We start from the raw sequence: 72089 nt of genomic DNA on the forward strand, positions 1-72089 counted from the left end.
ATACTCTCGCAATTTATGTATTTAACTTTATTTATATTATATAATACATAATTTGACCCACATTCATCATATATATTGTGTAAAGTTCATTGAAAGTTGGAAACCCTAATATTAGGTTAGAAACACCGAGGTCCTCATGTTCGATATATGGGGCCTTGAAAACCTATGGTCCGATTTCGGCGATTTTTAGAATGGGGCTTCCACACTATAAAGGTAGTATTTGTGCAAAGTTCTGCATCGATACCTTCACCAGTGCTTACTTTATATATTGTAAAGTAAACGATTTAGATCGTCTTCAAAGTTCTGGTATATAGGAATTAGGCGTGGTTGTGAAGCGATTTGGCCTATTTTCACAACATATCATTGGGATGTAAGGAAACTATTACAAATCAAGTTTCATTGAAATCGGTCGAGTAGTTCCTGAGATATGATTTTTGACCCATAAGTGGGCGATGCCACGCCCATTTTCCATTTTGTAAAAAAAATCTGGGTGCAGCTTCTATCTGCCATTCCTTATGTGAAATTTAGTGTTTCTGGCGTTTTTCGTTTCTGAGTTAACTCACTTTTAGTAAGTTTCAACCTAACCTTTGTATGGGAGGTGGGCATGGTTATTATTCGATTTCTTTCATTTTTGGACTGTATTAGGAAGTCGCGAAAAAAAACAACTGCAGAAAGTTTGGTATATATAGCTCTATTGGTTTGCGAGATATGTACAAAAAACTTAATAGGGGGCGGGGCCACGCCCACTTCCCAAAAAAAATTACATCCAAATATGCCCCTTCATAGTGCGATCCTTCATACCAAATTTTATTTCCATAGCTTTATTTATGGCTTAGTTATGGCACTTTATGTGTTTTCGGTTTTCGCCATTTTGTGGGCGTGGCAGTGGTCCGATTTTGCTCATTATCGAAAGCAACCTTCCTATGGTGCCAAGAAATAAGTGTGCCAAGTTTCATCAAGATATCTTAATTTTTACTCAAGTTACAGCTTGCACAGACGGACGGACGGACAGACAGACATTCAGATTTGAACTCCACTCTTCACCCTGATCACTTTGGTATATATAACCCTATATCTAACTCGTTTAGTTTTGGGTGTTACAAACAACCGTTATGTGAACAAAACTATAATACTCTCTTTAGCAACATGTGTTGCGAGAGTATTAAAACAAGTAAGGAAGGGCTAAGTTCGGATGTAACCGAACATTTTATGCTCTCGCAATTTATTTATTGAACTTTATTTATATTAATAATACACAATTTGACCCACATATTCGTCATATATATTGCATAAAGTCCATTGAAAGTTGGAAATCATAATATTAGGTTGGAAGCACCGAGGCCCTCGTGTTCGATATATGGGACCTTAAAAACCTATGGTCCGATTTTGGCGATTTTTAGAATGGGGCTGCCACACTATAAAAGTAGTATTTGTGCAAAGCTCTGCACCGATATCTTCACTAGTGCTTACTTTATAACGGGTGATTTTTTTGAGGTTAGGATTTTCATGCATTAGTATTTGACAGATCACGTGGGATTTCAGACATGGTGTCAAAGAGAAAGATGCTCAGTATGCTTTGACATTTCATCATGAATAGACTTACTAACGAGCAACGCTTGCAAATCATTGAATTTTATTACCAAAATCAGTGTTCGGTTCGAAATGTGTTTCGCGCTTTACGTCCGATTTATGGTCTACATAATCGACCAAGTGAGCAAACAATTAATGCGATTGTGACCAAGTTTCGCACTCATTTTACTTTATTGGACATTAAACCAACCACACGAATGCGTACAGTGCGTACAGAAGAGAATATTGCGTCTGTTTCTGAGAGTGTGGCTGAAGACCGTGAAATGTCGATTCGTCGCCGTTCGCAGCAATTGGGTTTGTGTTATTCGACCACATGGAAGATTTTACGCAAAGATCTTGGTGTAAAACCGTATAAAATACAGCTCGTGCAAGAACTGAAGCCGAACGATCTGCCACAACGTCGAATTTTCAGTGAATGGGCCCTAGAAAAGTTGGCAGAAAATCCGCTTTTTTATCGACAAATTTTGTTCAGCGATGAGGCTCATTTCTGGTTGAATGGCTACGTAAATAAGCAAAATTGCCGCATTTGGGGTGAAGAGCAACCAGAAGCCGTTCAAGAACTGCCCATGCATCCCGAAAAATGCACTGTTTGGTGTGGTTTGTACGCTGGTGGAATCATTGGACCGTATTTTTTCAAAGATGCTGTTGGACGCAACGTTACGGTGAATGGCGATCGCTATCGTTCGATGCTAACAAACTTTTTGTTGCCAAAAATGGAAGAACTGAACTTGGTTGACATGTGGTTTCAACAAGATGGCGCTACATGCCACACAGCTCGCGATTCTATGGCCATTTTGAGGGAAAACTTCGGAGAACAATTAATCTCAAGAAATGGACCCGTAAGTTGGCCACCAAGATCATGCGATTTAACGCCTTTAGACTATTTTTTGTGGGGCTACGTCAAGTCTAAAGTCTACAGAAATAAGCCAGCAACTATTCCAGCTTTGGAAGACAACATTTCCGAAGAAATTCGGGCTATTCCGGCCGAAATGCTCGAAAAAGTTGCCCAAAATTGGACTTTCCGAATGGACCACCTAAGACGCAGGCGCGGTCAACATTTAAATGAAATTATCTTCAAAAAGTAAATGTAAATAGTAAATTTTATGCGTTTTTTTTTTTTTTAAAAAGTTATCAAGCTCTTAAAAAATCACCCTTTATGTGTATTGTAAAGAAAGCGATTCAGATAATCTTCAAAGTTCTGGTATATAGGAAGTAGGCGCGGTTGTGAAGCGATTTGGCCTATTTTCACAACATATCATTGGGATGTAAGGAAACTATTATAAACCAAGTTTCATTGAAATCGGTCAAGTAGTTCTTGAGATATGGTTTTTGACCCATAAGTGGGCGATGCCACGCCCATTTTCCATTTTGTGAAAAAATCTGAGTGTAGCTTCCATCTGCCATTTCTTATGTGAAATTTAGTGTTTCTGACGTTTTTGGTTAGTGAGTTAACCCACTTTTAGTAATTTTCAACCTAACCTTTGTATGGGAGGGGGGCGTGGTTATTATCCGATTTCTGTCATTTTTGGACTGTACAAGGAAATGGAAAATTTGAAAGTAGTTTAATTCCTACTTTATTTTTAATTTTAGGATGAGGATATCAACCAGAACGTTTACAGGCTGGTGTTTATTTATTATTTTACACTTTATTAGTTTCTTTACCTATATTGGTTGGGATTTTTTATTTATATAATACTTTAAATACTATAAACTTTTATTTATTGGGTAATTATATATTTAATTATGATTTGTTGTATTTAAGTTTAATTTTAGCCTTTTTAGTTAAGATACCAATATTTTTGGTTCATTTATGGCTACCTAAAGCTCATGTAGAGGCTCCAGTTTCAGGATCAATAATTTTAGCTGGCATTATATTGAAGTTAGGAGGATATGGGTTATTACGAGTGTTTTCTTTTATACAAATGAGAGGCATTAAATATAATTATATTTGAGTTAGTATTAGATTAGTAGGGGGGTATTGATTAGTTTGGTTTGTTTACATCAAACTGATTTAAAGGCTCTTATTGCTTATTCTTCTGTAGCTCATATAGGTATTGTATTAGGGGGTCTTATAACTTTAACTTATTGAGGTCTTTGCGGATCTTATACTTTGATAATTGAAATTTCTTTATTGAATAGAATTGTTAGTTGATCTTGAGTTACTATAATTTCTTTATCTTTACTATCTTTTTTTAGAGCTGCATATACATTATATTTATATGCTTATAGTCAACATGGTAAGGTATTTTCTGGCGCATATTCATTTAGAGGGGGTAAGATTCGGGAATATTTGCTATTATTTCTTCATTGGTTTCCTTTAAATTTATTAATTTTAAAGAGAGATATTTGTTTATTTTGACTTTAATTAATCTAAATAGTTTATTTAAAATATTGATTTGTGGTGTCAATGATATGAGTTAGTCATTTTAGATCGTGAAATATTTATCAATTTGTAGAATTAGATTTTTGGTTTTAATTTCTATTAGAATCAATTTTTTTTTGTCTAGTTTGTTATTTTTAATAAATGATTATACTATCTTTTTGGAGTGAGAAGTTGTAAGTTTAAATTCAGCTAGAATTGTAATAACCTTTTTATTTGATTGAATAAGTTTATTATTTATATCTTTTGTTCTATTAATTGCTTCTTTAGTTATTTATTATAGAAAGGAGTATATGAGAGGTGATTTAAATATTAATCGTTTTATTATATTAGTTCTTATATTCGTTATATCTATAATGTTATTAATTATTAGTCCAAATTTGATTAGAATTTTATTAGGGTGAGATGGGTTAGGATTAGTATCTTATTGTTTAGTTATTTATTTTCAAAATGTTAAGTCATATAATGCTGGCATATTAACAGCTTTATCCAATCGGATTGGGGATGTCGCATTTTTATTAGCTATTGCTTGAATGTTAAATTACGGGAGTTGAAACTATATTTTTTATTTAGAAGTTATGAAAAATAGAGTAGAAATGGAAATTATTGGGGCTTTGATTATATTAGCCGCTATAACTAAGAGTGCTCAGATTCCATTTTCATCTTGATTACCTGCTGCTATAGCGGCTCCTACACCAGTTTCTGCTTTAGTTCATTCTTCTACTTTGGTGACTGCTGGGGTTTATTTATTAATTCGATTTAATATTTTGTTGAGAGGTAGATGATTAGGGGATTTATTATTATTATTATCTGGTTTGACTATATTTATAGCTGGATTGGGGGCTAATTTTGAATTTGACCTAAAAAAGAGTATTGCCCTATCTACTTTAAGACAATTAGGATTAATAATAAGAATTTTATCTATAGGATTTTATAAATTAGCTTTTTTTCATCTGTTAACTCATGCTTTATTTAAGGCTCTTTTATTTATATGTGCTGGAGCTATTATTCATAATATGAATAATTCTCAAGATATTCGTTTGATAGGAGGACTTGGTATTTATATACCATTAACATCTGGTTGTTTTAATGTTGCTAATTTAGCGTTGTGTGGTATGCCTTTTTTAGCTGGGTTTTATTCTAAGGACATAATTCTTGAGATTGTTTCTTTAAGTTATATTAATATATTTTCTTTCTTTCTATATTTTTTTTCTACTGGTTTAACTGTTTGCTATTCTTTTCGATTGGTCTATTATTCAATAACAGGTGAATTAAATTGTGGTTCTTTAAATATGTTAAGAGATGAGGGATGAATTATGCTTCGTGGGATGAGAGGTTTACTAGTAATGAGAATTGTGGGAGGTAGTATGTTAAGTTGATTGATTTTTCCTACACCATATATAATTTGTTTGCCTAGTTATTTGAAGCTGTTAACTTTGTTTGTTTGTATTGTGGGAGGTGTATTAGGCTATTTAATTTCAAATGTTTCTCTATTTTATTTTAATAAATCTTTAAGTAATTATGTTAGCAGTTATTTTTTTGGTTCTATATGATTTATACCTTATATCTCTACTTATGGGATTATTAACTATCCCTTGATTTTAGGAGGAAGAGTATGTAAATCTTTTGATCAGGGTTGATCAGAATTTTTAGGGGGTCAAAATTTATATAACGAATTAGGGAAATATTCTCAACATATATTTGTTATACACAATAATAACTTGAAGATTTATCTTTTATTATTTGTTTTATGAATTACTTTCTTGTTTTCTTTCTTTTTAATATTTTATTCAAATAGCTTAAATGTAGAGCATAACACTGAAGATGTTAGGGTAATTATGTAATTTTTGGATATAGTGAATTAGTTTTAGTAATTTATAAAAATAGTAAAATAGTGTTTCTGACGTTTTTGGTTAGTGAGTTAACCCACTTTTAGTAATTTTCAACCCAACCCTTGTATGGGAGGTGGGCGTGGTTATTATCCGATTTCAACTATTTTCATGGTGTGTGGTGGGGTACGTAAGAGGACTGTATTTAGAAGTGGCTGAAAAAACGACTTCAGAAAGTTTTTATATAGCTTCATTGGTTTGCGAGATATATATAAATAACCGATTTGGGGGCGGGGCCACGTCCACTTCCCCAAAAAATTACATCCACATATGCCTCTTCCTAGTGCGATCCTTTATTCCAAATTTTACCTTTATAACTTTATTTATGGCTTAGTTATGATACTTTTGTGTCTCGTCACCCTGATCATTTTGATATACATATATAACCCTATATCTGACTCGTTTAATTTTATGACTTACAAACAACCGTTATGTGAACAAAACTATAATACTTTCTTAGCAACTTTTGTTGCGAGAGTATAAACATATTCCCTCTGAATTTCTTCAAAAAATCTGAGAGACTTACTTATATTTTCGGTAAAAAAGAGAGGAACTCAGTATCCTCATGTTCAATGTATGGAGCCTTAAAATCTTATGGTCCGACTTCGGGGCTTCCCGATGTCTTGCGATGAGGAAATCCAGCATTTATTAATTGCTACGGGAGTGCCGCGAGCAAACGGGCAAGTAGAGCGTATGCACCTGATTATTATTCCGATGATAGCTAAGTTGGGAAATGAGTACTGGAAACTGGTACAAGCACGTGGATCGTGTGCAGCAAATAATCAACAGCACGTCGCCAAGAAGCACCAGACAATCACCTTTTAGAATTATGGCTGGACTTGAGATGCGATTGAAAGGAATACCACATTTACTCGAACTGCTGGAGGAATCAGCCATCGAAGAACTCGATGCAGAGCGCGAGGTAATTCGTCAGTTGACACGACACAATATTGCTAGGATTCAGGACAAAGGGAGAACATGCAACAAAAGGCAAAGAGCAGAGGTCGACTATAATAAAAACGAGCTAGAAGCCATCAAGCGAACGCAGTATGCTTGCCCCCGCCACGATGTCAAAATCGTGCTTGGCGATATTAACGCCAGGGTGGGTAAAGAAGGTGTCTTTGGCACAACAGTCGGAAAATTCAGCCTCCATGACGAAACATCGCCAAACGGTCTGAGGCTGATCGACTTCGCTGGGGCCCGAAATATGGTCGTCTGTAGTACCAGATTCCAGCATAAGAAAATACATCAAGCTACTTGGCTGTCTCCTGATCGAAACACGCGTAACCAAATCGATCACGTTGTGATAGACGGAAGACATGTCTCCAGTGTTTTAGACGTACGTACGCTCCGAGGACCAAATATAGACTCGGACCATTATCTGGTTGCAGCGAAGATACGTACCCGCCTCTGTGCAGCAAAGAACGCCCGTCAACAAACACAAAGAAGGTTCGACGTCGAAAAGCTGCAAACGCAACAGACAGCCACGAAATACTCTACTCGACTTGCACTCCTGCTCTCTGAGAGCACTCATCAGCATCTCGGTATAAGGGAACTGTGGGAGGGCATCTCAAACTCACTGCGTACCGCTGCAACCGAAACCATTGGCTTTCGGAAAAGTCAAAAAAACAGCTGGTACACCAAAAGCTTCATCATGATTGGGAAGGACCTCTCCCAGCCGTTCGATACCAAACGAGGTTTCAGGCAAGGTGACCCACTATCGTGCGACTTCTTTAACTTGATGTTGGAAAAAATAATACGAGCTGCAGAGCTAAATAGAGAAGGTACAATCTTCTACAAGAGTGTACAGCTGCTGGCGTACGCCGATGATATTGATATCATCGGAAGCAACAACCGCGCCGTTTGTTCTGCTTTTTCCCGCATGGATAAGGAGGCGAAGCGAATGGGTCTGGAGGTGAATGAGGACAAGACGAAATATCTCCTGTCATTAAGCAAACAGTCGGCGCATTCGCGTCTTGGCTCCCACGTCACTGTTGACAGTCATAACGTCGAAGTTGTAGATAATTTCATATACCTGGGAACCAGTATCAACAACACCAACAATGTCAGCCTCGAAATCCAGCGCAGAATAACTCTTGCCAACAGGTGCTACTTTGGACTGAGTAGGCAATTGAACAGTAAAGTCCGTTGGAGGGACCAGGTGGAGAGCGACCTGGTTACACTTGGAATCTCCATCTGGCGCCGAACTGCGAAGGAAAGAGAGGAGTGGCGCGCTCTCATCGATTCGGCTATAACCGGCTAAACGGTTGAACGCCAATCACATACATACATTTAAATTTGGTATATAAAATGATTTTTCTACTGCTTCTTCCGTTTTGCTGTCCGTGCCTATGTGCCATGTTGATGATTTCATTTTCCATAACTGTTGGAACTATCTTTGTGTTTAGTCGCCGATAATCGCAACACAAACGTTTCCTTCCATCTTTCTTCGAAACTAATACCACTGGTGACGCATAATTTTAATTACTGCGTTTAATGATCCCGTCCTTCAACCACTCTTTAACTTGTTCATCTTCTTCCTGTCTATCGGCATATGACATCCGTCTGGGATTTTCGAATACTGGGTTGTCATCTGATAGTAAGATCTTCATCTCTACTGGCGAATCCGAATTGCTTGTACGAGTAGGCTTATAATTCGCTACCATTCTTCTTACTATAGTTGCTTGCTCTTTGTTGAGTTGTAAAATATCGACTTCATCCACAGGTACCTTTTCCATTCCTAAGAACTTATACATGATTCCAAACTCTTCGCTCAGTTCGGCAATCCTGTTATCACCTTCATCAATTGGGTTGTTCTTAGCATCAGTGCTCAGACTCATGAATCAACTTCGAACTCGCTTCTGAAATGCTTAACTCTCGCGGCTCCTTAGCCACAGCAGCGTCCTCGCTCTCATTGTTTGCTACTTCCAAAGTCCTTCTAACACGGATCCGCTTGCGATACTTCCTAACAGCCTCCATATACTGCTCCTCATCTTCATGCACCCTTGCGCCCACATTTGATTTCACATCAAACCTCTTAGGCTTCGCTGACCCAACACTCCGATCTTTCCTTAATGTTCCAGTATTCACCTCCTCCTTGCTTTGTGTCTTTTCATCCACCTTCTTCTGCCTGAACTCGGCGCCATCTTGCGTAACGAATAAATCGACTTGTCTCAGAACGTCGTTACCAATCACGAGCGTATATTTGATGTCTCGCTCTCTCACTACGTGAAAATTTACATTCAATTTTATGTTGTCTATCTTGATGGATGTGGTAAAGCTTCCTATTGTTCTAAGTTTGCTGGTACCGATACCCATCAACTGTCGCTGTTCTCTACTTGAGTCAACGTCCAGACTAAGTATGTTTACCGTATCGTAACGTATAATACATAAGTCGCTACCTGTGTCGATGAATGTCAACGCAGATTTTCCGTTGAAATTTACATCCTTAAAAATCAATCCACTATATTAGGCTTGAGTCATTTAACCCTATCATTGTTCGAAGTTTGGACGAAGTCAATGAGTCCTCAACATCAACAGTAAAGTTGTTGTAATCGACTCTAACCTCACACACACTCCGTTGGCTTGCTATCTCTTCCACATCAGTTTCGGAACCGTCACTCACAGTCAGGCCGATATCAAAGAACGTATAATAATAAGAAGGAGCAAATGTTAACTCGCAACTTTTTGAGTGCGAAATTATAAGGGAACATCGAAAACTCGCCACTTCGAAAGAAAAAAGTACACCACAGGATCAGCGAACTGGGAACAATGATACAAACAGACGCAAGTGATCTGAACAAAACACTGACTAAGGCGCGCGCATTTTCATTTTCCCTATAGCGCAGATTGTAAACGCGAAGGAGTTAACGAAATGCGGTTCCGAGCATTTACGTTCGAATTCATCTTTTCATCATCTTTTTTTTTTTAAAGGATTTTTTGAAGATCTACTTTTATATAGTAATTTCAATAGCATATTTTCTTTATTTTAATAATTATAATATTTCATGAAAATATTTGCTCATCTGCCAAAAATCCAGCAAAACGTTTATGCCAATGAACGCAATTCAGATTCACGCACACATTAATCAATACACATACGCTTGTCGTCACTTTTGCCTTTTCCTCGAGTACAGTTGATGGTCGATGGCAAGGAGGGGTCGAGGCGGAGTGGTCCCCTAATGATCCTAATGATATATTTATTACTGGATTAAATTATACAGAATTGAACAAAATTTAAGAATTATTGTGAATTCATATATTCTTATTTAAATGACCCCTTAATATATCAATATTTCACAATACAAATAGATATCTAGCATTTAAGAAAACCCTGCGTTGAAACGCCTCTGCCCATGGTGTTGTGTCGAAGGTGTAACGGCGATTTTGCGCGAAGGCGGCGTGACGCTACATTGTGTTGTTGTAAAGTTGTAGCAAAATGTTGCAAATAAGTAAATGACCGCTTCCCTTACCCCTGACAACTTTGCCAACAAACATACAGATGTGCTCACATACATATTGATGTCGAATTGTGCGAGTCGACGAGAAATTGACAAAAATATTTCAAATCGACAATCGAGAAGCAATGTCGGCTATGTTGTCACATTTGTTTCTTTTGCAGGGTTTTGTTCTTGAATTGTGACATACGCTACTTTTATAGTAATGTAATGTTCGATTTGCCTACGTTTCATGCCGCTGAGTTTCAGCTAAAATAGGCTAAATCGGAAACAAAGGATAAGGGATATGCATTCATCTGAACATTGATTTTCAAGCCTCCACAGAATTTATTCAAGAATCTTTTATATTTGGGAAGGGCTATGTTGCCACTTTTCACTTCTGATGTGAACAATCTTGATTTTTAGCATCGTCGTGAAGAAATAACTTGTGGGCGGCTTGTATATGCGGGGGTCAATGGCAATGGTCGCATTATCATCATACTAAAACGATTTTTGCTTTACCAGGCGCCCATAAAAAGAAGTGCGACGCTGAGTTGCGAATTCACGCACTTTACTTTTTGGAAGACGCGCGTTCCTTATGAATGAAATTGTTTTTGTTGTGGCAGAAACATTTAAATGTTCTAATTAGAATACATATGTAGCGCAAGCGCAAATATTGACCAATCATAAAGCACTTGCGCATACGATTGGTTGTTGTTTGTGTAACTTGCGCGTTTTTTATTCATTTTTTGCAAGTAATTGTTAGAAGGAATTGTGAGGAACATATGTACGTGTGTATGCTTGCATGCGTGTACATCTCTTTTGGCATTAGAAAAAATATGGAATTCAGTATAAACTTACACACATACTTAATTATATGAATTTACTTTGCCATAGACAACTAGAAATCAATGTGATCAGTGGACCTGCTGGCATAGGGCAACTTTATGTTGCAACTTGAAATATTTTGCCGAAGTTCAAATCCCGCCAGAAATTCTACAATTTTATTTTTATTTTCATGTTTTTTTTTATTTTATTTTACTTTAAAATTAATCAGAATTACTTTGATTATTTTTACATTCTCCCATAAGTTAATTGCTTTTTATTACAAATTTATCTAATATTCCCTAATGCATATGAGCAAGATCAGCTGCGCAAGCAATCTCTGTTCTCATGTTCCTTTATATTGTGGTATACACTTGCTTGGTTCCCTTATCGAGTGGTAAACATATTCGATTTGTTCCCCTTTTGAGTGGTGTGTTCCTTTATAGTGTTCGAAATTTTTTCGATGTTCCCTAATGTCAAATAACATTTTGGCATAGCTAACATTTGCTCCTTCTTATTATTATACGTTCTTTGCTTTGTCCAAGGTTGTATGTGTATCACCGGTTTTCTGAATTTTGTTTGATAGCAAATGGAGTTCCGTACTACAATAGAGTTCTAGAAACCATTGAAATTTTGTGGTGTTGTGAAATGTACTACAATAGATTGCATTGAACACACCGAAAGCTTTAAGCTCTTCTGCCACAATCATATGTTTTCTGACATTTTGACATACAGAAAGTAAATTAAATTCAAAATTAATTGAAATCAAAAAACAAAATTTGAAAAAAAAAAGATATGAAAAATATGTAATATGTATGTAATAATATGTAATATGTAATAATTGTATTGGACAATCACCGAAAATTTGGGTAAATCTCTCAGGTATCTTAATTTAATTCAGAGGAAATATTTTTCTTCTAATAGAAGAACCCGAAATGGTTATAATCGAGTCATAACTTCCCCTATCTCTCATATACCTAATTATAGGATTTTCAAATTGGGTCAAATTGTGTGTTATCTTAACCCTAACTTGGGCACCAACTTTTTACTACGATTTCGGGCACTATTTACATTTGTAAATACGTACATTTGTATATGTTATTTTAGAGAGAAGTTGATATTCCGTAAAAATCTAATCTAAATTAGAGAGAGAAAGAGAGTAACTTTTAAGAATAATATCCTTTCCTTTTAGAGGCCGAACCAAGTTCACGCATTATATTCCATCCAAGCTAGCCAAATACGGCATAAAGCTATGGTGGGTTTGTGATGCGAAATCATACTACCCTCTGACTGGTCAAATTTATACTGGTAAATCGTGCAGTGACAGAGAAAAAAACCAAGGAGAAAGAGTGGTTAAAGATTTGGTTGAACAGTACAAAAATACTGGAAGAAATGTCACAATTCCATTTCCTTTAATAAAGTAAAAATATACAAAAATAAAATAACTTAGTACTTCGGTCTGCATCAGTCATTACCCCCTAAGTAATTAACCGTTTTTCATTGTAAAAAATTAGATGAAAACAGCCTATTATAAAAAATCTCGTTTTCATTAAATTCAACTGGTAATAATTAATTGTTTATTATTAATTTAATAATAAAATATAACTATTACTTAATAACATAAAAAAATAAATTAATAATTGAAATAATAATTAAATAAGATAACAAAAAATTATCATATCTGTATAAAAAGATTTAGTAAATAATTAATTTTATACAAATTTTTTTTTTTTTTTTTTTAAATTATAAAATTTATAAAATATTAAAATTTAAAATAGATTTTCATTCAAAATTTATTTTTATATAGTCTTAAAAATTTTAAAATATTAGTTAAAGATAAATTAACGATATACCAGTTAAGATTAATAAATATCTATATGTATATAAATATTTAATTAATTAATATATGCCTATTAATTATGTCAAAAAAACCCTAGAATTCAGAGATCTATAACAATTAGATCAATTGATTAGTAGATAAAATCATCTGTAGTTAGACATTTGTATAAATAAATAATAAAAATAACTCTTTGTTATTCATCTATCTATTTATCTATGAGTTGTACTTTTAGCTCTCGGAAATGTCTATATTGGAATTTACTGTTAACTACTAGTAAAAAATACAATTTAAATAAGTTTACTAATTTAACTTATTTAGATAAAATTAATTTAAATGTAATTATTTTATCTAACTTAATTAAAATTAACTATAGAAAAAAAAAAAAAAAAAAAATTAGATGAAAACAGCCTATTATAAATGAAATAAGCTGTTTTCATTGAATGAATTGCCTGACGAAAAGGGTTACCTTGATAGGGTAAATTATGTAATAATATTACATTCATTATATTTAATAGAATTAAACTATTTCTAAAAGTATCAAAAACTTTTGTGCATCATACACCAAAATATATCAATTATAAAAAGATAAGCTAATCAAGCTACTGGGTTCATACCCCATTTATAAAGGTCCTAATCCTTTTCTTTTTAATTTTTAATAATTCAGCTAAAATTATATTCTTCTTTATCTTAATTACAGGTACAATAATCACAGTATCATCTAATTCTTGATTGGGAGCTTGAATAGGTCTAGAAATTAATTTATTATCTTTTATCCCCCTAATAAATAGTAATAATTTAATATCTACAGAAGCCTCTCTTAAGTATTTCCTAACTCAAGCCTTAGCCTCAGCAGTATTATTATTTGCTATTATAATGAGATACTTAAACAATTTTCCTGTCACACAAAAAAATTCTTTATATAATGACTTAATTATTACATCATCACTATTATTAAAAAGAGGGGCAGCCCCCTTTCATTTCTGATTTCCAAATGTTATAGAAGGCTTATCGTGAATAAACGCTTTAACTTTAATAACCTGACAAAAAATTGCCCCTCTTATATTAATCTCCTACATTTCGCAAAACAATTTTATTCTTTTAGTAATCTTTACATCAACCATTGTAGGATCTTTAGGAGGATTAAATCAAACTTCCTTACGAAAGTTAATAGCCTTCTCCTCTATCAACCACCTAGGTTGAATATTAGCGGCTATCCAAACTAGTGAATCGATATGATTAATTTATTTTTCATTTTATTCATTTTTATCCTTCAGTCTAACCTTCATATTCAACAATTTTAAAATATTCCACATCAATCAACTATTCGATTCATTTTTTAGATCAAAAATTTTAAAATTTATATTATTTCTTAATCTTCTATCCTTAGGTGGACTACCCCCATTCATTGGGTTTCTACCTAAATGGTTGGTTATTCAGATATTAGTTCTAAAAAGACAATACATTTTAGTAACCATCATAACTGTAATAACTTTAATTACATTATTTTTTTATCTACGACTATGTTTTGCAGCTTTTATACTAAACTACTACGAAAATAATTGAACGGTAAATATATTCATCAACAATTTTTCTTTTAAAACTATACTTGTTTTATCTTTCATCTCTACATTTAGATTAGTACTAGTTTCCCTAGTCTACCTATTCTTGTAAATTTATAGAATAAGGCTTTAAGTTAAATAAACTAATAGCCTTCAAAGCTATAAATATAAGTATAGTCTTTTAAGCCTTAGTAAGTTTTTACTCCTTTAGAATTGCAGTCTAATGTCATTATTGACTATAAAGCCTTGATTAAAAAGAATAAATTCTTATAAATAGATTTACAGTCTATTGCCTAAACTTCAGCCATTTAATCGCGACAATGGCTATTTTCAACGAACCATAAAGATATCGGAACATTATATTTTATTTTCGGAGCTTGAGCAGGTATAGTAGGAACATCTCTTAGAATCTTAGTCCGGGCAGAACTGGGTCACCCAGGAGCTTTAATCGGAGATGATCAAATCTATAATGTCATCGTAACAGCTCATGCATTTGTTATGATTTTTTTCATAGTAATACCTATTATAATTGGAGGATTTGGAAATTGACTAGTACCCCTAATACTAGGAGCGCCAGATATAGCATTCCCTCGAATGAATAATATAAGATTTTGATTATTACCTCCCTCTCTTACATTACTTTTAGTGAGCAGTATAGTAGAAAACGGAGCTGGTACAGGTTGAACTGTTTATCCTCCCCTTTCATCAATTATCGCTCATGGTGGGGCCTCAGTTGATTTAGCTATTTTTTCTCTGCATTTAGCTGGTATTTCATCAATTTTAGGAGCCGTAAATTTCATTACTACAGTAATTAATATGCGATCAACAGGAATCACATTTGACCGGATACCTTTATTCGTTTGAGCCGTAGTATTGACAGCTCTTCTTTTACTTCTATCTCTACCTGTATTAGCCGGAGCTATTACTATACTTTTAACAGACCGAAACTTAAACACCTCTTTCTTCGACCCAGCTGGTGGTGGAGACCCTATTTTATACCAACATTTGTTTTGATTCTTTGGACACCCTGAAGTTTATATTTTAATTTTACCAGGATTCGGTATAATTTCTCATATTATTAGACAAGAATCGGGTAAAAAGGAAACATTTGGTTCCTTAGGTATAATTTACGCTATAATAGCAATTGGATTACTTGGGTTTATCGTATGAGCCCATCATATATTTACAGTAGGTATAGATGTTGATACTCGAGCTTACTTCACTTCAGCTACAATAATTATTGCTGTTCCTACTGGAATTAAAATTTTCAGATGACTAGCCACTCTTCATGGAACACAATTAAATTATTCCCCAGCTATATTATGAGCTTTAGGTTTTGTATTTTTATTCACAGTTGGGGGACTAACTGGAGTAGTATTAGCCAACTCTTCTGTTGATATTATTCTTCATGACACTTACTACGTAGTAGCTCATTTCCATTATGTTTTATCAATAGGAGCAGTATTTGCTATTATAGCTGGATTTGTACACTGATATCCATTATTTACTGGATTAGTTTTAAACCCTAAGTGATTAAAAAGTCAATTTATTATTATATTTATTGGTGTAAACTTAACTTTCTTCCCTCAACACTTCTTAGGATTAGCAGGAATACCTCGACGCTACTCCGACTACCCAGATGCTTACACAACATGAAATGTAGTTTCTACAATTGGTTCATCAATTTCTTTACTAGGAATTCTTTTCTTCTTATTTATTATTTGAGAAAGATTAGTTACTCAACGTCAAGTAATTTACCCAATGCAACTTAGTTCTTCAATTGAATGACTTCAAAATACACCACCTGCTGAACATAGTTATTCAGAATTACCTCTTTTAACTAATTTCTAATATGGCAGATTAGTGCAATGGATTTAAGCTCCATATATAAAGTATTTTACTTTTATTAGAAACTAATGACAACATGAGCTGCCCTTGGCCTTCAAGATAGTGCCTCTCCTCTTATAGAACAACTTACATTTTTTCATGATCATGCTCTTATAATTTTAGTAATAATTACAACTCTTGTAGGTTATTTAATATTTATATTGTTCTTCAATACTTACACAAACCGAAACCTCCTTCACGGTCAAACCATTGAAATAATTTGAACTATTCTTCCAGCAATTGTTCTGCTATTTATTGCTTTCCCCTCTCTACGCCTACTTTACTTATTGGATGAAATTAATGAACCTTCAGTAACTTTAAAGGCTATCGGACACCAATGATACTGAAGTTACGAATATTCAGATTTCATAAATGTAGAATTTGACTCATATATAATCCCTACTAATGAATTAGCTACAGACGGATTTCGTTTATTAGACGTAGATAACCGAGTAGTTTTACCTATAAATTCACAAATTCGAATTTTAGTGACAGCCGCAGATGTAATCCACTCTTGAACAATTCCATCGTTAGGAGTAAAAGTTGATGGAACCCCGGGTCGATTAAACCAAACTAATTTTTTAATAAACCGCCCAGGTTTATTCTATGGTCAATGTTCTGAAATTTGCGGAGCTAATCACAGTTTTATACCTATTGTAATCGAAAGAATCCCTGTTAATCATTTTATTAAATGAGTTACTAACAGAGCTAACTCATAATTTATCATTAGATGACTGAAAGCAAGTTCTGGTCTCTTAAACCATTTTATAGTAAATTAGCACTTACTTCTAATGAAAAAAAATTAGTTAAAATATAACATTAGTATGTCAAACTGAAATTACTGAATTAATTAGTATTTTTTAATTCCACAAATAGCTCCTATCGGTTGATTAAGTTTATTTATTATCTTCTCAATTACTTTTATTTTGTTTAGTATAATAAATTATTATTCTGTACTTCCACAAACCCCTAAATCTCAAATCTCAAAGAAGTATTCATCTACATCCCTTAACTGAAAATGATAACAAATTTATTCTCTGTATTCGATCCCTCATCAAGCATTTTCAATTTATCATTAAATTGAATAAGAACATTCCTAGGGTTATTGTTAATCCCATCAGCTTACTGATTAATACCATCACGATGACATATTTTTTGAAATTCTATTTTACTAACACTACATAAGGAATTCAAAACCTTATTAGGTCCCTCAGGTCATTCAGGTTCAACCTTCATTTTCGTTTCATTATTTTCTCTAATTCTATTTAATAATTTTATAGGTTTATTCCCTTATATCTTCACAAGTACAAGTCATTTAACATTGACCCTTACCTTGGCTCTTCCTCTATGATTATGTTTTATATTATATGGGTGAATTAACCACACTCAACACATATTCGCCCATTTAGTGCCTCAAGGAACTCCAGCAGTACTAATACCATTCATGGTATGTATTGAAACTATTAGTAATATTATTCGGCCAGGAACTTTAGCTGTTCGACTAGCGGCTAATGTAATCGCAGGACACTTATTATTAACCCTATTGGGAAATACTGGCCCTTCGTTATCTTACATTATTGTATCCCTTTTATTAATTGGACAAATTGCTTTATTAGTACTTGAATCAGCTGTAGCTATTATTCAGTCATATGTATTTGCTGTTTTAAGTACTTTATACTCTAGTGAAGTAAATTAATGTCAACACACTCAAATCACCCATTCCATTTAGTAGATTATAGCCCATGACCTTTAACAGGAGCTATCGGAGCTATAACATCAGTATCAGGTTTAGTTAAATGATTCCACCAATACGACATTTCGCTATTTCTATTAGGAAATGTAATTACTATCCTAACAGTCTATCAATGATGACGAGACGTCTCACGAGAAGGAACATTTCAAGGATTACATACCCTACCAGTTACATTAGGCCTTCGATGAGGAATAATTTTAATTATTTTATCAGAAGTCTTATTCTTTGTATCCTTCTTTTGAGCATTTTTCCATAGCAGACTATCACCTGCCATCGAATTAGATGCTTCATGACCCCCTGCTGGTATTCAACCATTCAATCCATTCCAAATTCCTTTGTTAAATACAGCAATTCTTTTATCATCTGGAGTTACAGTAACTTGAGCTCACCATAGATTAATAGAGGGTAATCATTCTCAAGCCACACAAGGATTATTTTTTACAGTTTTATTAGGGGTTTACTTCACTATCCTACAAGCCTATGAATACATCGAAGCACCTTTTACTATTGCAGATTCAGTTTACGGTTCTACATTCTTTATAGCAACAGGCTTCCATGGAATTCACGTATTAATTGGAACAACTTTCCTTTTTGTCTGTTTAATCCGACATTTAAATAATCATTTTTCTAAAACTCATCATTTCGGATTTGAAGCAGCCGCATGATACTGACATTTCGTTGATATTGTATGATTATTCCTCTATATCTCAATTTATTGATGAGGAGGTTAATTAATTATCTGTATAGTATATAAGTATATTTGACTTCCAATCATAAGGTCTACTAATCAGTAGTATAGATAATCTTTTCAATCATTATTATAGGGTTAATTCTAATAACAATCACCAGAATTGTAATAATTTTAGCTTCAGTACTTTCAAAAAAAGCTCTTACAGACCGAGAAAAATGTTCTCCATTTGAATGTGGATTTGATCCAAAGTCATCTTCACGCCTACCTTTCTCACTTCGATTCTTCCTAATCACTATTATTTTTCTAATTTTCGATGTAGAAATTGCTCTTATTTTACCTATAGTTCTAATTATCTCTACTTCAGACATCTTCATATGAACAATTACCTCAATTATTTTCATTATTATTCTAATTATTGGATTATATCATGAATGAAATCAAGGAATATTAAACTGATCAAACTAAACCTAGGGTTGTAGTTAATTATAACATTTGATTTGCATTCAAAAAGTATTGATATTCTCAATCTACCTTAAACAGAATATGAAGCGATTTATTGCAATTAGTTTCGACCTAATCTTAGGTATTTAATACCCTTATTCTCTAAATGTATAAAATTAATTATTTACTAAATCTTTTTAATTGAAGCCAAAAAGAGGCTTATCACTGTTAATGATAGAATTGAAGTTATTCTCCAATTAAGGAAGTATGACGTTCAAGAAAAAGCTGCTAACTTTTATCTTTTAATGGTTAAACTCCATTTGTACTTCTGTTTATATAGTTTAGCAAAAACATTACATTTTCATTGTAAAAACAAAATTTTACTATTTTTATAAATTACTAAAACTAATTCACTATATCCAAAAATTACATAATTACCCTAACATCTTCAGTGTTATGCTCTACATTTAAGCTATTTGAATAAAATATTAAAAAGAAAGAAAACAAGAAAGTAATTCATAAAACAAATAATAAAAGATAAATCTTCAAGTTATTATTGTGTATAACAAATATATGTTGAGAATATTTCCCTAATTCGTTATATAAATTTTGACCCCCTAAAAATTCTGATCAACCCTGATCAAAAGATTTACATACTCTTCCTCCTAAAATCAAGGGATAGTTAATAATCCCATAAGTAGAGATATAAGGTATAAATCATATAGAACCAAAAAAATAACTGCTAACATAATTACTTAAAGATTTATTAAAATAAAATAGAGAAACATTTGAAATTAAATAGCCTAATACACCTCCCACAATACAAACAAACAAAGTTAACAACTTCAAATAACTAGGCAAACAAATTATATATGGTGTAGGAAAAATCAATCAACTTAACATACTACCTCCCACAATTCTCATTACTAGTAAACCTCTCATCCCACGAAGCATAATTCATCCCTCATCTCTTAACATATTTAAAGAACCACAATTTAATTCACCTGTTATTGAATAATAGACCAATCGAAAAGAATAGCAAACAGTTAAACCAGTAGAAAAAAAATATAGAAAGAAAGAAAATATATTAATATAACTTAAAGAAACAATCTCAAGAATTATGTCCTTAGAATAAAACCCAGCTAAAAAAGGCATACCACACAACGCTAAATTAGCAACATTAAAACAACCAGATGTTAATGGTATATAAATACCAAGTCCTCCTATCAAACGAATATCTTGAGAATTATTCATATTATGAATAATAGCTCCAGCACATATAAATAAAAGAGCCTTAAATAAAGCATGAGTTAACAGATGAAAAAAAGCTAATTTATAAAATCCTATAGATAAAATTCTTATTATTAATCCTAATTGTCTTAAAGTAGATAGGGCAATACTCTTTTTTAGGTCAAATTCAAAATTAGCCCCCAATCCAGCTATAAATATAGTCAAACCAGATAATAATAATAATAAATCCCCTAATCATCTACCTCTCAACAAAATATTAAATCGAATTAATAAATAAACCCCAGCAGTCACCAAAGTAGAAGAATGAACTAAAGCAGAAACTGGTGTAGGAGCCGCTATAGCAGCAGGTAATCAAGATGAAAATGGAATCTGAGCACTCTTAGTTATAGCGGCTAATATAATCAAAGCCCCAATAATTTCCATTTCTACTCTATTTTTCATAACTTCTAAATAAAAAATATAGTTTCAACTCCCGTAATTTAACATTCAAGCAATAGCTAATAAAAATGCGACATCCCCAATCCGATTGGATAAAGCTGTTAATATGCCAGCATTATATGACTTAACATTTTGAAAATAAATAACTAAACAATAAGATACTAATCCTAACCCATCTCACCCTAATAAAATTCTAATCAAATTTGGACTAATAATTAATAACATTATAGATATAACGAATATAAGAACTAATATAATAAAACGATTAATATTTAAATCACCTCTCATATACTCCTTTCTATAATAAATAACTAAAGAAGCAATTAATAGAACAAAAGATATAAATAATAAACTTATTCAATCAAATAAAAAGGTTATTACAATTCTAGCTGAATTTAAACTTACAACTTCTCACTCCAAAAAGATAGTATAATCATTTATTAAAAATAACAAACTAGACAAAAAAAAATTGATTCTAATAGAAATTAAAACCAAAAATCTAATTCTACAAATTGATAAATATTTCACGATCTAAAATGACTAACTCATATCATTGACACCACAAATCAATATTTTAAATAAACTATTTAGATTAATTAAAGTCAAAATAAACAAATATCTCTCTTTAAAATTAATAAATTTAAAGGAAACCAATGAAGAAATAATAGCAAATATTCCCGAATCTTACCCCCTCTAAATGAATATGCGCCAGAAAATACCTTACCATGTTGACTATAAGCATATAAATATAATGTATATGCAGCTCTAAAAAAAGATAGTAAAGATAAAGAAATTATAGTAACTCAAGATCAACTAACAATTCTATTCAATAAAGAAATTTCAATTATCAAAGTATAAGATCCGCAAAGACCTCAATAAGTTAAAGTTATAAGACCCCCTAATACAATACCTATATGAGCTACAGAAGAATAAGCAATAAGAGCCTTTAAATCAGTTTGACGTAAACAAACCAAACTAATCAATACCCCCCCTACTAATCTAATACTAACTCAAATATAATTATATTTAATGCCTCTCATTTGTATAAAAGAAAACACTCGTAATAACCCATATCCTCCTAACTTCAATATAATGCCAGCTAAAATTATTGATCCTGAAACTGGAGCCTCTACATGAGCTTTAGGTAGCCATAAATGAACCAAAAATATTGGTATCTTAACTAAAAAGGCTAAAATTAAACTTAAATACAACAAATCATAATTAAATATATAATTACCCAATAAATAAAAGTTTATAGTATTTAAAGTATTATATAAATAAAAAATCCCAACCAATATAGGTAAAGAAACTAATAAAGTGTAAAATAATAAATAAACACCAGCCTGTAAACGTTCTGGTTGATATCCTCATCCTAAAATTAAAAATAAAGTAGGAATTAAACTACTTTCAAATTTTCCATTTCCTTGTACAGTCCAAAAATGACAGAAATCGGATAATAACCACGCCCCCCTCCCATACAAAGGTTAGGTTGAAAATTACTAAAAGTGGGTTAACTCACTAACCAAAAACGTCAGAAACACTAAATTTCACATAAGAAATGGCAGATGGAAGCTACACTCAGATTTTTTCACAAAATGGAAAATGGGCGTGGCATCGCCCACTTATGGGTCAAAAACCATATCTCAAGAACTACTTGACCGATTTCAATGAAACTTGGTTTATAATAGTTTCCTTACATCCCAATGATATGTTGTGAAAATAGGCCAAATCGCTTCACAACCGCGCCTACTTCCTATATACCAGAACTTTGAAGATTATCTGAATCGCTTTCTTTACAATACACATATAAAGTAAGCACTAGTGAAGATATCGGTGCAGAGCTTTGCACAAATACTACTTTTATAGTGTGGCAGCCCCATTCTAAAAATCGCCAAAATCGGACCATAGGTTTTTAAGGTCCCATATATCGAACACGAGGGCCTCGGTGCTTCCAACCTAATATTATGATTTCCAACTTTCAATGGACTTTATGCAATATATATGACGAATATGTGGGTCAAATTGTGTATTATTAATATAAATAAAGTTCAATAAATAAATTGCGAGAGCATAAAATGTTCGGTTACATCCGAACTTAGCCCTTCCTTACTTGTTTTAATACTCTCGCAACACATGTTGCTAAAGAGAGTATTATAGTTTTGTTCACATAACGGTTGTTTGTAACACCCAAAACTAAACGAGTTAGATATAGGGTTATATATACCAAAGTGATCAGGGTGAAGAGTGGAGTTCAAATCCGAATGTCTGTCTGTCCGTCCGTCCGTCTGTGCAAGCTGTAACTTGAGTAAAAATTAAGATATCTTGATGAAACTTGGCACACTTATTTCTTGGCACCATAGGAAGGTTGCTTTCGATAATGAGCAAAATCGGACCACTGCCACGCCCACAAAATGGCGAAAACCGAAAACACATAAAGTGCCATAACTAAGCCATAAATAAAGCTATGGAAATAAAATTTGGTATGAAGGATCGCACTATGAAGGGGCATATTTGGATGTAATTTTTTTGGGAAGTGGGCGTGGCCCCGACCCCTATTAAGTTTTTTGTACATATCTCGCAAACCAATAGAGCTATATATACCAAACTTTCTGCAGTTTTTTTTTCGCGACTTCCTAATACAGTCCAAAAATGAAAGAAATCGAATAATAACCACGCCCACCTCCCATACAAAGGTTAGGTTGAAACTTACTAAAAGTGAGTTAACTCAGAAACGAAAAACGCCAGAAACACTAAATTTCACATAAGGAATGGCAGATAGAAGCTGCACCCAGATGTTTTTTACAAAATGGAAAATGGGCGTGGCATCGCCCACTTATGGGTCAAAAATCATATCTCAGGAACTACTCGACCGATTTAAATCGTTTACTTTACAATATATAAAGTAAGCACTGGTGAAGGTATCGATGCAGAACTTTGCACAAATACTACCTTTATAGTGTGGAAGCCCCATTCTAAAAATCGCCGAAATCGGACCATAGGTTTTCAAGGCCCCATATATCGAACATGAGGACCTCGGTGCTTCTAACCTAATATTAGGGTTTCCAACTTTCAATGAACTTTACACAATACATATGATGAATATGTGGGTTAAATTATGTATTATATAATATAAATAAAGTTAAATACATAAATTGCGAGAGTATAAAATGTTCGGTTACACCCGAACTTAGCCTTTCCTTACTTGTTTATTTTATTTTACTTAAAATTAATCAGAATTACCTTGATTATTTTTATATTCTCCCCATAAGTTAATTGCTTTTTGTTATACATTTTCCTAAAATCCCCTCATGCGCATGTGCAAGATCAACTGCGCAAGCAATCTCTGTTCCCACGTTCCTTTACATTGTGGTAAACACTCCCTTATCGAGTGGTAAACATTTTATTTGTTCCCCTTTCGAGTGGTGTGTTCCTTTATAGTGTTCGAAATTTCTTCGATGTTCTCTAATGTCAAATAACATTTTGGCATAGCTAACATTTGCACCTTCTTTTTATTATACGTTCTTTGCTATTGGGCAAAGAATGTATAATAATAAGAAGGAGCAAATGTTAACTCGCAAGTTTTATAGTGCGAAATTATAAGGGAACATCGAAAACCCGCCACTTTGAAAGAAAAAAGTACACCACAGCATCAGGGAACTGGGAACAATGAAACAAACAGACGCAAGTGATCTGAACAAAACACTGACTAAGGCGCGCGCATTTCCATTTTAACTATTGCGCAGATTGTAAGCGCGAAGGAGTTAACGAAATGCGGTCCCGACCATTTACGTTCGAATTCTGTAATGCTGAAACGTTTTTAATAATCTTTTTTTAAAAAGAATTTTTGAAGATCTACGTTCATATAGTCATTTCAATAGAATATTTTCTTTATTTTAATAATTATAATATTTCATGAAAATATTTGCTCGTCTGCCAACAATTCAATAAAATACTTTTGGTCTGAACGCAAATCATATTCAAGCACACATTCATTCATACAGATACGGTTGTCGCAAGAATGATAGAAGAGAAGATTACGACAGGCTGAAACGTTCACGACCCACGAATGGGAATAGGCAACAGAAGAATTGTCAAATGGAAAACGGAAATGTGAAACATAGTGAACCAAATTGAATAATGTGCAGATAAAATATCATAATGAACGTAATTCTTAAAATCTTCATTTATAAAATGATCCAATATAATAATGCATATTTATAATTAAAATTATACATATGTTTTGTTACAAAAAATTCGCCATTTTGCTGGTTGGTGAAAACCAAAAAGTGAAAAAGTGAAAAAAATCTTCATAGACGACGTTTTGTACTATTGTTGTTTAATTCCGCTATTACGGACTTCTTTTTCAAGTTAATACATTTTTCACTTATAATTTTAAATAATAATTAAGCACTAGCCTTGACTTCAGCTCTTTGTTTTGGTTTTATTGTTTTGTACCACCGTGCAATTTTGTTTTGCTCGCGTGTTCGGGGTCGTGAAAGTTGTCACTCAACAGGAACTCAAAACCCAAAAAAGCTAACTGTAAACGCCTGTCGTAATCTTGTCTTCTATCATTCTTGGGTTGTCGATACTTTTGATTTTACGCTAGTACAATTGAAAGAAACAAGTGGGATGGTCTTTCGCAAGGAAGGGTCGGGGGTGCTGTGGCCCTTGATTTTAAATAATATATATAATAACATATTTACTTAAATAATCCATATATCAATATTTAGCAATCAAGTGCTATTATTAATAGGCGACCTTCTATCAAAGCGGCTCTGTACATGTGTTGTCTCGAAGGGGCCTGCTACACCTTCAATATGTATCGTGATATTTGGATCGCGATTTATATTGAATATTGATGGATTACTTCGCGACTGCTAGACGTTCGATATATGTATATTACGTCAATATTTATACGATGTTGTTAGTGTTTTCATAAGAAATTTTTTTTATTTTTTCGTACATTTTTTCATAAAATTTCGGAAGAAAACCTAAGAAAATCATGTTTGGCTATTGTTCCAATATGTATCCAATATTTGGACGTTGCATAACTCTGGCAAAGATTCTGTTGTAAACAGTATAATTCATGTTCATTTATTTAAAATAAAGTTAATTTTAAAATTTTGGCACTGTTGTATTTCATCAATTCGGACTTGTAAATCACAAAATATGCTAAACATTCAATATTTAACTCGCGATCCACGATCTGCGATCTGGATTTCAAAATATTTAAATATTTCCTGACTTAGTTATAACTTCAAGCAATCTTAAAATATTATTGTCCAATACAATTATTACATATTACATATTATTACATACATATTACACATTTTTCATATCTTTTTTTTTCAAATTTTGTTTTTTGATTTCAATTAATTTTGAATTTAATTTACTTTCTGTATGTCAAAATGTCAGAAAACATATGATTGTGGCAGAAGAGCTTAAAGCTTTCGGTGTGTTCAATGCAATCTATTGTAGTACATTTCACAACACCACAAAATTTCAATGGTTTCTAGAACTCTATTGTAGTACGGAACTCCATTTGCTATCAAACAAAATTCAGAAAACCGGTGATACACATACAACCTTGGACAAAGCAAAGAACGCATAATAATAAGAAGGAGCAAATGTTAGCTATGCCAAAATGTTATTTGACATTAGGGAACATCGAAAAAATTTCGAACACTATAAAGGAACACACCACTCAAAAGGGGAACAAATCGAATATGTTTACCACTCGATAAGGGAACCAAGCAAGTGTATACCACAATATAAAGGAACATGAGAACAGAGATTGCTTGCGCAGCTGATCTTGCTCATATGCATTAGGGAATATTAGATAAATTTGTAATAAAAAGCAATTAACTTATGGGAGAATGTAAAAATAATCAAAGTAATTCTGATTAATTTTAAAGTAAAATAAAATAAAAAAAAACATGAAAATAAAAATAAAATTGTAGAATTTCTGGCGGGATTTGAACTTCAGCAAAATATTTCAAGTTGCAACATAAAGTTGCCCTATGCCAGCAGGTCCACTGATCACATTGATTTCTAGTTGTCTATGGCAAAGTAAATTCATATAATTAAGTATGTGTGTAAGTTTATACTGAATTCCATATTTTTTCTAATGCCAAAAGAGATGTACACGCATGCAAGCATACACACGTACATATGTTCCTCACAATTCCTTCTAACAATTACTTGCAAAAAATGAATAAAAAACGCGCAAGTTACACAAACAACAACCAATCGTATGCGCAAGTGCTTTATGATTGGTCAATATTTGCGCTTGCGCTACATATGTATTCTAATTAGAACATTTAAATGTTTCTGCCACAACAAAAACAATTTCATTCATAAGGAACGCGCGTCTTCCAAAAAGTAAAGTGCGTGAATTCGCAACTCAGCGTCGCACTTCTTTTTATGGGCGCCTGGTAAAGCAAAAATCGTTTTAGTATGATGATAATGCGACCATTGCCATTGACCCCCGCATATACAAGCCGCCCACAAGTTATTTCTTCACGACGATGCTAAAAATCAAGATTGTTCACATCAGAAGTGAAAAGTGGCAACATAGCCCTTCCCAAATATAAAAGATTCTTGAATAAATTCTGTGGAGGCTTGAAAATCAATGTTCAGATGAATGCATATCCCTTATCCTTTGTTTCCGATTTAGCCTATTTTAGCTGAAACTCAGCGGCATGAAACGTAGGCAAATCGAACATTACATTACTATAAAAGTAGCGTATGTCACAATTCAAGAACAAAACCCTGCAAAAGAAACAAATGTGACAACATAGCCGACATTGCTTCTCGATTGTCGATTTGAAATATTTTTGTCAATTTCTCGTCGACTCGCACAATTCGACATCAATATGTATGTGAGCACATCTGTATGTTTGTTGGCAAAGTTGTCAGGGGTAAGGGAAGCGGTCATTTACTTATTTGCAACATTTTGCTACAACTTTACAACAACACAATGTAGCGTCACGCCGCCTTCGCGCAAAATCGCCGTTACACCTTCGACACAACACCATGGGCAGAGGCGTTTCAACGCAGGGTTTTCTTAAATGCTAGATATCTATTTGTATTGTGAAATATTGATATATTAAGGGGTCATTTAAATAAGAATATATGAATTCACAATAATTCTTAAATTTTGTTCAATTCTGTATAATTTAATCCAGTAATAAATATATCATTAGGATCATTAGGGGACCACTCCGCCTCGACCCCTCCTTGCCATCGACCATCAACTGTACTCGAGGAAAAGGCAAAAGTGACGACAAGCGTATGTGTATTGATTAATGTGTGCGTGAATCTGAATTGCGTTCATTGGCATAAACGTTTTGCTGGATTTTTGGCAGATGAGCAAATATTTTCATGAAATATTATAATTATTAAAATAAAGAAAATATGCTATTGAAATTACTATATAAAAGTAGATCTTCAAAAAATCCTTTAAAAAAAAAAGATGATGAAAAGATGAATTCGAACGTAAATGCTCGGAACCGCATTTCGTTAACTCCTTCGCGTTTACAATCTGCGCTATAGGGAAAATGAAAATGCGCGCGCCTTAGTCAGTGTTTTGTTCAGATCACTTGCGTCTGTTTGTATCATTGTTCCCAGTTCGCTGATCCTGTGGTGTACTTTTTTCTTTCGAAGTGGCGAGTTTTCGATGTTCCCTTATAATTTCGCACTCAAAAAGTTGCGAGTTAACATTTGCTCCTTCTTATTATTATACGTTCTTTGATATCGGCCTGACTGTGAGTGACGGTTCCGAAACTGATGTGGAAGAGATAGCAAGCCAACGGAGTGTGTGTGAGGTTAGAGTCGATTACAACAACTTTACTCTCCGAGATGTTGAGGACTCATTGACTTCGTCCAAACTTCGAACAATGATAGGGTTAAATGACTCAAGCCTAATATAGTGGATTGATTTTTAAGGATGTAAATTTCAACGGAAAATCTGCGTTGACATTCATCGACACAGGTAGCGACTTATGTATTATACGTTACGATACGGTAAACATACTTAGTCTGGACGTTGACTCAAGTAGAGAACAGCGACAGTTGATGGGTATCGGTACCAGCAAACTTAGAACAATAGGAAGCTTTACCACATCCATCAAGATAGACAACATAAAATTGAATGTAAATTTTCACGTAGTGAGAGAGCGAGACATCAAATATACGCTCGTGATTGGTAACGACGTTCTGAGACAAGTCGATTTATTCGTTACGCAAGATGGCGCCGAGTTCAGGCAGAAGAAGGTGGATGAAAAGACACAAAGCAAGGAGGAGGTGAATACTGGAACATTAAGGAAAGATCGGAGTGTTGGGTCAGCGAAGCCTAAGAGGTTTGATGTGAAATCAAATGTGGGCGCAAGGGTGCATGAAGATGAGGAGCAGTATATGGAGGCTGTTAGGAAGTATCGCAAGCGGATCCGTGTTAGAAGGACTTTGGAAGTAGCAAACAATGAGAGCGAGGACGCTGCTGTGGCTAAGGAGCCGAGAGAGTTAAGCATTTCAGAAGCGAGTTCGAAGTTGATTCATGAGTCTGAGCACTGATGCTAAGAACAACCCAATTGATGAAGGTGATAACAGGATTGCCGAACTGAGCGAAGAGTTTGGAATCATGTATATGTTCTTAGGAATGGAAAAGGTACCTGTGGATGAAGTCGATATTTTACAACTCAACAAAGAGCAAGCAACTATAGTAAGAAGAATGGTAGCGAATTATAAGCCTACTCGTACAAGCAATTCGGTTTCGCTAGTAGAGATGAAGATCTTACTATCAGATGACAACCCAGTATTCGAAAATCCCAGACGGATGTCATATGCCGATAGACAGGAAGAAGATGAACAAGTTAAAGAGTGGTTGAAGGACGGGATCATTAAACGCAGTAATTAAAATTATGCGTCACCAGTGGTATTAGTTTCGAAGAAAGATGGAAGGAAACGTTTGTGTTGCGATTATCGGCGACTATACACAAAGATAGTTCCAACAGTTATGGAAAATGAAATCATCAACATGGCACATAGGCACGGACACTTTTCCATCAAGAAAACGGAAGAAGCAGTAGAAAAATCATTTTATATACCAAATTTAAATGTATGTATGTGATTGGCGTTCAACCGTTTAGCCGGTTATAGCCGAATCGATGAGAGCGCGCCACTCCTCTCTATCCTTCGCAGTTCGGCGCCAGATGGAGATTCCAAGTGTAACCAGGTCGCTCTCCACCTGGTCCCTCCAAAGGACTTTACTGTTCAATTGCCTACTCAGTCCAAAGTAGCACCTGTTGGCAAGAGTTATTCTGCGCTGGATTTCGAGGCTGACATTGTTGGTGTTGTTGATACTGGTTCCCAGGTATATGAAATTATCTACAACTTCGAAGTTATGACTGTCAACAGTGACGTGGGAGCCAAGACGCGAATGCGCCGACTGTTTGCTTGATGACAGGAGATATTTCGTCTTGTCCTCATTCACCTCCAGACCCATTCGCTTCGCCTCCTTATCCATGCGGGAAAAAGCAGAACAAACGGCGCGGTTGTTGCTTCTGATGATATCAATATCATGGGCGTACGCCAGCAGCTGTACACTCTTGTAGAAGATTGTACCTTCTCTATTTAGCTCTACAGCTCGTATTATTTTTTCCAACATCAAGTTAAAGAAGTCGCACGATAGTGGGTCACCTTGCCTGAAACCTCGTTTGGTATCGAACGGCTGGGAGAGGTCCTTCCCAATCATGATGAAGCTTTTGGTGTACCAGCTGTTTTTTTGACTTTTCCGAAAGCCAATGGTTTCGGTTGCAGCGGTACGCAGTGAGTTTGAGATGCCCTCCCACAGTTCCCTTATACCGAGATGCTGATGAGTGCTCTCAGAGAGCAGGAGTGCAAGTCGAGTAGAGTATTTCGTGGCTGTCTGTTGCGTTTGCAGCTTTTCGACGTCGAACCTTCTTTGTGTTTGTTGACGGGCGTTCTTTGCTGCACAGAAGCGGGTACGTACCTTCGCTGCCACCAGATAATGGTCCGAGTCTATATTTGGTCCTCGGAGCGTACGTACGTCTAAAACACTGGAGACATGTCTTCCGTCTATCACAACGTGATCGATTTGGTTACGCGTGTTTCGATCAGGAGACAGCCAAGTAGCTTGATGTATTTTCTTATGCTGGAATCTGGTACTACAGACGACCATATTTCGGGCCCCAGCGAAGTCGATCAGCCTCAGACCGTTTGGCGATGTTTCGTCATGGAGGCTGAATTTTCCGACTGTTGTGCCAAAGACACCTTCTTTACCCACCCTGGCGTTAATATCGCCAAGCACGATTTTGACATCGTGGCGGGGGCAAGCATACTGCGTTCGCTTGATGGCTTCTAGCTCGTTTTTATTATAGTCGACCTCTGCTCTTTGCCTTTTGTTGCATGTTCTCCCTTTGTCCTGAATCCTAGCAATATTGTGTCGTGTCAACTGACGAATTACCTCGCGCTCTGCATCGAGTTCTTCGATGGCTGATTCCTCCAGCAGTTCGAGTAAATGTGGTATTCCTTTCAATCGCATCTCAAGTCCAGCCATAATTCTAAAAGGTGATTGTCTGGTGCTTCTTGGCGACGTGCTGTTGATTATTTGCTGCACACGATCCACGTGCTTGTACCAGTTTCCAGTACTCATTTCCCAACTTAGCTATCATCGGAATAATAATCAGGTGCATACGCTCTACCCGTTTGCTCGCGGTACTCCCGTAGCAATTAATAAATGCTGGATTTCCTCATCGCAAGACATCGGGAAGCCCCGAAGTCGGACCATAAGATTTTAAGGCTCCATACATTGAACATGAGGATACTGAGTTCCTCTCTTTTTTACCGAAAATATAAGTAAGTCTCTCAGATTTTTTGAAGAAATTCAGAGGGAATATGTTTATACTCTCGCAACAAAAGTTGCTAAGAAAGTATTATAGTTTTGTTCACATAACGGTTGTTTGTAAGTCATAAAATTAAACGAGTCAGATATAGGGTTATATATGTATATCAAAATGATCAGGGTGACGAGACACAAAAGTATCATAACTAAGCCATAAATAAAGTTATAAAGGTAAAATTTGGAATAAAGGATCGCACTAGGAAGGGGCATATGTGGATGTAATTTTTTGGGGAAGTGGACGTGGCCCCGCCCCCAAATCGGTTATTTATATATATCTCGCAAACCAATGAAGCTATATAAAAACTTTCTGAAGTCGTTTTTTCAGCCACTTCTAAATACAGTCCTCTTACGTACCCCACCACACACCATGAAAATAGTTGAAATCGGATAATAACCACGCCCACCTCCCATACAAGGGTTGGGTTGAAAATTACTAAAAGTGGGTTAACTCACTAACCAAAAACGTCAGAAACAAAATTTTACTATTTTTATAAATTACTAAAACTAATTCACTATATCCAAAAATTACATAATTACCCTAACATCTTCAGTGTTATGCTCTACATTTAAGCTATTTGAATAAAATATTAAAAAGAAAGAAAACAAGAAAGTAATTCATAAAACAAATAATAAAAGATAAATCTTCAAGTTATTATTGTGTATAACAAATATATGTTGAGAATTATTCCCTAATTCGTTATATAAATTTTGACCCCCTAAAAATTCTGATCAACCCTGATCAAAAGATTTACATACTCTTCCTCCTAAAATCAAGGGATAGTTAATAATCCCATAAGTAGAGATATAAGGTATAAATCATATAGAACCAAAAAAATAACTGCTAACATAATTACTTAAAGATTTATTAAAATAAAATAGAGAAACATTTGAAATTAAATAGCCTAATACACCTCCCACAATACAAACAAACAAAGTTAACAACTTCAAATAACTAGGCAAACAAATTATATATGGTGTAGGAAAAATCAATCAACTTAACATACTACCTCCCACAATTCTCATTACTAGTAAACCTCTCATCCCACGAAGCATAATTCATCCCTCATCTCTTAACATATTTAAAGAACCACAATTTAATTCACCTGTTATTGAATAATAGACCAATCGAAAAGAATAGCAAACAGTTAAACCAGTAGAAAAAAAATATAGAAAGAAAGAAAATATATTAATATAACTTAAAGAAACAATCTCAAGAATTATGTCCTTAGAATAAAACCCAGCTAAAAAAGGCATACCACACAACGCTAAATTAGCAACATTAAAACAACCAGATGTTAATGGTATATAAATACCAAGTCCTCCTATCAAACGAATATCTTGAGAATTATTCATATTATGAATAATAGCTCCAGCACATATAAATAAAAGAGCCTTAAATAAAGCATGAGTTAACAGATGAAAAAAAGCTAATTTATAAAATCCTATAGATAAAATTCTTATTATTAATCCTAATTGTCTTAAAGTAGATAGGGCAATACTCTTTTTTAGGTCAAATTCAAAATTAGCCCCCAATCCAGCTATAAATATAGTCAAACCAGATAATAATAATAATAAATCCCCTAATCATCTACCTCTCAACAAAATATTAAATCGAATTAATAAATAAACCCCAGCAGTCACCAAAGTAGAAGAATGAACTAAAGCAGAAACTGGTGTAGGAGCCGCTATAGCAGCAGGTAATCAAGATGAAAATGGAATCTGAGCACTCTTAGTTATAGCGGCTAATATAATCAAAGCCCCAATAATTTCCATTTCTACTCTATTTTTCATAACTTCTAAATAAAAAATATAGTTTCAACTCCCGTAATTTAACATTCAAGCAATAGCTAATAAAAATGCGACATCCCCAATCCGATTGGATAAAGCTGTTAATATGCCAGCATTATATGACTTAACATTTTGAAAATAAATAACTAAACAATAAGATACTAATCCTAACCCATCTCACCCTAATAAAATTCTAATCAAATTTGGACTAATAATTAATAACATTATAGATATAACGAATATAAGAACTAATATAATAAAACGATTAATATTTAAATCACCTCTCATATACTCCTTTCTATAATAAATAACTAAAGAAGCAATTAATAGAACAAAAGATATAAATAATAAACTTATTCAATCAAATAAAAAGGTTATTACAATTCTAGCTGAATTTAAACTTACAACTTCTCACTCCAAAAAGATAGTATAATCATTTATTAAAAATAACAAACTAGACAAAAAAAAATTGATTCTAATAGAAATTAAAACCAAAAATCTAATTCTACAAATTGATAAATATTTCACGATCTAAAATGACTAACTCATATCATTGACACCACAAATCAATATTTTAAATAAACTATTTAGATTAATTAAAGTCAAAATAAACAAATATCTCTCTTTAAAATTAATAAATTTAAAGGAAACCAATGAAGAAATAATAGCAAATATTCCCGAATCTTACCCCCTCTAAATGAATATGCGCCAGAAAATACCTTACCATGTTGACTATAAGCATATAAATATAATGTATATGCAGCTCTAAAAAAAGATAGTAAAGATAAAGAAATTATAGTAACTCAAGATCAACTAACAATTCTATTCAATAAAGAAATTTCAATTATCAAAGTATAAGATCCGCAAAGACCTCAATAAGTTAAAGTTATAAGACCCCCTAATACAATACCTATATGAGCTACAGAAGAATAAGCAATAAGAGCCTTTAAATCAGTTTGACGTAAACAAACCAAACTAATCAATACCCCCCCTACTAATCTAATACTAACTCAAATATAATTATATTTAATGCCTCTCATTTGTATAAAAGAAAACACTCGTAATAACCCATATCCTCCTAACTTCAATATAATGCCAGCTAAAATTATTGATCCTGAAACTGGAGCCTCTACATGAGCTTTAGGTAGCCATAAATGAACCAAAAATATTGGTATCTTAACTAAAAAGGCTAAAATTAAACTTAAATACAACAAATCATAATTAAATATATAATTACCCAATAAATAAAAGTTTATAGTATTTAAAGTATTATATAAATAAAAAATCCCAACCAATATAGGTAAAGAAACTAATAAAGTGTAAAATAATAAATAAACACCAGCCTGTAAACGTTCTGGTTGATATCCTCATCCTAAAATTAAAAATAAAGTAGGAATTAAACTACTTTCAAATTTTCCATTTCCTTGTACAGTCCAAAAATGACAGAAATCGGATAATAACCACGCCCCCCTCCCATACAAAGGTTAGGTTGAAAATTACTAAAAGTGGGTTAACTCACTAACCAAAAACGTCAGAAACACTAAATTTCACATAAGAAATGGCAGATGGAAGCTACACTCAGATTTTTTCACAAAATGGAAAATGGGCGTGGCATCGCCCACTTATGGGTCAAAAACCATATCTCAAGAACTACTTGACCGATTTCAATGAAACTTGGTTTATAATAGTTTCCTTACATCCCAATGATATGTTGTGAAAATAGGCCAAATCGCTTCACAACCGCGCCTACTTCCTATATACCAGAACTTTGAAGATTATCTGAATCGCTTTCTTTACAATACACATAAAGGGTGATTTTTTAAGAGCTTGATAACTTTTTAAAAAAAAAAAAAACGCATAAAATTTACTATTTACATTTACTTTTTGAAGATAATTTCATTTAAATGTTGACCGCGCCTGCGTCTTAGGTGGTCCATTCGGAAAGTCCAATTTTGGGCAACTTTTTCGAGCATTTCGGCCGGAATAGCCCGAATTTCTTCGGAAATGTTGTCTTCCAAAGCTGGAATAGTTGCTGGCTTATTTCTGTAGACTTTAGACTTGACGTAGCCCCACAAAAAATAGTCTAAAGGCGTTAAATCGCATGATCTTGGTGGCCAACTTACGGGTCCATTTCTTGAGATTAATTGTTCTCCGAAGTTTTCCCTCAAAATGGCCATAGAATCGCGAGCTGTGTGGCATGTAGCGCCATCTTGTTGAAACCACATGTCAACCAAGTTCAGTTCTTCCATTTTTGGCAACAAAAAGTTTGTTAGCATCGAACGATAGCGATCGCCATTCACCGTAACGTTGCGTCCAACAGCATCTTTGAAAAAATACGGTCCAATGATTCCACCAGCGTACAAACCACACCAAACAGTGCATTTTTCGGGATGCATGGGCAGTTCTTGAACGGCTTCTGGTTGCTCTTCACCCCAAATGCGGCAATTTTGCTTATTTACGTAGCCATTCAACCAGAAATGAGCCTCATCGCTGAACAAAATTTGTCGATAAAAAAGCGGATTTTCTGCCAACTTTTCTAGGGCCCATTCACTGAAAATTCGACGTTGTGGCAGATCGTTCGGCTTCAGTTCTTGCACGAGCTGTATTTTATACGGTTTTACACCAAGATCTTTGCGTAAAATCTTCCATGTGGTCGAATAACACAAACCCAATTGCTGCGAACGGCGACGAATCGACATTTCACGGTCTTCAGCCACACTCTCAGAAACAGACGCAATATTCTCTTCTGTACGCACTGTACGCATTCGTGTGGTTGGTTTAATGTCCAATAAAGTAAAATGAGTGCGAAACTTGGTCACAATCGCATTAATTGTTTGCTCACTTGGTCGATTATGTAGACCATAAATCGGACGTAAAGCGCGAAACACATTTCGAACCGAACACTGATTTTGGTAATAAAATTCAATGATTTGCAAGCGTTGCTCGTTAGTAAGTCTATTCATGATGAAATGTCAAAGCATACTGAGCATCTTTCTCTTTGACACCATGTCTGAAATCCCACGTGATCTGTCAAATACTAATGCATGAAAATCCTAACCTCAAAAAAATCACCCGTTATAAAGTAAGCACTAGTGAAGATATCGGTGCAGAGCTTTGCACAAATACTACTTTTATAGTGTGGCAGCCCCATTCTAAAAATCGCCAAAATCGGACCATAGGTTTTTAAGGTCCCATATATCGAACACGAGGGCCTCGGTGCTTCCAACCTAATATTATGATTTCCAACTTTCAATGGACTTTATGCAATATATATGACGAATATGTGGGTCAAATTGTGTATTATTAATATAAATAAAGTTCAATAAATAAATTGCGAGAGCATAAAATGTTCGGTTACATCCGAACTTAGCCCTTCCTTACTTGTTTTAATACTCTCGCAACACATGTTGCTAAAGAGAGTATTATAGTTTTGTTCACATAACGGTTGTTTGTAACACCCAAAACTAAACGAGTTAGATATAGGGTTATATATACCAAAGTGATCAGGGTGAAGAGTGGAGTTCAAATCTGAATGTCTGTCTGTCCGTCCGTCCGTCTGTGCAAGCTGTAACTTGAGTAAAAATTAAGATATCTTGATGAAACTTGGCACACTTATTTCTTGGCACCATAGGAAGGTTGCTTTCGATAATGAGCAAAATCGGACCACTGCCACGCCCACAAAATGGCGAAAACCGAAAACACATAAAGTGCCATAACTAAGCCATAAATAAAGCTATGGAAATAAAATTTGGTATGAAGGATCGCACTATGAAGGGGCATATTTGGATGTAATTTTTTTTGGGAAGTGGGCGTGGCCCCGCCCCCTATTAAGTTTTTTGTACATATCTCGCAAACCAATAGAGCTATATATACCAAACTTTCTGCAGTTGTTTTTTTTCGCGACTTCCTAATACAGTCCAAAAATGAAAGAAATCGAATAATAACCACGCCCACCTCCCATACAAAGGTTAGGTTGAAACTTACTAAAAGTGAGTTAACTCAGAAACGAAAAACGCCAGAAACACTAAATTTCACATAAGGAATGGCAGATAGAAGCTGCACCCACTTTCCGGAAACACTTTCCAATACTTCTTACGTCTTATATTCATTCAAAGCATATGCGCTTCCTTAACCACGTTAGTTTGAGATTAGTCGTACTGAGTATTTAATAAAATAAATAAGGAATGGCTTAGGACGGGTGCAACCGAACATTTTATACTCTCACAATTTATTGATGTAATTTTTTTAAGATAACACAAAATTTGACCCATATATTCGGGATAAAGCCCAATAGAATTACGAAAATCATCATAAATAGTATATGAGAGCTGCTGTAAATCCTGAACTAATTTCAAGACAACCCGCTTATTTAATTTTTCTAAGAAACATATTAACCGATATATGCGGAATATAGCCCACCGGAAGTTTGATAATCCGAATATAACGTGTATGGGAGCTAGGGGAATCGCTAATAATCGCTAATTCACAAATGGTCCAAATAAGCGTGATTCCTGTAATTAAACGAGATTCTTTTAATTGAACAAATTTTTCAATTAAGTGAGTATCTGTTAATTGATTCCCCGGTTCATTGAACGTAGTACTAGATTCCAGCATAAGAAAATCCATCAAGCTACTTGGCTGTTACCCGATCGAATCACTCGCAACCAGATCGATCATGTTGTGATTGATGGACGACATATCTCCAGTGTTTTTGATGTGCGTACGCTTCGTGGTCCCAACATCGACTCGGACCATTATCTTGTAGCAGCTAAGATACGCACCCACCTCTGTGTAGAAAAGCGCAACAAACACAAGGAAGATTCGACGTCGAGAAGCTGCAATCACAACCGACAGCCGAACGATTTTCTCGCGTCTCGGTATGAGGAAACTGTAGGACGGCATATTCCTTACTTACGGAAAAGTCAAAAAAACAGTTGTTGTGATGAGGATTGTCGTCTCGCAGTTTAGAGAAAACAGACTGCATACCTCGCAATGTTGCGATCGACTGCAACACGATGGGAAAAATACTGAGAGTTGAAAAGAGAAGCGAGACGTATTTGAAGACAAAAAAAGAAAGAGGCCGAAATGCGTGAGAATGAAGAGCGACAGGGGTAAAGCTTGAAAATTTTACGAAAAAATCCGGCGACTAACTGAAGGTTTCAAGACCGGAGCACACTCCTGTAGGACCCCTAGACGTGATCTAGTTGTTGATGACCAGAGTATACTGTTTTTGTGGAAAGAACACTTCTCCAGCCAGCTGAATGGCAGTGAAAGTACAACACCAGGAGATGGCAAACCCGATTCCCCAATCAACGACGATGGAATAGATGTTCCATTACCCGACTGTGAAGAAATTAGAATAGCAATTACCCGCTTGAAGAAGAACAAGGCGGCGGGGTCGATGGATTTCCAGCCGAGCTATTCAAATACGGCGGCGAAGAGCTGATAAGGTGCATGCATCAGTTTCTTTGCGGAATTCGAGCGAACTGTGTGAAAGACTAAAGCCTACCGTCAACAAACTGATTGGATCTTATCAATGTGCCGATCAATCAATCAATCAATCAACAACTGACCAGATATTCACCATGAGCCAAATCTTGGAAAAGAGGATCGACACACACCATCTCTTTGTCGATTTTAAAGCCGCCTTCGACAGCACGAAAGGAGCAGCCTTTATGCCGCGATGTCTAAATTTGGTATCCCCGCAAAACTAATACGGCTGTGCAAGCTAACGTTGAGCAACACCAAAAGTTCCGTCAGGATCGGGAAGGACCTCTCCGAGCCGTTCGATACCAAACGAGGTTTCAGACAAGGTCACTCGGTATCGTGTGACTTCTTTAACATGATGCTGGAAAAAATATTTCGAGCCGCAGAGCTAAACAGAGAAGGTACACTTTTCTATAAGATGATACTGATATCATTGGAAACAACACCCGCGCCGTTAGTTCTGTTTTTTCCCGCCTGGATAAGAAAGCGAAGCGAATGGGTCTGGTGGTGAACGAGGACAAGACGAAATATCTCCTGTCATCACACAAACAGTCTCTGTTGACAGTCATAACTTTGAAGTTGTAGATAATTTCGTATACCTAGGCACCAGCATCAACACCGATAATAATGTCAGCCTTGAAATCCAACGCAGAATCACTCTTGCCAAGAGCTGCTACTATGGGCTAAGTAGGCAATTGAAAAGTAAAGTCCTCTCTCGACGAACAAAAAATAAACTCTATAGGTCCCTCATCATTCCCGTCCTACTTTATGGTGCAGAAGCGTGGACGTCAACATCCGATGAGACGGCACTGGGAGTTTTCGACAGAAAGGTTTTGCGGAAGATTTATGGTCCCTTAAACATTGGCAACGGCGAATACCGCAGACGATGGAATTATGAGCTGTATGTGTTATTCGACGACATAGAAATAGTCCAGCGAATAAAAAGACAGCGGCTACGCTGGCTAGGTCATGTTGTTCGAATGGACGAAAGTGCCCCAGCCCTGAAAGTTTTCGATGCAGTACCCGCTGGTGGAAGCCGAGGAAGAGGGAGCCCTCCACTCCGATGGAAGTACCAAGTGGAGAAGGACCTCTCCTCACTTAGTATTACCAATTGGCGCCAAACTGCCAAAAGGAGAGATGCGTGGCGCGCTGTTGTGGACTACCGCGTACGGGGTATCTACGCCAGTCAATAAGAAGGAACGAAAAATTTTGATGTGCAATTAAGCGAAAAGTACTGTATATATATTCCTATATCTAACTCCTTTAGTTTTGGGTGTTTTGTGTGAAACAACCGTTATGTGAACAAAACTATTATACTCTCTTAGAAACTTTGTTGCGATAGTATAAAAAATGTTCAATAGGATACTCCAAACCCGTGGAATTTTAAATTGTACAGTTTCTTGAACACACCACGTATATGAGTAGGGCTCCCGGTAATTAAAATAATACAAACACGCAAACTGTCAAATATCAATGCAAATTCGAGAGTCTATGATTAGCAGTTCATCGGCCTAATATTTGCTATTGATTACAAAAGTCCCACTGTTGTGTCATTGCCAGCATATTTGCCTTCGTGATGTTTTCTTTTAAAATTGAGTTTTACACTTTTGTCGTGAGTTACCAAGAATTACTGATGCTGCTGTTTACGTTGTCAATGGGCATTGAAAATCATAAGCGCAATCAAGCATGTCTTCAGCTGGTTAAACTTATTTCAGTACTCCGTGATGTGTTAAGCTGAAGTTTGTAAAAAGTTTGAAATTCGTTTGTACTACATGCTATGTGCGCTCATATATCAGATGTGTTTAGAATTAAGCTGTAAGTTACTTTTTGAAGTAGAAGTGTCGTTAAACTCTACGTAAATAATTTTCTGGATTCTTTGAGGTGGAAATATATGTCAGATAAGCAATTACGTGAGAATAAGCTTAAGCTGAGGATATGTAATAGTGTCTTGAAAATTTTTTATTTTTCTGTGTCTGATGAGGTAATTCCCGAACTGATTTCATTAATTTCCATCAGCAAGGTACGTTATATACTAGACTAGACTATACGCTCACTTAATTTTGCTAAGATATCTCACATATTAACCAATACAATATATGAGAAATAAAGCCCACCGTATTTTTGAAAAACCTATAATTACGTTTATTGGAGCTAGGAGATGTTATAACCCGATTTTAATAATTTTTGGAACAGAGACACACTATTAGAAGAAAACAATTTCCTCTGACTTACATTAAATTATCTGAGAGATTTGCCCATATTTTCGGTTAAAATTTACCCTTAGGCGCTGAGTTCAACATGTTCGATATATGGGGCCTTGACAAGTTTTAGTCCGTTTTCGACAATTTTGTCACAAGTGAAGCCAGAGCTGATATGCACTATTTGTGTAAAGTTTTATTCCGCTTTCTTCATTGGTTCATTATGTATGTATACATTATAGAGTGAAGAAATCAGATGGAATTCAAAATTTAGTTATAAGGAAAGTATTCGTGGTTGTGAACCGATTTTTATCCGTGTTATCAGGGTGGCAAGAAAATATTATACCGAATTACATTCGAATCGGTCGAGTAGTTCCTGAGATATGGTTTTGACTCATACATATGTGGGCGATGCGACGCCCATTTTCCATTTTGCAAAAAAATCTGAGTGTAGCTTCCTTCCGTAAAATTTAGTGTTTCTGACGTTTTTCGTCAGTGAGTTAACACACTTCTATGGGAGGTGGGCATGGTTATTATCCCATTTCAACTATTTTCATGGTGTGTGGTGGGCTACGTAAGATAACCGACTGCAGAAAGTTTGGTTTATATAGCTTGATTGGTTTGCGAGATATACACAAATAACCGATTTGAAGGCGGGGCCACGCCCACTTCCCCAAAAAAATTACATCCACATATGCCCCTTCCTAGTGCGATCCTTTATTCCAAATTTTACCTTTATAACTTTATTTATGGCTTAGTTATGACAGTTTATGTGTTTTTGGTTTTCGCCATTTTGTGGGCGATGGTCCGATTTCGCCCAAGTGCCAAGGAATACGTGTTCCAAGTTTCGTTAAGATATCTAAAATTTTACTCAAGTTACCCGTTGCATGGACAGACGGACGGACGGACGGACAGACAGACATCCGGATTTCAACTCGTATCGTCATCGTGATCATTTTGATATACATAACCCTATATCTAACTCGTTTAGTTTTATGACTTACAAACAACCGTTATGTGAACAACACCATAATAGTCCCTTAGCAACTTTTGCTGCGAGAGTATAATAATAGGAAATAATTCACAGAATACCGCGAAAACAGACATGCACCATCAATGGTTGAAAGGAGATTTGAAGAATTGATTACTCTGACATCGTTGACAATTAGAGACTCAAAAATTTTTTAAATTACAGTTCATATAGAGTTTAGAGGGCTTGAGGACAGTGTAGGTGCGAAATTTTAATGTGTTCATGTGCAAAGTGTTCTGCATACATAAATATAAACATATGTATGTATGTATATGTAAAACATATTTGGCAATGAACAAACGCTTAAATATCTCATTGAGAGAGCTATCCTCACGTACCACCAGCTACTCTTCCTTTCACCAACAAGCACTTTCAAAATTCTAATTGCTACATTAATTGAGTCGTTTGCAGTCAAGTCTACAACTTCCCTTTACAAATTGCTTTGACTACTGCCCTTGTTCCTTATTTGTGATCTTGAGAATGGCACTAAGTCGCGTAACGAGGTTTATGCAAACATAATTATAGAATGCGGTGCTCACAAGTAGGTTGCTGGTAGGGCAGTTAACACAGATAATAAAAAATGTGAAGTAAACGGCTTTTAGCACATACACATTTTTGCAAACATAAACAAGTATGTACCTACTATATAATTACTAAAATATTATATTATTGAGCCACTTATTATTAGTGAACAAATTTTAAACATTCAAACATTGCAATACGGTAACATAATAATTATTAACAAAATAACAATAATTATTATTATTTTTTCTATTAATATATACAGAGTTTTCAAGGCAGGAACATCCGTTCCCATTTTAAGTGAAATTATTATAAACCGTTTAAGGACAAAGTATAAATGAAGGCTGCATTTCACAGTATAAGCGTGTAAATATTAAACTTTCGTTTAACCCTGCATAGCCAATGATGATGATAGTCGTTTTTTAATGCATAAAATAAGATGTCGTTACTTATGGAAAAAAGTAGAACATAAGAAGTTTTGGTTTTTTTATTTCAGGAGATAACTTATAAAAGTGTAATTTTTAACCACTTTCAAAATATTTTATTCAAAAACTATTTTCTAAAAGTGATATTTAATCATGATTAAAAGATATACAAAATAGCGTTGGTTATGCAGGGTTAAATAAATATGTATGTATGTATATACTATCAAAACTAATTAGAGTATATAGCGTGTGCAGAAGTTGCGGTGTTGACCTAGTTAAATAGAGAATTGTTCATCCTGTTTTCTATGAATTGTTTTTCTTCACTTTGATTGTTTATCCATTATTTGAATTGAAACTGTTAAGAAAATAAAAAAAATGTTAACAAAGATAGATGAAAGGATTAAATTAAAGGCAATTAAATTAAGATGTAAAAGAGCAACTAGATACATTAATGAACGTCATCGTGGTTGGTTAACTTTTGCTCGCTTCAGTGATAACGCCATTTAACGGACTCCTTACTTACCCACCTTACTTGATTGCATACACAAGTACAAATATAGTATAGCAAACGGGTTCTAAATTACGTGACATCAAATCACTGAGTCCTATAGTCGCAGGCATTGTATTGTTGTTTTTATCCATATAAAAGCAATGGATAAATGAAACAGATTTTCTTTTAGACGTAGGTTTTTCCAAAGTGTATTCAACAAAGTGAACTAAGTAGTTGACATACCCGATTTTGACAATAAAATAGTAAACAATTCATGTATTTATTTACATTAACCCGTCTTTTTTATCTTGAACAATATAATATATATTGATAAAATTGTTTGCAATTTTTCAGTTGGAGCACAAAACATTAGTAAATTGCTTCCTTGAGTTGTTTTGCATAAGCAGAAAGTATTCGGCATATTCTTTTATTAATTTAAAAAATATTATTTTTTTTTGGTTTGAAATTTGTTTACTTTTGAATTTCAAAATTTAAATTTTTGACTAAATGTAAGGGTTAAATCAATGGCAACAAACATGTCAAATTCGGGTAAAAATTAAATGCCACTGAGTTCTGTAGTCGCAAGCATTGTATTGTTGTTTTGATCCATATAGGCAAAAAGAAAATGAAACATTTTTTCTTTTAGACGTGGGTTTTTCAATGTTTTTTTTTATATCTGCTATTTGATTTATACTCCGTTTGTCATTTCATAATGAACTGGCTTACACCGGTACAATATTTATTTGCTGCAAATTTTAATGTTTTACATATAATATTTCGCCCTAGAATCTTGGTTAGAGCGCTAGCACAGAGGGATACAATATGAACTTTTCGAAAAATTAGTCTGATGGATTCAGATAAAATTATATAACTCTAAAGTCAATCAATTCCTTACGTGCCGATCAATAATTCATTGATTAACAGTAAAAAATAATATTCTCCGAATGATAAATTAAATAATTTTAAAAGCAGTATAGCTATTATCTTAGCTACTATATCGGATCATGCGTATGACTCGTTTTATATATGTGATATATTTATATGTAATAGTGAGTACGGGAAATAGATCACGGTCTAGTCCATCACTTGTTGGTTAATAAGTGAGATATCTTAGCAAAATTAAGTGCCTGTATAGTCATAGGCATTATATAACTCGATGTCGAAAATTTTGAAATCGGTACAGGAATTACCCATGTGGGCTGGGGCTTCATAATATATGTAACGATTTTCGTTATTCTAGTGGACTAATAAAATACAATTATTAAATTTCGAGAGATAGTTTTTCACCGACTTTTCATTAAAATTAAAAATTTAAAAAGTTTTTATGATTAAATTCCTAAGAACATCTCAAATACAATGTCGTATGGTGTCCGATTTCTCCTTTCAATTTTTGTCATTTTGATTCGAACTCTCAAAATATGTTCATATGTTCTGCTAGTTATGTGGAGCTACACCCAAAAAAACGTTTAACAAACTTTTATTGGATGAGATTTCAGCTCAGAAGTCACATGGAATTTCTGCTTTTGAGTACTCGTCTGTGCAGTTGTGAAATGAAAATAGCAGAGGAGTTGTGAACACCACTTATCCTCAAAATAACGGTCATACTAGTTTCAGCTTTTACACAACTTGAGTCAGTCCAATCATACTCTGAAATTGGCACACTCAATTAGAGATGAGTGCATCGGTACATTCCTCAATGCAGGAAGAAATACAGCACAAGTGAATGCCAACAGTTAAATTTTGCTGTACACATTTTTGGTTGATATTTACAAAGGGCCACTAATTGAACTCTGAAAGAGCTTTTCGCCCACATAGGATACCGAGGAAGCAAAGTGATAGATAGATTTGGCAATATGACACGAACAGCAGTTTCTGCCGTGGAAACACATACATATGTATATATGAATGCCTGGTAAATGTGCTTTTGCATATATATATGCGAGTTTTGTTGAAATGATGACAATTTGATTTTCGAATACCTGTCAGTCATTCGGGACATTACAAACAGCAAAAAATATCTTTGAGCTATTAAAGATATTTTTGTGTATAAAAAAATTAATAACAAAAACTAAAGTTCGGGCTTTACTTTCACACTTAAACATAAAATAGCACCATCAAGTTTTGTATAATAAAGGACATAACGACTAACCTAGAAACCCCAGGTACAACTCCAAGCAATGAACTCATTTAACCATTCACATTAAATAAAACTGAGTGATCTGAAACTTTCAGAAATTTAATTTATAACTTCTATTCAGCAAAAGTTACGCAAAATGTTATGTTGACGGATTTTTTTTTTCAATAAATTCAACATAAAAACGGAGGAACATATGTATATGCATGTACATAAATCTCCACATGCTTGACCTCAAATCGCAGTGGTATTGTTGGTTTTATAGCACTTGCTGGATGATTTATTTCCTACTCCACTGAGTAATCAATACTTCAATTTATCCTCATCCACAGGCGATTCCCTCTAATACTAATATCAGTAATCGACTAGACCACACCACACCCACTCAATAGTTGGTGACCGCTACACAACGGATGTGTAGCAACTGCACCCAAACAGATAAGGACGAATTGGGCGAAAACACACAATCGCAAACTTTAGAAGCAGCCCAAACCTATTCCATTGACTACTAATTGCTGTTAAATCTACATACTTACATATATTCACTTCTATACGAATTCGAAAATATAGCAATTGCACTGATAAGGTATTACCAAAAAATATATATATAGGTAGCCTTATTTAATACCGATCCATACCAAAGTCCACCGTACCATCTTTAGTGAAAAATTTCACTCTGTTTTTTAAATCTGTCATTTTCAATAAAACAAGCAAAGCTGAGCGCAACGCTGATGCATGCTAGAAATAAGTGTCAAAGCTGTGCGCATACATTTTCATACGAAATTACACAGTTAGCGCAGAGTGGAAGTTGACCGAGGAAGAGCGTAACGCTGATAAACGCGAGAAAACCAGTTTGGAGTGTTTTTCGGCGCTGAAACTTATTTATTCACTTCATTTTTGCAGTTTTAAGTACAAATATGTACATATGTGATTATCTTGATACTTTTTAAATTTGGTAGAAAGGATCGCACTAGGAAGGGGCATATTTAGATGTAATTATTTTGGGGAAGGGGGCGAGGCCACGCCCACAAATAGGTTTTTTTATATATCTCGCAAATCGGATAATAACCACGCCCACCTCCCATACAAAGATTATGTAGAAAATTACGTTAACTCAAAAACCTAACTCACTAACGACTCATAAACCCTAACTTTTGCAGAAGCAATGGAAGAAGGAAGCTGTACTCAGATTTTTTACAAAATGAAAAATGGGCGTGGCGTCGCCCACTTATGGGTCAAAAACCATATCTCAGGAACTACTCGACCGATTACAATGAAATTCAGGATATAATACTTTCTTGACACTCTGATAACACGGATGGAAAATTGACAAAATCGGTTCACAACCACGACTACGTTCCATATAACTCAATTTTGCATTCCATCTGATTCTTTCACTTTTAATAGTGTGTCTCAGTACCAAAAATGGCTAAAATCGGTGCATAACTTCCCCTAACTCGTATATACCTAACTATAGGTTTTTCAAAAATACGATGCGCTTAATAGTGAAATCGGTTCAGGAATTGCAACTGTGTTCGAAATAATAGCAGTGACCAATCAAAATTTAAATAAGTGAAATTATTACACTTAAAAACTTCTAGTCATGTAATTTTTTTATGCAGAAACATGGGCCTAAATATTGAGAATCTGAGTTTAAATTGATATTTGATACAGTTATCATATTCATGGAGTACCGTTATTTTTTCTGCAACGTAGTTGTTTTTTGTTGTGATTAATAATATCAGTATTGAGCATTTCACTTTAAAAACCAATTTATTGATTATAATAAAACAAAATAAAGTTTAAATAATTAATACATAGTCGAATTACTATCGTTGGATACAATCGCTGCACATCTCCAAGGCATGGAGTCCATAAAATGCCTACGTTTCTCGAGAGGAATGGCCTTGCGCATCTTCCTCATAATACTCCATAAGTGCTTCGAATTTGATGGGAGTTTTTTTCTCTACAGCTTCATTAACCTCTGCCCAAAGATTCTCACTTCAATTAAGGTCAGATGATTGAGCCGGGTAAACCATAACCTTAAATCCATGTGAATTAAACACATTGACTGCCTGATGGCATTCTAAGGGTAGTTGTCATGTTGATAGACCCTTTTTTGTGCGATTTTCGATTCAGCGTATGGGAGCATAGTCGGCTCAATATTTCCACGTACATTTTAGCATCCATGTTCCAATATAACGGACCTATACCGTAGTAAAAGAAGCATTCCAATAGGTTGATTTAACAAACCCATGTTACACGCTCGGAAAACAAATCTAGGATAAAATACTTTAGTTACTTGGTGTCACATAAATGATATGCCACTGAATCTTAAAAAATGTAAAACGATGTGCTTTTCCCGTAGATCTGTTGATCCTTCTCCCTATGTAATAAATAACTTCAGTTTAGAGCAAGTATCTAGCTTTGTTGATTTAGGAGTTACTATGGACCCTAAACTAAATTTTAATTCTCATGTAAATTCAATTGTTTTAAAAGCTAAAGGTGTTCTTAGCTTTGTTAAACGTTGGTCTAAAGAATTTAGTGATCCGTATATTACTAAAACTCTTTTTACAACATTGGTAAGACCTATATTGGAGTATGGTTCTGTGGTATGGAATCCTAGCTACAATACCCATTCTGATAAGTTAGAGTCCGTTCAAAAACAATTTTTACTCTTTGCTTTAGGTCACTTACACTGGGATTCAAGATTGAATCTTCCTCCGTACACTAGTCGCTTAAAACTTATAAATCTACCTACACTCACTAGTCGTAGGGAAATGCTAGGTATAATATTTCTAGTAAAACTTCTGAATGGTTCTGTTTGTAGCTCTTTTCTTTTGTCTGATATCAAGTTCAATGTCCCATTTCGTTCATCTAGGCAGTTTATACCATTACTTTTAAAATCTTCGAGAACAAATTTTGAGTTAAACGAACCATTCCGTCAAATATGTTATGATTTTAATTCTCATTCCAGCACATTTGACCTGTCTGATTCGATCTTTAGCATTAAAAAAATTTGTCTTCGCTTAATAAGTAACATTAAACATTTTTTAACCTTTTGCTTTTGTAAATTTAAATCTTAGCTGTTGAAATTTTTCTTTCTGTAGCTGAGCAGTTTGAGATCTCGACGCTTAAAAACTCTTGCCTTTCATAAATAAATAAATTAAGATTTTCCTGGCCCTTATTGATGTTCTCGGGAACAAAATAAAACAATTTTCGTTCCGTCGGACTACAATATCTTGCGTAATTTTTCGACTGGCCAACGCAGGTGCTCTTCAGTAATTTGAACTGTGGCTTGCAAATGCCGCGGTTCTAGTAAAGTCACTTTCTTTGGGCTCCTGCCGAAAAATGTTACCTGTTTTTAACTCTTGACTTATTGTGGACTCAATTACACTAAGATTTAACCAGTCTTTAGTTTTTTTTGGTATAAATTCGCTTTTCTCGTGACAAACCCACAACTGTTCTCAACCATGGCCGCGAAAAAGTTCAATTTCTTCCCCTTGTTTCAGGATTTGGTTTAAATTTTTGTGCATTCAGATGCGTATTGACACAACATCCGACGAAATTTTCAATCATTCTCCTTTAGAAAAGTTTTTGCTACGTCCCATTTTCTTAAAATAAATGCGTTTACAAATTTAAGAGCGACTTCAATATAAATTTTCGCATTTCAATCAAACTATTTAAAATAATCCAAAAAAACCAACTACGTTGCACAAAAAATATCGGTATTCCATTTATATGATAACTGTGTCAAATATCAATTTAAACCAGAGGTGGGCAGAAGTTGATTTTCCTATGCACGCGTGCATAGGGCCTCTGCTGCGACGAGCAGCACAAAATATTACGCTATTTATAGCGTAACGAACGAACGAACGAACGATCGGTAGCCCTCGGCACAATGAAGACTGAATGCTATCATACCAGTGGCTATGGGAAAGCAAAACAGTCGCATGCAAACCAGAGATAAAGAGATGTACAACTCTCATATCACTGGAAGTGAGAGCGCAATTGTAAACGTCAAAACCACCTAAACTTTGACAGTTTGTCGAGATGAGGAGGTTTTGACGTTTCGCAATTGGGAAACTGGAAAGGCCAGATTGAAATGTTGCAAAAAAAATAATGCGATGGAGACATTTTTAGCCGCCTTGCAAGATCACTAATAAGAACTTAAAACAATAAATATCAATGAAAACGCGTAATTTAAAAGTGGTTTAAGAATATTTTTGTGAATTGCAGCATCGAGAAACTAATTTTTCATGGAAAATTATAAAAGAAATTGATTTATTTTCAGTTGACACTTAATAATTGACCATATTTATTACTGAAACTTCGAAAACCGGCTATTTTAATATACCATTTTATCGCTAAATGAAATTGAAATAAGTTATTTTATATTAAACATTCAGTATATAATAATTTTTAACCATAATAAATGTTGGGTATTTTTATTAAAATGCCCAAAAATTAGTATTTTGTCTGATCTGGTAATAATGCAAAATGTTATAAAAAACGCAAATTTTGAGGCGCTCTCACACTGGAATAAGTTGGACATCCCTTTATCCCTGATGCAAACACTTGTTCAAGCAACACCACGCTGCGCTATTTCAAATATACAGTGAGAGCTAACAATGTTTATGCGCGAATGGGAAGAAGATTTTTTCTTTATAGAAAATTTGGATGGAAGAGCACAATGTCTTATTTGTAACGACATTGTTGGTGGCAATTCTAAATTTTGTTTAAGCCGACATTATTTCTCTTGCCATACAAATTTTAAATTTTTTACTGGAGGTGAGCGGAAGCTAATGCTTTTGCAATTGCAAGCACAATTTTTTTAAAATTCATTGCAAATGATAATAATAATGATACTGAAACTGAAACTGATAATGGTAAAAATAATAATAAAGATATTGATTTGCCTTTAATAAAGGCATCTTTTACTGTTGCGTTGGCTTTGGCAAAGCAGTGTCGCCCATTTGAAGATGGCCTTTTTTCTTAAATTTGTCTTCAAAAGACCTACGAAGGAGAAATAGACATAGATAGTCTTATTAAATAATAATAATAATAATAATAATAATAATATAATAATATAATATAATAATGATAATAATATAATAATATAATAATGAGATAATAAGAATAAAAAGTAATAACAATAAATAATAATCAAGAATAGCACATTAGCTCAGTGTACACTGTTGCTGTGCCGAACGACATGCTCAACTTCGTGCTTTCGCTGCTTCACACACAAATAGTAATAGTATGCGTGTACAAATGTAACAATATGTGTGAGAGGTGGGCACCTCTGATTTAAACCAATGTTGTCCAACGTGACTGTGTGCACGTTATGCTTGTGTTGGTTATTAGCGTACATTCGGAAAGCTACGAGCAGACAACACGAATACGGAATAGTGCGTACAAATAAGTAAACGTACTTTTTAAAAATTACGGTTAACTAAATTATCTATATTTATTTCTTTATTATATTGCTTAATTCTAATGAGATCAGAAATGTGATTGTTTGATAGTATAGCTGTGAATTTAATTTTAATAAAATTTTCTTTTGTAATTATCAAGAAGACTTTTTCGGGCGTCTCCCTCGATATTCACAAGATTTTTGTGACAACGTTCATAATGTCTTTTTATATCATGTTTGCTACAACGCTTTATTTTTTTATAACAAATTAAGCATTCTGCATGCTTATTATTGTTCTCAATAAAAAAAATAACATTTCCCAAATTTGTTGGAACATTTTTAGTGCGTTCTGTTTTCTAGCGTCAACTGATCGCAAAATTCTGCTTTGCTTGCCTACGAAGTTGAATACAGTAGAACAACCGTGCTTTCACAGACACTTGTCGCGACATGTTGGTTTGAGGTGTCTGGCTTGTCCGTGCGCTATTGTGCGCATAGGCCGTCGACAACGTTGATTTAAACACAGATTCCCAATATTTAGGCCCATTTTTCTGCATAAAAAAATTACATGGCTAGAAGTTTTTAAGTGTAATAATTTCACTTATTTAAATTTTGATTAGCCACTGCTATTATTTCGAACACAGTTGTACCCCAGCCCTCATTTACTATATATGCTGATTTTCGTTATTCTATTGGACTTTTTTGCTTAATATATGGGTCAAATTGTGTGTTATCTTAAAAAATCTATATCAATAAATTACGAGAGTATAAAATGTTCGGTTGCACCCGAACTTAGCCTTTTCTTACTTGTTTTAATTTAAATTTGAATTAAATAAATTGAGTTCGAAAATTTGTTTAATAAAATAATAATATAATACTAAAAAATATATATGTATATAATTATAGATTAAAATCAAGAGTGTAATCAAATATAAATTGTTTTATATTTAAAAAGCTTTTGCGAATATCGTATTAAATCAGTATACAAATATTAAAAGATTAAAGAGCAAAAGTACACATGTATGTACATATGTACGTGACGTGTAACAACTATAAAAGTGTGGGCCATCTAAATTTAATATTTTTTCATCGGAAATCACAACATCAACCATCTCAGTTGTCCACTGCATGGGTTTCCGGGTGAAGTCTAAGTGCACTTGTTTGTGATGAGGCTTCAAGCAGACTTGCACACCGGTTTCTTCTATTTTAACTAATTTCTGTTATGTAAAATGTGAGCAATAAGCCTGGTTGTCACTGGAAAATCCAAATTATCTTGTATATTATGTGGAGTTCAAAACATGTTTAGTGGTTTGATTTTTAATTTGATTTATCTGGCGAATATTAAGTTTTACATTGCCCTTCGTTGGACTTTACACGCCAAAATTTTTACGCTTTTTTTTTTTAAATTGCTCACGACTCATCTGAACTTTCACTTTTGTGCCCGATCTCCAGGTTTCAATAACCTTCCTTATGGTAAATATTGATTTGAGCTGTTTTGTGTCACCGAGGCATTATTCCCCTGTATTCGCGATATAATCTTAAACATGTATATAGTGATAAAACAATTTTACTCTTTAATTAACCTAAAGATTATAATGCCATATTATAATAATAATTTTGTAAAATAACATGATTTAATAGCAAAGAAAATTAATGAAATTTTGTAATTTTTTCGTGTTTCTGACCCTAACCCTTAAACGAATAAAAATAATATTGAAATTAAAAATATTGCTCTTAAGGTTTGAACATTTTTTGTTAAACCCAACGACAGATCGTAGCACCTTATTTTAGTAGAAAAAAAGTTTAGTAGTTAGAATTATCAAGTACTACAAAGATTCTCAAACGAAAAAGGCATACGCGTTAGTGCTATTAGTAGTTGAGGGTTATAGACCTTTGAGATTAAAGAGTCATTTAGTTTATCTATACTTCTATACTAATATTATAAAGAGGAAAGGTTTGTTTTTTTGTTTGTTTGTCTCGAATAGGCTCCGAAACTACTGAACCGATTTGAAAAATTCTTTCACCGTTGGAAAGCTATACTATCCCTGAGTGACATAGGCTATATTTAGTTAAAACAAGTAAGGAAGGGCTAAGTTCGGGTGTAACCGAACATTTCATACTCTCGCGATTTATTTATTTAACTTTATTTATATTATATAATACACAATTTGACCCACATATTCGTCATATATATTGTAGAAAGTCCATTGAAAGTTGGAAACCCTAATATTAGGTTAGAAGTACCGAGGTCCTCATGTTCGATATATGGGGCCTTGACAACCTATGGTCCGATTTCGGTGATTTTTAGAATGAGGCTGACACACTATAAACGTTATATTTGTGCAAAGTTCTGCATCAATAAATTTACTAGTGCTTACTTTATATATTGTAAAGTAAACGATTCAGATCGTCTTAAATTTCTGGTATATAGGAAGTAGGCGTGGTTGTGAAGCGATTTGGCCTATTTTCAAAACATATCATTGTATGTAAAGAAACTATTACAAACCAAGTTTCATTGAAATCGGTCGAGTAGTTCCTGAGATATGGTTTTTGACCCATAAGTGGGCGATGCCACGCCCATTTTCCACTTTGTAAAAAATTCTGAGTGCAGCTTCTATCTGCCATTGCTTATGTGAAATTTAGTATTTCTGACGTTTTTCCTTATCGAGTTAACCCACTTTTAGTAATTTTCAACCTAACCTTTGTATGGGAGGTGGGCGTGGTTATTATCCGATTTCTTTCATTTTTGGACTGCATTAAGAAATGGCTAAAAGAAACGACTGCAGAAAGTTTGGTTTATATAGCTTTATTGATTTGCGAGATACATACAAAAAACCTATTTAAGAGCGGGGCCACGCCCACTTCCCCAAAAAAATTACATCCACATATGACCCCTCCTAGTGCGATCCTTCATACCAAATTTTATAGCTATTTTCCAAAGCTTTATTTATAGCTTAGTTATGGCACTTTAAGTGTTTTTGGTTTTCGCCATTTTGTGGGCGTGGTGCCAAGGAACACGTGTTCCAAGTTTCATTAAGATATCTCAATTTTTACTCAAGTTACAGCGTGCACGGACGGACGGACAGACAGACATCCGGATTTGAACTTTTCTCGTCACCCTGATCATTTTGATATATATAACCCTATATCTAACTCGTTTAGTTTAGGACTTAGTTTTAGGACCAACCGTTATGTGGACAAAACTATAATACTCTCGTAGCAACTTTGTTGCGAGAGTATAAAAAATAGGGTTCCTTACCAAAACTCCGATAATGTAAAAAAAATACCAAAAAACTTTCTTTAATCGCGAATGCTGCGAAAACGATTGGAGATATAACAAAGTGATGTACTACAATTTTGTAGAACTTATCATTATCTACAAAAATCATCATATCTCTAACTATTATAGTTTTGTCACTATAAGCGATTTTATATAAGAAAATTTATTAAAATACCACTACTTGAAAAGGCTCTTTATTTGTACCTTAAATTCTTATCGAAATAAATGATTTATTATTTAAGATCGCTTCTTTATATAACTTTTTGAATTATTAGATTCTGGCATTCCATTCCAAAGATATCAGGAGTTCAAAATTTTGAAAACCCGCTCGGCGGCTAACTATGCGTTGTATGTACAGTTGTAGGCGTCACTCGGGAACGGTGTTACGGGAGGGTGTTAAGATCACTCGCGCGGTCGATACTCTACTGAATGGTCCTGTGCGGAATTAAAAAAATTGTCGCTTGATAATAATATAATATAAAAATTAATTGCTGTTCGTTTGTGCCGCAAAAATTTTAATCTTGAAATATTCGTGGAAGGCCATAAAAAGATTAGAAAGTGAGTAAATATGGAAAAATTGCGAGGAAGATAATAAGAAGAGAATTTTATTCGAGATGACAAGAAAAATATAAAAAGAGAAAACAAAAAAATAATATTTTGAAAGTTGTCATTGTTGCTTTGTTAAAATATGTTTGTTATTGTTCAATTGTATAAGGTTGTGTCGATAGTCCAAAACAATTTCTAACAAATAAGGAAAGGCTAAGTTCGGGTCCAACCGAACATTTTATACTCTCGCAATTTATTGATGTAATTTTATTAAGATAACATACAATTGTACCTATATATTCGACATAAAGTCCAATAGAAAATCATCATATGTAGTATATGAAGGCTGATGTAATTCCAGAAACAATTTCACTCATTTTCACCACCAAGGTTAATAAGCAAACAAACGGCACATTCGGCCTTGAAATTACTCCTAAATTGCAAATGAACGAAACACCAGTGGGCAAAATCGCCAAAAATAGCGCTATAACGAAGATTTTCCAAATATTCAAGAAGGCGACAAATAAAGAATCGCCAATTAAAAACTAACATTTGAATGTTTTTGCAACAATATAATAAGAATACGTCCGTTCTTTTCGAATGTAACTTTATTAATCATCGTAAATTACAATTCTTAAAACTAAGAGTATATTACAATGAGCTTAAAACTAGTGTGAGAGCAAAAATGTGTATTGTTGTTATTTACAGAGAAAGTCCTTATTGGAAAGATCAGTTTGCAAGTGAGTAAATAACGAAATGGAATGAATATATGTGAGAGGCTAAATAGTAGATGTAAATAAAGATTGCAATTATAAATGTATGTTGTTAGTAGTGGGAGCATTGGTATATGACTCCTCCATCCCTAAGACATTTGCGTCCTCGCAAATCAAAATGTGTTTACATGTTTACTTATTATGTAAATAAATATAGTTTCTTAATTCAATAAATGTAATTATTTATACTATTCTTGAAAATTGTATCGTCTTTTTAGTTGAGTTTTATAATATTTTGTTTTACGGTTGTTTGAATCGTCGATAACATAGTTTCCATTTCTAGTATAATCAACAAGTTTTTTATACATATTTAGGCTTATTTTTAGGAATTTGTCTATTACGTACAATATTATCTAGCAATTCTTTCGGTTCATGATCTCTATTTTTGTTCAATTTCTCAATCCTTTCAATTTTTTGTTTTTCGTACAACTTGCTTAACTCTTCAATAGACTCTTTATTGAAATTCTTTATTATAAAATCAATAGGCCTCATTTTTGTTGTTGTATGAAATGTATTATTATAAAAAGTAAAAATTTTAAAAAGTTTTTCTTCTAAATCCAAATTTTTATTTTCTTTGTCAGCTTCCATTAACCTTAAATGTTCATTCAAAGTCCCATGAAGTCGTTCTACGTCTGAGTTTCCAGTTTTTAAATATGCAGTAGTAGTAAGCACTTCAATATTCTGTTCCTTTAAAAACAAACGTACTGCACTGTGTAGAATACACCTGTCATCGTCAAACACGATTTTGTTCATTTTACCCAAAAATAGTATTCTTTGCTTTATAGCAGCTAAAATTGCTATCCAATTTCTATCATTAATTTTATGAAAAGTGGCATATTTTGAAAATTTGTCGAAAGTTGTAAAGTACATTGTATTTCTGTATGGAAACCAAATATCTATATGTACAATGTCATTAAAATGAGTGGGCGTTTCCGTAACTTGATATGGAGTTTTAAGTGGTTTTCTATCAAACTTGGCTATTTGACAAATCGAACCATTATTAACTACATATGTTATTAGCTTAAATAATTTGGGATAAAAGTATTGAGTTTTCAATTCAAGGTATACTTCTTGTATGCCCCTATGATTGTTACGTAAATGCTCTTTTTCTATGATTGTTAATATTTCAATTTTATCTGTAATTTCATTTAGTTCAATGTTTGATCTGTATAGTTTTATATTGCTATTTTCAAAGAAATTTACGTACAAATACTGGAATTTTATAAACAGCTCATTATTTTCGCAATAAATACATATAACACCTTTATTTGTCAGACATTTTTCCAAAATACTTTTTAGATCTGATTTGTTAGTTACTGTTATATGAGTTTGGCACTTTTTATTTATAATTTTTAAATAATATTTTTCCTGTTGGCCATACTCTAAATAAATTTGATTTTTATAGCAATTGATACACCTTTCAGTTATAAATATGTATTTTAAATTATCTTCTAATGCGCTATGCACAGTTGCATCTACTGACATACCATTTTGGTATTCTGCGTTTTTACTCTCATTGTCACTATTTTCAATATTATTATATATAACTTTATCTACGATATTATCATTATTTGTGTCAAAATATCTGCTTAAGGTGTCCGCAAAAGTATTATCTTTTCCTTTAATATATGTTATTTCAAAGTTATATTCATTAAGCAGAATTTTCCACCTCTGTAATTTCTTATTAGGCTCTTTAATATTATGTAACCAAATTAAAGGCTTGTGATCCGTTTGTATTAAAAATTTTCGGCCATATAAGTAAGTTCGAAAATGTTTCACCGACCAAACAAGGGCTAAAGCTTCTTTCTCTATAGTGGAATATCGAATTTCATGATCCGACAAAGTTCGAGATGCATAGCAAATTGGATGACTATTTTGACTTAAAACAGAGCCAATTGCAAATTGGGAAGCATCCGTTGTGAGTATGAATAATATCCTGTCATACCAATAAATTGCCTTATTTCTTTAATATTCGTTGGCGGTTTCATTTTTTCTATGGATGATATCTTTGAGGGGTCTGGTTTTATACCTTCCCTCGACACGACATGTCCCAAAAACTTAGTTGTATAACCAGCGAATTGACATTTGTGCAACTGAATTTTTAAATTAGAAGCACGCAAAGTGTTGAAGATCTTTTTAATAGATATAATATGTTCATCAAAGCTGGTGGAAAATATTAATATGTCATCTAAGTAGACAACACATATTTTGTTTATATGGTCTCTTAAAACATAATTAATAAGCCTCTGAAATGTTGCAGGTGCTGTTTTGAGGCCAAAAGGCATTCTCGTAAATTCGTAATGACCATCAGCTGTTGAAAATGCCGTCTTTGCTCTATCATTAGGGTGTACCTCAATCTGGTGAAAGCCTTTCGCCAGATCAATAGTACTAAAATAACAGCATTTTCCCAATTTGTCAAATATGTCATGCATATTTGGAATTGGGAACTTATCATCTATCGTTTGCTCATTCAGCTTGCGATAATCAATAACTACTCGCCACTGTGGTTTACCGTTTTTATCTGCCTTTTTGGGCACAACCCATAATGGCGAATTATATGGACTATTACTGGGTACGATTATTTCTTGCGCTAACATTTCTTTTATCTGACGATCTACCTCCGCGCGATGTACCACCGGATATCTATAAAGACGACTGTATATTGGAGTATCACTTTTTGTGATTATCCTATGTTTAATTTCAGTAATAAAAGGCAAGTTTTCCCCTTCCTTATAAAAAATATCTTGGTAATTATTTAAAACCATCCTCAAAACTTCTTCATCTTTTGGGTTTAAATGTTTTGCAAACTCTACAACTGAGTTGTTGTATCATCTGTTAATAGTTTTCTGTTTTTATAATCAATTATTGAATTTAAATTTAATAAAATATTATTCCCTATGATACCGTCGAAATAGTTGTGAAATGGATATATATATATATATATTTGGCGTAGGAACCGCTTTAAGCGATGATAGCCGATTCCACCAGAGCGCGCCACTCATTCCTCCTTTTTGCTTTTTGGCGCCAACTGGAAACACCAAGTGAAGCCAGGTCACTTTGCACTTGGTCTTTCCACCGGAGTGGAGGTCGTCCTCTTCCGCGGCTTCCTCCAGCGGGTACTGCATCGAATACTTTCAGAGCTGGAGTGTTTTCTTCCATCCGTACAACATGACCTAGCCAGCGTAGCCGCTGTCTTTTTATTCGCTGAACTATGTCAATGTCGTCGTATAAATCGTACAGCTCATCGTTCCATCGTCTGCGGTATTCGCCGTTGCCAATGTTTAGAGGACCATAAATCTTGCGCAAAACCATTCTCTCGAAAACCCCAAGAGTCGTCTCATCGGATGTTGTCATCGTCCACGCTTCAGCGCCATACATCAGGACGGGAATAATGAGCGACTTATAGAGTTTGATTTTGGTTTGTCGAGAGAGGACTTTACTTTTCAATTGCCTACTCAGTCCAAAGTAGCACCTGTTGGCAAGAGTGATTCTGCGTTGGATTTCAAGGCTGACATTGTTGGTGTAGTTAATGCTGGTTCCCAGATAAACGAAATTATCTACAACTTCAAAGTTATGACTGTCAACAGTGATGTGGGAGCCAAGACGCGAGTGCGCCGACTGTTTGTTTGATGACAGGAGATATTTCGTCTTGTCCTCATTCACCACCAGACCCATACGCTTCGCTTCTTTATCTAGTCTGGAAAACGCAGAACAAACGGCGCGGTTGTTGCTTCCGATGACATCAATATCATCGGCATACGCCAGAAATGGATATTCTATAAAATTCACAAAATAGTTATTTTTCTTAAATTCCAATGATCAGGATTTTCATTATTCTGCGAACTATTGCAGATTGGTCACTTTCTTGGAGGCAACCACAGTTTTCGTACTTCTTTATTATGTCGTTACCTGCTACTGTTTCTTTTAAAACCTCTTCGACGTTGGGTTCGTTGTTTGGGGATGTTGAACGTGTGCTTGCAGAGCTCAGCCAGCTTCGAATGGATGAAAGGTTTGTTATAGTTCTATCACCACTGCAGAACGTGAGCATATCGAACTAGAAAGACATTAATATAAATAATTTATAAGCGTGTTATAAATGTGTGCGAAACCCTCAATGTGAAAATTTAAACGGAAGTTACGCCGAATTTTTAAAATGATTTGCTTACATTATTTTCTAAACGCCATTTTTGCAAGTTATACCGGAACTTAATTTTGTCCAATTAGTTCTCTGGCATTAAAATTTCGTCAATGTCGTGGGAATGGATCATCTGCAAAATTGCTACACTCTTTAAACCACATCTATTGAACCACATCATTTGACGACAAATCCCACGAACACAATAAATTAATTAACTGTTCTTCACTATCCAAAATTACTACGGACTCATTGTCGACATTTTTCGTTGTAGGGGACTCATCTCCCAACGGACATTGCTCGGCAAATAACGACAGCTCAGTTGATGGTATCCTCCTCCTCTCCTCACTCATAGTGTAAACTAAAATGCACAAAAATTGTTTTTAAACATATATTTTTGTTGAAATAAATGTGTATATAAACCATAACATACCTGCAGAGTAGACTTTTCGCAAATGTCGTCTTTTATATAAAAGAAATCACTGTGGAAGTCCCTTTTAAACAGCCTCCGTAAGCAGCGGCCGATGCGGCAGGCACACTAATGCAAATGCAAACTATGAAAGCTCCTTTTGCGCAGCTTCACTAAACGCGAAATGTCTTGAAGTAATCACTTTCACTTAAATTAATACTTTCAGCACATATATTTACCTATAAAACCCAAATTAAAGTATTTGCGCACGCAACACGTGTTTCTGTTAGAATGATCGATGGAAAAATGTAAGCGTTCCCTCTCATCGTATCGAGAAACAGTAAAATTAAATGCGAAATGGTTGTGACAAATACTTTTACATTTAAAAAACTGTAATCAAAAGAAAATTAAATACGAAACCTTTAAAACAACTATTTTTATAGTTAGTTATAGCGGGTTTTTTTTTCAGTGTAGGTACACTTCTTTATTCATAGTGGAGTCTATAAACTCCAATCGAGCAACGCCTGCAGATGACATACACCCCCAAATCATTACATGACCGCCACCATGTTTTACTGTTGCGCGTAAATTTTTTGTTTGGAGCTCAGTATTTGGTTTCCGCCATACGTATGCTTTACCATCTGACGCAAAAAGATTAAACTTGCTCTTATCGGCGAAAATAACCGTATTCCAAAAAGCATTGTCCTTGTTTAAATGGTCATTTGCGAACTGTAAACGGGCTTTTTTATTTTTCTTATCTATAAAAGGCTTATTCCGTGCTGTTCGCCCATGAAAATTGGAATCCCTTAATATTCTGCGCACAGTTTCTGGATGACATTTTTTGCCGAGAAACATTTCAACATCTTTGGTCACCGCTGGAGCACTTAACATTGGTTCTTTTTTAATCTTTTTTGAAATCCACCTCTCATCCGTTTCATTAAAAATTTTATTAGGAGCCTTTCGACCCTTGTTATGCACGGGATTTTCACTTACAAAGCGATGAATTATATATTGAACTGTAGATGAACTTAAATCAACCAATTCAGCAATTTATTTTTGCGTTTTTCCACTTTGAAAATGTTTAATAACTAATTCGCGTTTTTCAATTGAAGTGCGTGGACCCATGTTGATATACCGCGTAATTGCAACTGATCTGCATTGTTTTTAGAGCATAAACTGCTTCTTAAGTATTCATAGTTCACACTTTGATTTACCGTTAGTTTTCTGCATCCGTTATTTCCATGTATCACATGAACGAAAATCAACACACGAAATAAGCTGTGACTCATGAATTATGAGTGTTTTTGGTTTTTGTTTAATAAAAGATTGAATTTGAATACTTTTGTAAATTTATTTACATGTTTTGTATTTAAAACTAAATTATCAATATAATTGCATCATTCGTTCATTTAGTTCAGAGCAAAAAATATTAATTTCATATCAGTTTTACCAAAATTGATGCTTACACGAAATAAGCTGTGAGCCACTGTAAATTTATTGATATTAAATTAATTTTAAATTATTTCATAATCAATTACGAGATATACCAAAGCCAAGTCGAATAGGAACTACTTTTCTCATTTCGATTTTTCTATTGGATTTGTTTGTTCGCCAAAATTGTTAAAGAAACATCTTCTTGACTGGCGTAGACACCGCTTACGCGGTTATAGCCGAGTCCAAAACAGCGCGCCACGCATCTCTCCTTCTGGCAGTTTGGCGCCAATTGGTTATTCCAAGCGAAGCCAGGTCCCTCTCCACCTGGTCCTTCCATCGGAGTGGAGGTCTCCCTCTTCCTCTGCTTCCACCAGCGGGTACTGCATCGAATACTTTCAGAGCTGGAGCACCTTCATCCATTCGAACAACATGTCCTAGCCAGCGTAGCCGGTTAAAGAAACATATCATGTATAATTTTTTGCTTTGTGTAAAACCTTTATAAGGGTACAAAGATCCAAATAAAATGCATAAGAAAGCATGCGATTGCAAATAACTGTAAGTTTTTGCTCTCTTATTATCCTATATTTTAATGTCTCGTGCGACATCAAAAAACAACACTTATTCCCACTGCATCGCAAATAAAAGCAGCGAGCTCGCCAAATTTTGGGTATAAACAGTAAACTTGTATACAATTAAAATAAAAAAACCTTGTTCAAAAATCAGAAGATTTATGGTTTTGGTAACTACTTAAAATTGGTCCCGTGCGACATCGTAGGTGTGGAATTTAAAAATTGAAATTTATTTTTTGTCTTATAAAATTGACTTAAGTATGTAAATAGATACATTTACATTAATTATTTACAGATGAGCAAAAACCGCACTTTAAATTCCACTGAAATAGCTATTCAAATAGATTTTGGCAAAAATTATAGGCTTCCAAATCAAAATAAGAGTGCTCATTTTAACAAGGTTGTAAGGGAAAATCGTTTGCTTTTAAAAGTGACAAGTTAGTGCATGAAATATTATTTTCTTGATAAATCTCTTAACTAAAAATAAGAAATCCTTGAGTTGCTTTTCAAAAATATTTTTTTTTTTAAGGTAACTGCTCTCAGTTTAAAAACAAATTCATATTATCAAGCATGGTTGATTTTATGAAATAATTAAAATACTCTTCATTAGAATAGAAATTTTTTGCAAGGAGCCATCGATGGAGTGGGAACAGTTATCAAAAGGAAAGTCTGTCAGATAACGAAATCCAAAAAATTTTATATTATTTTTTTTTTCTAAAAAAAAATGTATTTCACATTCATAATACCATTTTCATTTCATACTATAGAATTTTTGTTGTGTTTCTCGTTGGATATTAGTTAAAATAAATACATTTACTACTTTTAAAGCCATTTTATTGAACTTGATGTTAAATAATTTCGTATTATAAAACAAAATCAACATAAATATTATGATGAACAAAAATGTCCCGTGCGAATGTGGTTAATAATTAATTACAAAAAAACTATAAATTATTTTTAGATGAAATTCATACCATCTTTAAAGTTGTTCCCAAAAACAACTTCCATTTTTTGTCCCGTGCGAATGCCTTGGTATTTTGCAATTATCTTGAAAATGAAAACCGTTCCAAAATCAACGTTAACACTAAATGTAGAGCTAATGAAGGGCTATTAAAAAATCCTACTGTCAAAATTAAAAAACATTTTTATACTCTCGCAACAAATGTTAATAAAGAGAGTATTATAGTTTTGTTCACATAACGGTTGTTTGTAACACCCAAAACTAAACGAGTTAGATATAGGGTTATATATACCAAAGTGATCAGGGTGAAGAGTGGAGTTTAAATCCGAATGTCTGTCTGTCCGTCCGTCCGTCCGTCCGTCTGTGCAAGCTGTAACTTGAGTAAAAATTAAGATATCTCGATGAAACTTGGCACACTTATTTCTTGGCACCATAGGAAGGTTGCTTTCGAAAATGGGCGGAATCGGACCACTGCCACGCCCACCAAATGGCGAAAATCGAAAACACATAAAGTGCCATAACTAAGCCATAAATAAAGCTATGGAAATAAAATTTGGTATGGATGTAATTTTTTGGGGAAGTGGGCGTGGCCCCTCCCCCTACTAAGTTTTTTGTATATATCTCGCAAACCAATAGAGCTATATAAACCAAACTTTCAGCAGTTAGCCACTTCCTGATGCAGTCCAAAAATGAAAGAAATCGGATCATAACCACGCCCACCTCCCATACAAAGGTTAGGTTGAAAATTACTAAAAGTGGGTTAACTCACTAACGAAAAACGTCAGAAACACTAAATTTCACATAAGAAATGGCAGATGGAAGCTGCACTCAGATTTTTTTACAAAATGGAAAATGGGCGTGGCGACGCCCACTTATGGGTCAAAAACCATATCTCAGGAACTACTCGACCGATTTCAATGAAACTTGGTTTCTAATAGTTTCCTTACATACCAATGATATGTTGTGAAAATAGGCCAAATCGCTTCACAACCACGTCTACTTCCTATTTACCAGAACTTTGAAGACAATCTGAATCGTTTCCTTTACAATATATAAAGTAAGTACTAGTGAAGATATCGGTGCAAAACTTTGCACAAATACTATGCTAATAGTGTGGCAGCCCCATTCCAAAAAGCGCCGAAATCGGACCATAGGTTTTTAAGGCCCCATATATCGAACACGAGGACCTCGGTGCTTCTAAACTAATATTATGGTTTCCAACTTTCAATGGACTTTCTACAATATATATGACGAATATGTGGGTCAAATTGTATATTATATAATATAAATAAAGTTAAATAAATTAATTGGGAGAGTATAAAATGTTCGGTTACATCCGAACTTAGCCCTTCCTTACTTGTTGTTCATACTTTTTTTTATTTGAAAGGTGTACGATTGTCCCGTTCGACATGGCGGAAATGCACATATGCAGAATAAAGCCCTCCGAATTTTTGAAAAACATATACATAATTAAGTATACATATGGGAGCTAGGGGAAGCTATGATTCGATTTTCACCGTTTTTGGTAAGAGAAAAACTATTAGGAGAAAAAGATTTGCTTTGAATTAAATTAAAATATCTGACAGATTTACCGATATATTCGGTGAAAAATTACCCTTAGTCACCGGGTTCTTCATGTTCGATATCATGGGCCTAGAAAAGTTATGGCCCAATTTCGACAATTTTTCTATAAGTGATATACAGTATTTGTGTAAGGTTTTATTCCGTTATCTTCATTGGTTCCCAATCTATATATTTTAAAGTTAACAAATTAGATGGAATTCATAATTGAATTATGTGTAATTGAAAGGCGTGGTTATGAACCATTTTTCATCCGTGTTATCAGGGTCACAAGAAAACCTTATATACCGAATTTTATTGAAATCGGTCGAGTAGATCCTGAGATATGGTTTTTGACCCATAAGTGGGCGATGCCACGCGTGAGAGAAACGACTGCAGAAAGTTTGGTTTATATAGCTTTATTACTATGCGAGATATATACAAAAAACCTATTTGGGGGCGTGGTCACGCCCACTTATAAAAAAAATTATATCCAAATATGCCCCTTATTAGTGCGATCCTTTGTACCAAAGTTTTCTTTTATAACTTTATTTATGGCTCATGTACCATTTTATGTGTTATCGGTTACTTGCACAGATTCTACTCGTCTGATCAATCTCATCATCCTGATCAATTTGGTATATATAACTCCATATCTAGCTCGATTAGTTTTAGGTGATACAAACAACCGTTATGTAAACAAAACTATAATACTCTTTTAGCAACTTTGTTGCAAGAGTAAAAAAATACTGAATTGCAGCTAGAAATAGTCGAGCGAAATGGGACTAGTTAGTTTGTGCCTAAAAATAAAAACAATATATTTGAAATGTTTATTTTTTAATTATTTCTTAGGGTATCACTTAGAGCATCGTAATCGTAGAATATAAGATACCAACAAAAGTAAAAATACATTCATAATCAACCTTTTCTTCTTATTCAAATGGTGTATAACATTTTTCGATCATGCTTATACGACAGATTATATAAGCTGTCGAAGTTGGTTCTTTGAAAAAAAATTAAGAAATTTAAAGCACTATAAATTAGAGCCGTTTTTTTTTTTAAATAAAGCCTTTATTGCGGAGACTGACTTCGAAAATCGAAGAAAGCAAGTTTTTTTACTCATTACTCAATTTCCCTGAAAAAGTAAGTTTGGTTCAATACCCAGCCGTGTGTTGTATAGTGTAATTGTACTAGAAATCTGTCAACTAATTTTTTTATGTACATAATATTATGTACTACATATGTAAGTTTTTTCCTTACGTATTTTCCTTACGAATAGATATCTCAAAAGTATATCTAAATAGCCATCTAACTGAAGAAGTTTATATAAGACAGCCGGAAGGTTTTATAGATAGTAAAAATCCGGACAAGGTGCTAAAATTAAACAAAGCTATTTATGGCCTTAAACAGCCAGGTAGAGAGTGGAATAGTACACTCGATATAGCATTGAAGAATTTGGGTTTCAATCCGTGCAAAAGCAAGTCTTGTTTGTATGTCAAAAAGCGAGGTAAAGTATATAGCTATATAGCAGTTTATGTTGATGACTTAATATTAGCATATCCTAGTGGAGAAGAGATTACAAATATAAAACGCAAACTATCGTTAAAGTTTAAGTTGCAAGATGGTAATACACTGAAGTTCTATCTTGGTTTCGAAATAGAACGAGAGGGCAAAACATGTGCGATTTCTGTGTGTCTGAAAAAATATATCAAGGAGTTGTTGAGCGTATACGGTATAACCTAATGTCGTCCAGTAAGCGCACCCCTCGATCCTGACTTTCAAACGAGTTGCAACGATGAGAACTGCTCCAAGGTGGACGTAACAAATTATCAGTCGTTAATAGGAGCTTTAATATACTTGGCCATTCCGACGCGTCTTGACATAATGCATGCAGTAAGTTTATTGGCTCAAAGAAACCAAGATCCTCATTCCCAACAGGAAGCTGGCGCAAAGCGTGTTCTGCGGTACTTATCCAAAACCGTAGATTTAAAGCTTCATTATTGTAAAAGTGGTAAACGCAAAAAGGCTATGCGGATGCAGATTGGGCAAACAACAATACAGATAGGAAGTCATACACCAGCTACCTAGTGTATCTTCGTCGCTTACTGAAGGAAATAGAAGATAGATAGAATAGATCCGATTTTGTTGAAAGACGACAATATGAGCGCTATACAAATTTCGAAGAATCCTGTATTTAATAGGAGAACTAAGCATGTAGAGATAAAATATCATTACATTAGTGATGTAGTAGAACGTAAAGAAATTGAATTAGAGTATGTTTCCACAAATGAAAATGTATCTGATATTTTTACTAAAAATTTGCAAAAACAAAAACATGTAAAGTTTGTAGATATGCTTGGTCTTAAATATTAATGTATAGAAATATTTCACTTGAGAAAGAGTGTCGAAATTGTATGCTTATGTTACAAGTCATATATTTCTCATAAGGGCTTTCTTTCATGTTGAATAATAATATGAATTTTGAATTTTTAACCCTTTATGCCCCCTTCGATTTTTTTCGAAAATATCTCAAAATGTTCCTTATTTCATCACCTTTTTACACCCGAAAGGGAATTTTGGGACAGCAATATTTGTATGAGCTACAAATAAAAAACCAACTCAGAACATGATGAAAAATCATTGAGTTATGCACTATTATTATCTGCATTTAGCGTAACCCAGGATTAACGACGTGGACGTAGCAGACATTTAATCCCTTTTTGTTTTTTTTTCTATTTTTTAATATTTTTTTTAATTTTTTTGTATTTTTCAAATTTTTAATTTTTTTTTTGTTCTTGTATTTTATTTAAAATTATTACGTACTTGAATCTAAACTAACTATCTGTTCATTAGTTTTAAGGTTATGGCGATTCGAAAATTTTTTTACAAAAACCTTTGGCCCCTTACATTATGGCAACCCCGCGTTACACAGACCTAACACCATATTTTTAAACTCTCGCAACAAAGTTGCTAGAGAGTATTATAGTTTTGTTCACATAACGGTTGTTTGTAACACCCAAAACTAAACGAGTTAGATATAGAGTCATATATACCAAAGTGATCAGGGTGACGAGTAGATTTGAAATCCGGATGTCTGTCCGTCCGTCCGTCTGTCCGTCTGTCCGTTTGTGCAAGCTGTAACTTGAGTAAAAATTAAGATATCTTGACGAAACTTGGCACAAATATTCCTTGGCACCATAAGAAGGTTAAGTTCGAAAATGGACCATTGCCACGCCCACAAACCAAAAACACATAAAGTATCATAACTAAGCCATAAATGAAGTTATAAAAGTTAAATTTGGAATAAAGGACCACACTAGGAAGGGGCATATTTGGATGTAATTTTTTTGGGGAAGTGGGCTTGACCCCGCCCACAAATCGGTTATTTATATTTAACTCGCAAACCAATAAAGCTATATAAACCAAACTTTCTGCAGTCGATTCTCTTAGGTATCCCACCACACACCATGAAAATAGTTGAAATCGGATAATAACCACGCCCACCTCTCATACAAAGGTTAGGTTGAAAATTACTAAAAATGGGTTAACTAACTAACGAAAAACGTCAGAAACATTAAATTTTGCAGAAGAAATAGCAGAAGGGAGCTGTACTCAGATTTTTTTACAAAATGGAAAATGGGCGTGGCATTGCCCACTTATGGGTCAAAAACCATATCTCAGGAACTACTCGACCGATTCGAATGAAATTCGGTATATAATATTTTCTTGACACCTTGATAACACGGACAATGGGCGAAATCAGTTCACAACCACGACTACTTTCCTTATAACTCAATTTTTAATTCCATCTTATTCCTTCACTTAATAATGTAAACATAAGAAACCAATGAAGATAGCGGAATAAAACTTTACACAAATAGTGCGATGATATGCACTGGCTTCACTTGCAAAAAAATTGTCGAAAACGGATCCTAACTTTTCAATGCCCCAGATATCGAACATGTTAAACTCAGCGCCTAAGGATAAATTTTAACCGAAAATATGGGTAAATCTCTCAGATAATTTAATGTAATTCAGAGGAAATTGTTTAAAATAGAGACACCTCTTTTCCAAAAATTATTAAAATCGGGTCATAACATCTCCATATATGTACCTCATTGTAGGTTTTTCAAAAGTTTCTTCTCCTATCTCCCATATACCTAATTATAGGTTTTTCAAAAATACGGTGAGCTTTATTCCGCATATATGTATTGGTTAATATGTGAGCTATCTTAGCAAAATTAAGTGAGCGTATCGTCTTGGATATAGTGTACCTTGCTGATGAAAATGAATGAAATCGGTTCAGGAATTACCTTAGCCCTCATATACTATATATGACGATTTTCGGTATTCTATTAAACTTTATGCCGAATGTAAGGGTTAATTTGTATGTTATCTTAATAAAATTTCTTCAATAAATTGCGATAAAATGTTCGGTTGCACCCGAACTTAACCTTTCCTTACTTGTTTATTTTAGATTTTACATATACTATAAGATATATCATTGCCAAAGAAAATAAAGAACTTTTTTTTTAAGTGGCTTTTTTTCCAGAGAATGCCTCATATATTTTATGTATACACTATATATGTATGTATGTACATATAGTTCCTGATTAAACCACTGAAGTATAATCAGATGCATTCTTTATTCTCGCGGTCCATTCGCGTAAGTACTTTACAAATTCTGCCAACACATTTCTTTTTGTCACATTTAACCACCCTAAGGGTTTCATTCACGTTAATTGCTTCATACATCCTCTTTTTTAAAACGTTTTCAGAAAAAGTTGTCTCATTTTCATTTGAATGGTGTGATTTATGCTTTCATGGATGCGAGTAAAAAAGGGATTTTACACGCTCCCAACGGAAATCAATTAAATCTGTTAAATTGTGCATTAATGTGCATACAAAATTACTGATTTATAATATACATATGACATAAAATGACGGTTAAATCATAAAAACAAATAATGAATTTGTTTAACTGATTTTTTTAGATTCTCACAATATGGATGTATTATAGGTCAAGGTGATAAGAAAAGTTGTGCACCCTGTAATAAATTTTATTTCATTTTGCAAGGATCAAGGACGGATACATATTTTAGTTGTACTTTATATTAAAAGACGTTGAATATGAAATCCATATTCGTTACTCCTTTATATTGTAACTGAATTATAAAATTATTTATTAGATTCTTAACTTACATATATCATAGGTCATACAAATAATTATATGTACTTGAATTTTTTGCAAAAAAAATATAATATTACAAAATTGTAAAATATTTCTGGGTATGCAGGTTTGTTATTATTAATATATCTTTATATATATAGATTTCATGTCACGTTGTTTGTCCGGTATTGGCGTCTAAACTTATTTTAATGAAATTTAAACAGGACTACAGTAGTTAAATAATTAGTTAGTTACTTCCTAAATAACTTCAATTCGTGGCACGGCCACTAGAAAGATATAAAAAAAACTAATGACTGTAGAATAGTTATGTACTTATTGGTCAATTCTTACTCAAATTTTCTTCAAATTTAAGGTGACGTATAGTCTCAAACTACTTTCCATTTTGGAAAACAGGAGCAGAGGCATCCCCCAGAGCTCTTCAATAGGAATACGACAACTTTACGGTCGTTAAAGATGTTCTTCGTGTGGATTGAATCGTTATCCCACTGATATGTCCAGTTATATGCCATAAATATTGCCAGGAGTTTTTTATGACTCGCTGTCCAAAAGACATAGATATTAGCATTCATTTCAGTATATATAAAACATGTATGTAGATGTCATTCCACTGCATCAAAATGCAGCCCATGAAATCAAGGTACCACTTCCAAATCATCGCTTGTAGCAGGACCATCGTTCCTGATGCGAATCTCTCCAATATTTCTTGCAATGATCTGAAAGAAAATAATATAATATGAAAGAAAATATATATATAATTGTAAAAATTATATTTCTTGTTATTTGCAATCTTATCTACATAGGTCCTTATTTGACCGCTGCTTGTCGAGTCCGCAAGTGTTAGCCGTCGAATCATCATTTTGCACCGATTATCAATGTTTTTTTCGTCCGTTGTGTTGCCCGGTACCTTTAATTAATGGGGTTTTTACGATATTTTGATATACAGTTTCGATGTCGCTTTGGTCTAGAGGCATTTTGGAACCGCTTTCATGTATTCCTATGATTATTCCTGGTTCCTCGGCTAATCAACTAGTACCACGAGGCCTTATAGGCTTAAAGTTAAATAAATGTAAATTTTTAATAATTCATTGAGTTAATACACTTTCAATAATTTTGCAAACAAATTTTAACGAAACAAGTAAGGAAGGGCTAAGTTCGGGTGTAACCGAACATTTTATACCCTCGCAATTTATTTATTTAACTTTATTTATAATATATAATACACAATTTGACCCACATATTCGTCATATATATTGTATAAAGTAAATTGAAAGTTGGAAACCATAATATTAGGTTAGAAGCACCGAAGTCCTCGTGTTCGATATATGGGGCCTTAAAAACCTATGGTCCGATTTCGGCGATTTTAAGAATGGGGCTGCCACACTATGAACATAGTATTTGTGCAAAGTTCTGCACCGATATCTTCACTAGTGCTTACTTAATATATTGTAAAGTAAACGATTTAGATCGTCTTCAAAATTCTGGTATATAGAAAGTAGGCGTGGTTGTGAAGCGATTTGGCCTATTTTCACAACATATCATTGGGATGTAAGGAAACTAATACAAACCAAGTTTCATTGAAATCGGTCGAGTAGTTCCTGAGATATGGTTTTTGACCCATAAGTGGGCGACGCCACGCCCATTTTCCATTTTGTAAAAAAATCTCAGTGCAGCTTCCTTCTGCCATTTCTTATGTACAATTTGGTTTTTCTGACGTTTTTCGTTAGTGAGTTAACGCACTTTTAGTAATTTTCACCCTAACCTTTGTATGGGAGGTGGGCGTGGTTATGATCCGATTTCTTTCAGTTTTGGACTGTATAAGGAAATGGTTAAAATAAACGACTGA

General features: G+C 34.1%; 5 pseudogenes; 3 read left to right on the forward strand and 2 right to left on the reverse strand.

The window, feature by feature from the left end:
- Nucleotides 1-4638: 4638 nt before the first annotated feature.
- Nucleotides 4639-5602, forward strand: LOC128921446 (NADH-ubiquinone oxidoreductase chain 5-like; annotated as a pseudogene).
- Nucleotides 5603-6592: 990 nt separating this feature from the next.
- LOC128921447 (NADH-ubiquinone oxidoreductase chain 2-like) lies at nucleotides 6593-17130 on the forward strand (annotated as a pseudogene).
- On the forward strand, nucleotides 15114-18897 carry LOC128921318 (cytochrome c oxidase subunit 1-like; annotated as a pseudogene).
- Nucleotides 18898-19145: 248 nt separating this feature from the next.
- On the reverse strand, nucleotides 19146-31652 carry LOC128921448 (NADH-ubiquinone oxidoreductase chain 5-like; annotated as a pseudogene).
- Nucleotides 31653-32638: 986 nt separating this feature from the next.
- On the reverse strand, nucleotides 32639-58584 carry LOC128921449 (NADH-ubiquinone oxidoreductase chain 5-like; annotated as a pseudogene).
- Nucleotides 58585-72089: the final 13505 nt, after the last annotated feature.

Source organism: Zeugodacus cucurbitae, chromosome 4 (assembly GCF_028554725.1).
Source record: "Zeugodacus cucurbitae isolate PBARC_wt_2022May chromosome 4, idZeuCucr1.2, whole genome shotgun sequence".
NCBI classification, from domain to species: domain Eukaryota; kingdom Metazoa; phylum Arthropoda; class Insecta; order Diptera; family Tephritidae; genus Zeugodacus; species Zeugodacus cucurbitae.